The sequence below is a fragment of the Amyelois transitella genome, chromosome 6, assembly GCF_032362555.1.
Source record: "Amyelois transitella isolate CPQ chromosome 6, ilAmyTran1.1, whole genome shotgun sequence".
Classification (NCBI taxonomy): Eukaryota; Metazoa; Arthropoda; class Insecta; order Lepidoptera; family Pyralidae; genus Amyelois; species Amyelois transitella.
Genome location: NC_083509.1, coordinates 7,609,599 through 7,681,687, shown reverse-complemented (window position 1 = coordinate 7,681,687; position 72,089 = coordinate 7,609,599). Strand labels below are relative to the sequence as shown.

General features: G+C 33.0%; 3 protein-coding genes across 3 annotated transcripts; 1 reads left to right on the top strand and 2 right to left on the bottom strand.

The window, feature by feature from the left end:
- Positions 1-39,258: 39,258 nt before the first annotated feature.
- On the bottom strand, positions 39,259-39,915 carry LOC132901829 (uncharacterized). Its single transcript, XM_060944589.1, has one exon. The coding sequence runs from the start codon at positions 39,913-39,915 to the stop codon at positions 39,259-39,261; it is 657 nt and encodes a 218-aa protein (XP_060800572.1).
- Positions 39,916-45,397: 5,482 nt separating this feature from the next.
- On the top strand, positions 45,398-55,877 carry LOC106131311 (cytochrome P450 4g15). The gene is made up of 9 exons (XM_013330374.2): positions 45,398-45,519; positions 48,953-49,170; positions 49,496-49,699; positions 49,847-50,026; positions 53,187-53,383; positions 53,546-53,833; positions 54,028-54,265; positions 54,508-54,693; positions 55,058-55,877. The coding sequence occupies exons 2-9, from the start codon at positions 48,963-48,965 to the stop codon at positions 55,234-55,236; spliced, it is 1,680 nt and encodes a 559-aa protein (XP_013185828.2). The 5' UTR covers positions 45,398-45,519; positions 48,953-48,962; the 3' UTR covers positions 55,237-55,877.
- A 63-nt stretch (positions 55,878-55,940) lies between these two features.
- LOC106131079 (uncharacterized) lies at positions 55,941-71,828 on the bottom strand. Its single transcript, XM_060944750.1, has 13 exons — positions 71,803-71,828; positions 71,264-71,371; positions 70,625-70,641; positions 66,811-66,922; positions 65,224-65,435; positions 64,580-64,771; positions 63,173-63,240; positions 62,417-62,594; positions 61,371-61,548; positions 59,961-60,150; positions 59,503-59,653; positions 56,425-56,605; positions 55,941-56,113 (listed from the first exon to the last, which is right to left on the bottom strand). The coding sequence occupies exons 1-13, from the start codon at positions 71,826-71,828 to the stop codon at positions 55,972-55,974; spliced, it is 1,755 nt and encodes a 584-aa protein (XP_060800733.1). The 3' UTR covers positions 55,941-55,971.
- Positions 71,829-72,089: the final 261 nt, after the last annotated feature.

Here is a 72,089-nt window from a genome sequence, read left to right as displayed (position 1 = left end):
TGTTACATTCAAAGCTTAGTTTTAGTTGACTTAGGTAAAACTAGTTCTTAAATGCGTATTATTTTCATTCAGCAATTTCAATAACCCCTATCAATGTCAGGTTTAACATATTTCTATCTACTGAACTATCAAACTATGAAAATCTGAAAATCGATGGTCAACTTTTATTTGTCATATGGCGCCACCTAGTATGTGCAAAGCTAAACTAGAAAAATTATTCTGTTACACACAAACAGAACGTCGACGAACGCGTCTATTCCTACGCGTACACGTTCACTTCTAATCACGCACACTATTGTAAACATATAGAAAAACAAGCATTATTCATGCACACAAGCGCAAAATGTTACAGCCTCTTACGTGAAGAACGTAAGCGACTGCGGAACTCAAGATGGCTGACATTGGCAATGGCGGGTCATTGACCCTGCGCGCGCGCAGCCTTCGAAGCTTAGATCTGGCATTAGAGAGGTTGTTATTTTCCGACATGATTTTATTGGCCAACTACTATTTTTGTTTAGCGCGCATTTTTTATAGTTATTATTTATGGTGAATGGATGTTTCATTACTAGTTTTAATGAATACTTTGTAGGATTCTGTAATGATTTATCGACAAAAAAATATTCAAAGAATTTTGTTAAGAGTATGCGGATGTTAAAATTCAATGAAGTTATTTTGGTCACATACGAGGACCTACCGATTTACAATTTATCTCCGTGTATTAGGATGAAAGTTAATCTATTATGTTGTTTACGGCCTAACTTTTCACATGATGCAATCAATATGTCAAATCAATATGCCACTGATCACAATATGATATAATTCATCATATTGTGATAAGTGGCATATTCAATCTTGCACTGCCAATGAATGTTTCATTATTTTTGCTAAACATAGATGTATTCTGGTCCAATGCTGAGAAAACGTGACAAAACACGACATTTGAAAGGAAATTTTATTGAAAGTCACGTTTAAGAAAATTAGATTCAAAGAAAAGTCAGATGTTATTTTGACCAGTCCTGTCCAGAATTGAAATATTCTTCTTCTAAAATATCAACATATTTTGTACATTTCAAAATAATTGCATAAAATGTATCTTTATTTCAGCAACATTAGATTACTACTACTCCATCTTCATTTGGAGATGATAATGGAGGCAACTAAAAGCAAAAGTACCAAATTAGTGTATCAAATCAACGCCGTGAAATTTAAAGTAGTATGTATATTTTTGAAGAAAGCAGTGGGAAAGGCAATCGGGAAAAGTTAAAATTTATTAATTTATCAAAAGAGGTTTTTTTAATAAATTTGCACAAGAAAAGTTAAATCCGGATCCATGAGATTAGAACGCGGTAGCAAGAAAAGTAATTTTATAAGAGAACGTTTGTGGTCGTAACGCCGCCTGGCGGCCGGTCGCGGTAACCGCGGAATGTAGCTCAAGCTAACGGTGCGCCTGCGCAGCGAAAAAACTCAAGTTCACTATCACGCAAGATTGCGCGCCGCGCCATTACCGCGCGGTTACGTTACCTTGTCGTCCGCCGTCGATGTTATGTCGTTATATAACTATTCATTATACAATATATTACGGTATTTCATTAAAAATAAATTAAAGATGCCATTTCATATACAACGGACTTTGTAAATATAAAAGGTGGTTTAAATAACTTTATAAATTTTTATATAATGTAACTTTTGGGATAGAAAAAAATCAAATAAGTATACATATATCATACTTATAAGACGAATTTTATTACATATTTTTGATTTTATGAATATGACCCAGATATTTCATATACTTAAGTTGATTTTGAGGTATACACAAATACCTAATGTAAAATACTGCATCAAATAATAGGGTTTACATTTCTTTGGATTTGAAAATGTTATCATTCTTTAATTTTTGCAAATGGTTATTATTTCATTCATTTAAATTACACCTGAACAAGGTCCTCAAACTTTATTCACATCAACAATTTGAAATTTATTTACATTGAAAACAGTCGCCTTTAATTTATTACAAGTTATACACCATATTGTCATTTAAATAGTTATAAATATTTTAAATGTTTTCTATCAATTTAGTGTAAATATATAATAATTTGAACTTAATTTAGTACTATTGCCTGGAAACCAAAATATTCAGTGTTTTATATCTTTTATATGTATTTATTATACTTTAAAAATTATTTTATCAAACATATAAAGACGTAATAAATGAGAGAGAGATACACAACAACTTAGAAGAAATTGACATAATGTATAGCCCCACGTAAATAGTGGGAAAATGAAGAGAAGAAGAAATATATGTATGAATTAGCTAATTACAACTAAGCATGTATTTTTTATTCAGTTCACATTGACATTAGATTCGCTCTCGTAACGACGACTGTTAGTTATCAGAAACATCCGGTAGGTTTATTACGAATGCAATTGAAAAATATGTCAGGGTTCCTACGTAGAGTTCACGGAACCTTCGCACAACATAATTTTAGTATTTCCATTCTGATATTGAAAGGGGAGAAAATTTATTATGTTTGTATTTAAAAAATAAATTCAAAACTACTACGAGTATTTTAAACCATTTTTTGGAAACATTTGGGTATATGCTCGAAATGCAGAATACAGAAAAAATTGTTTTTTGTAAAAGGAGATTAAAATTATGCTTTATTTGCACAAATATAGACTTAACACATGTTTAAATATTTTGGAATTTTTAGACTGTTACTACTGTACTGTACTGTGTGACCTAAAGAAGTGTTAAAAAATAATTGAAGAGAGGCGTTTACGGCCATCTTTATTATGACTGAATTCATAACATCATTAACAAAAGTTTTAGGTAAGTTGATACCTACTACAAATAAATATTGTTACAGAACCCAATGTTACTTTATATAAAATCAGCATAATTTATGGGCAATATCTGGAAGCATCCTCTATTACCACTGTTATGATGTGGGAACATTCATTGTTCTCTCCTCTTTTGTAATGGTGGGTAAAACATGTTACTTGCTCTAATTATGAACAACTCTGCGTTCATTTCTTTATTATTGTGCGAACGACTGAGGTTTAATGAATAAATTGATTGATGATAGGTTGTGATTGTGAAAAGCTTGAATCATTTGAGGTTCAATGATTTAGAACATGAATGCTTTTTATGAACTGAAAGAAACGCTTATATATGATAAAGATTGTGTTTTAAGCCTGACTTTGAGACGAAATTAATTTTGAATGACCTAATGTTACGTTATACTATATGCGGGTTAAGTTAGTTTACTTTTTCTGAACAAAATTTTGAATTTTTGTTTTAAGTACCAAATATATAGGAAAAGAAAATAAAGTACTTACATACTCAAAATATTGTTAACTGTTTAATTAAACGAATTGTTTACGACTATACTTATAGTCTATTTATTCAAAGTCGTGATAGAGACGTAGCACAAAAAGAACACAGTCTATCACAAAAATGATACCAATAAATAAATATCGATTGGTATTGTAAGTAGTTTTGGTACTGTACCTGCAGTGCACGGGCGTGGGAGCCCGCCGCAGGTGTGCCGTCGCGTTTCCTATGCACTTTGCAGATGGTACTTGTCATAGATATAGAATCATGTTAGACATAAGTCGGTCTTAATAAATAAAAATAAAAGAATTTGATCGAATATAACAATCTCCGCGCGCATGCAAATATTGTTAATATGAAACTTCTGTTTCCTTTGCAAGGCTATATTTACCACTTCATGTCATGAATCATGCAAGACTAGCTATCTAATATCTCTGTTACTTACAAATGACTTCAGTCTTTAGACTGTTATAAATATATAATTTTATAGAAAAGCCACTGTAGACCAAAAAGCCCTATAATCAATCTTTACTAATTCTTAAGCAAAAAATAGTTAATGACTTTATAAGTTTCTCGCTTCTTACAACAACTTAATATTTATACAAAAAAAACATTCACCTGTAAAGATTTCAATAAAAACAAACGATGCATAGAATTTTATAGCAAGGTGCAAAACTACAAGAAACCGATCGCCTTATTAACATCCCTCGCCCGCAGCAATCCTTCCAAAACAAAGCAAATCAATATCTGATAATGACGTTCAAAATTATGGCCTTTGTAACCCATTCCTGGCCTACCATCAGCTGCTATCCCAGTCAATATGCTACAAATATAGGTCAATTAGAATATCACAAAATTTCAGTTTAGACCCTTACTTTTCTTCATTAAAGTTGAGTTTTGAATGTAACTCTTTCTTCTAAATAAACAAGTAAATGGACAGTTGTAATGAATCTTTACGAACGGGAGAAGAGATTTGTGTTTTTTGGAGATTACTGATGCAGGTGGAACGTTCGGTCATTTGTTAAACTCAATTGGATAGCATATCTTGTTTAACATTGAATTATTTATAATGCCATTATCTATTTTATTTAACAATTTATTTCCTAGCTTTAGTCCTATTGTATCCTCGTCACACTGGAGTGGAGTATGTCATTTGACCTAGATTAGGTGAGTCAGGTTTTTACACGAAGCTACTCCCGCGAGCGAACTTGTATGGGATCGTTAATGGTTATACACACATCCAGCTGGTTGAATGTGCAGGTTTCCTTACAATGCTTTTCTTCACCGTAAAAGCATCGGTAAGTATTGAACGTAATGTAAGTACAAAACTTCGAAAATAGTCATTGGTACATGGCCGAGATAGCATATGAACTTGTGCCTATTTGCATGTAATACATATTTTAATCGGACAGCTTACCGATTCGACCACAGACGCTCGTAACTGGGTCATCTACGTAAAAAACGTAAAATTTTGCGCCACCTACAAAAGAATACAGGAATTTCGCAAATACCACGGGAACTATAGTTTTTCCCAGGATAAAGGTATGTCTTTCTTCAGATTCTTAGTAAGGTATACATATATACGTTTATCTTCTGAATTATTACGGTAGGTACCGTTATAATAGGTGGTATATCCCGCCTCCATTAGGACCACACAGAAAGAAGAGACCGAAAAAAAATATTGGCTTGGCGACAGTAAAAACGAAAGGAAACCGACAGAAAAGAAAAATATTGTTTGGCAATTTCGTGTTTCGGCGAATGTGTTTTTACACACATTTCGGGTAACCAGGAAATAGACAAAAAATATTAAAAAATTAACTTCCTTAATTTTATTTTCAAACATTTAGTAACCAAAGACTTTTCTGTCCAATTGAGATTCAGCTATATTTTATAGTCACAGCTAAAATTGACGCCGCCTCCGCCGCGAACATGTATAAATCAATTAATCATAACAATGGATTCTCTCATCCAAATTTCCATTCTAAGTTTGGATAGTTAGGTATGAAGTTAACGTTATTGAAGCAAAAGCTTGTTACCGCTTCTTTTGCACTGACGCTTTGGAAGCGGCAGTAAACTTACTTTTAAGTAATTTTTTTGACATACATACATGTGGTCACGTCTATATCCCTTGCGAGGTAGACAACAGTCTTGAAAAGTTTGAATGGCCACGTTCAGCTATTTGACTTAATAATAGAATTGAGATTGAAATAGTGACAGGTTGCTAGCCCATCGCCCAAAGAAGAATAACGTCAATAAATGTTGAGAAACCAAAATATATGATAATTAAGTGATGTTGAAATGTCCCATAATAATGAAATAAAATTATTGAATTTGAATATAATTTTAAATTATTACTGTGTTAAGGAAGACAGCTCTTCTGAAAGTGTGGAAACTGGAGAGGCCTAACTTTGTTCTTGATTCCGTCAAAAGTGCTCTGTCGGATCATTTTAGATAGACTGTCAAGAGCATTCGATCCTCATATAGGCATGAGCAGGCTGGTTTTAGGCTCAATTGATCATGTATTCATGATCAGTACAAACCAGGTAAACATGCTACGCGACCTTTGTGAAATGGCAGTTACAATGTATTTGACATTTGTAGACTTCGAGAAGGCCTTAGATACGCTGAGGTGGACAAGCATATGGGTCTGGGTACGTGTTAAAGGTGTCCCCGAGAATATTATACACCTCATTGTAGCGATCTACAAAAACTACTCTTGCAGAGTAACACACAATGGGCTCGTCTCGAAGGATATACCGGTTAAAGCAGATTACACCATGGGTGCCTTCTTTCACCTCTTCTCTTCCTCGTCGACCGGGATGGCAACATGCATAATACCACGAATGACAAGCGCCGCGATATAGAGTGACCGAAGGGACCCTGACCATACACCGAGACAAGCCCTAGACTGAAATCCCAAAAAAAAGGAAGCGTAGCCGTCTCAAGCAGACCTGGCGGAGGTCTACCATCGCAAGACTACTGGGATGGCAACCCACTGTGGACACCCTCTACCCTAGCTAAGAGACATAGGATCTTAAGTCAAGTAGGTCAATCTTTCATAGTCTTCTTGTACAAACAGTATAGTTCGTAGCTAGGTTACATATTCAACCAACTCCTCAAATGATGCGTTTCCCACGATCAATATTCGCTTTCACTTTTTTTTTATCAAAAAGGTATTCTTATAGTTTTTTAATTTTTTTTTGTTGGTCAAAAATGGTGAAGATAATAAAAAAAGTCCCTTTCGATTTCCGCCAGGCGCCATCTGCCTTTATTCCTGTCATGTGTTTTGTTCAGATTAGATTTTTTCTGGATCGCTTGTTGAGATTTCACCGGAAATGTGGTTGGGTCTATCAATGAACGTAGCATAACATTTAATTTTATGCATTGGAGAGGTCCATGGGATGTTTATGTTTATAAATATGGTTTGTGAATAATTGGTGAGGTGTATGTGTGTATATGATTTATATTATATGATGATATGCTTGGACGCAGCATATTCATATACTGTATACTTTTTACGTTTGTATACGTTTTTATAATAGGTTGCCGGAGTCTGTTATTGATATGCCTAACCGAAAATTCAAAGAGTATGTAAAGAAAGTACTTTTTGAGAAGGCTTTTACAATCTGAACAATGTATTCTCTCGTCTACACTACGAACAAATAGGAGTTAATTATTCTAATAATTAAGGAAGAGGGGCACTCTTGGTCCAAGCGAAAAATAATTTCGCAGCCACCTTTAGGACCATTTAAAAATATAGTTTTGATATTGATGATTACATCAAACAATAATTATGAGTTTGATATATTTTTTGATGTAGTCATCAAAAAATATATCAAACTCATAATCAGACAAATCATGAATATTTTTTTATTGTTACATCAAAACATAAATCGAATACTCGTATTAAGACACTCGTCTCGTCTTATTTTCACGTGATACTTGTTGCATCCTCTACCCCAACGTTTCGGGGTCCAAGAGGGGTTCCCAAGACTCGGGGTCTGCCTTTGGAAATTTATCTCCCCACTTTCACGCATGTTTGCTAGGATTTCTTTGGCCTGACCCTTCTACCTAGACCCGACAGGGAGGGATAGCATGGCTTGTTATTTGGTTTCTTTTAGGCAAACCATTAAGTACTTACTGTTTATCATCACACCTTAAAACCGTAAAATAAAGGTTTTAATTTTTTATCCACAAAGGCGACCATTCGCATGAATATCTTTTTACAACCACTTTTTGTTTCGGTACCTACCTGGGAAGAAAGTTTTATTATATCTATATTTAACTCTTTAACGTTAACGGAATTTTTTTTACAATTCACAGCAATATCTGAGGCACCGCCAGGTACTTACCTACCTAACTGGTTTTTTAAACGACACAAAAAGAATAGGACCACTCTATCTCTTTCTAATGGATATCGTCATCTTTTATGACATTGGAAAGAGATGGAGCAGTAGGAGCACTTCATCTCTTTCCAATGTCGTAAATACAATTCTTATATAACTTTTGTCGTGATACATGTGATTTTGTCTAGTTAATTTTCGAGTTCCAATAATGAGTTATCCGAAGACAACGATTGGACGCTATATGTCAGTAAGCAGTAGGTAGGTAGGGCAGTAAGTCAACTCCTAGGGATTTCACCAGGGGTGTCCAGGCCCCGTGTCCTCTGGTCACTTCTCGAACCGGACCAGTGAACAAATTCAAATTCAAAATTTTTATTCATTATTATGGGATACTTCTTAACACTTAATAATTTTCATATATTTTGGTTTCACAACATTGGTTGACGTCAAATAAATTACTTAAAACTAAGTTTACTGCACTTTCACAGCGTCAGTGCAGAAGAAGCGGTAACAAACTGCACTCCAGCTGAAGAAATCAACAGCGTCAACTTCACAACGACGAGAGAATACATTGTTTAGATAAATTGACTTATATGAAATTTTAATAATAGTATAACTTCATTCATCGATATTTTGAATTCCAAAATTGAACAACACGCTTTTTGAGGCCTAAGATGGTGTCATTTGTGCTGTATAAATGTAATAATGTGTAACAATAAATGGTTTAGGGTAACGATTTAAATCGTGCGATTCCGAAATTCGCGATATCTCACACATATCACATCCACCGGATGCAATATAACCCTTGAACAAAAAGTACAACATAACTGCCGAAGGTGTTTCCAAAATGTAGGTACCGTCCGTTGTTTCCTGCACTATTGATCATTTTGATATGTGTATTGCGACCATGATTTTTATAGTTTTTTTCTATATCCCTGACTGGGTAGACTCAAATTCCTCATGTAGCTACATGTCTCAATGCTGGAATTAGTATTCATATACCTAGCAGTAGAATCCAAGTTGAGATGTCTTCCCGTTACTATCTTTTATAATTTACGCGGGAAAAGAATTAGCTGACACATACTAGGTTTTTACTCGCTATCAGACAAGCATTTTTTTTCAGACTAGCATGGAAGCTAGCACTCGGTGATGTAAGGCTCTTAGCCACCCTTTGCGACATCTCTGGGAAAGGAAAGGAGTCTTTTCGTTTCCCAATGGACGATATCCAAGTTCCATCCACGGAACACTTGGTGTTTGAATTTGTGTTAAGTAAGAAAAATGTAACTAAAAAATATTTCATTTTTGTTTGATAATATTAAAAAGAAAAAAGATTTGAATTTTTGTTTGTAACGAATAAATTTAAAATTACTGAACCAATTTGGACTAAATTTGGCAAAGATATGGAATAGATCTTCAGGAGTAACACTGGGTTTTCTGGAAATATATTTTTTAAATTTATTTTGGCGCAAACTGCAGTTTGACCAATATTTCTTGTGATAACATGTCATTACTAGAATTATTTAACAATAAAACGTAATACATATTAAATTACTACAGTTCGTAAAAAAGATCAAATTATAACGTTGTTGAAAATTGTTAATTGTTTTTATTTTATACAACACATGGTAACCCTACACAGTAAACTTAGAAAAAAGGTTATTCGTGACTATGAACGCATCTGTCGAGATTCCCACGGGCGAAAGGAAAGGATTGCCGCTTGCAAACCAACTTGTATATTTTCTACTCTACGATTTAACCTTTATTGTAAAATATTTGCATTGTTTTCTGTTTGGCAAATATTTTCTCTTTTTTAGATATTCACAAAAATTGTTTTTCCCAACTAGTAAAAATAATACAGTTTTTTCTATAACTCCTACTCATTTCCAAACTTTATTACTTTGGACATAGACGTATTACATAGACGTTTAAAAAAAAGTGAATCATCATAACGGCGGCGTTGAAAGCATGTCTATGACTCACCTATGACGTATTTATGACATAATGGCGGCCGACTCTTGCACTATTGGTGAGGCTGTATAAGTGAGGCGGTGTATATACAGGGAGCCTATATACTAATACACTGTAAAAAAAAGTCCTAACAAAGCACAATACAAGCTTTGTTAAAATTGTATTTTTATGGCATTCAAGTAAATTTCCACAACACATGTGCAGTCTTAGTACCAAAGCAATGTTATTATTGTTAAAAAATGATTGGTCTTAGCAGCAAAACCACATAAATACTGTAACTATTTTTGAAATATTTGAACGGAGTGACAAATTGCGAATTATTGCTATAAAAAAGTTTAACTTAACAAAATAAAAGTTGTCAGTGTGTTAAATTTACCACTCTTGGTATAACAACCTTTCATATTACAAAATAAACTAACAACATTATGCAAATACGTGGTGACTATGTTGTCTATATCGAATAACTAAATTACTTTGTTAACGTTAGTACTTTTTTTTTAGTACGAATAGTAGTTTTGTCTTGTCAGTTAGAAACTCTTACTAACTTAGAAATAAAGTGCGAGCAGTACTTCCTAGATACCTATCTACTTATTATGTAATTCATGTTGTTACCGACAAACAAACAAAAGCAGCATGCTTTTGTTTTGTCGACGAAATACTTTGAAACAAGTTACAATTAAACTAACATTAGTACCCATAACCACTTTTACCTGACCACTTTTCTATAATTTTATTACCTAGTACTTAAGGTAATTAGATAAGTATAACAATAACTGCTTAAGGAAATTCATAATTTATATTTTGAACAAGCAGAAAACATGTCCAATTAAATAATTAACACTATAAAAAGCGAACTTTAAAAAATACAAGATGTTACTTGTATTAGATGGTTCCTCGTTGAATTAACAAAGTTACATTGTTCAACTATTCAAATTATTTTGTTGTACTTACTATTATTGACTAAGTAACTTGTCAGAGTAGGTAGACTTTTTTTTGTACTTTAACAGAATGTCGCCCAACAAATAGTATAACTTTTTAATATTTTGAACTGTATGCCTTGCTACGGCTTGGCTACGACGATTCCATACCTATAAAAGACATCAACGCATTACCATTTTGCCGTGATCATGCAAATTTTTTGATATAATTTTAAATTGTATAATCGTTGTTTAAATTGCTTTAAAATGTAATATTAACTAATACAAAAGACAATTAAATCATTTATACTGTACATCATACTTTAAAGAAAAACTAAAATGTACATATTTAAATAATGTGTAGGTACATACGAGTATTAACTCATGTGAATGTCATTAACAATATTTTGCAGTCTGAAATAGTTATTCGAACCAAAGTTTGATATAATATTATTCAGTAACTACACTTAACATAAATTGACTTAATCTTACGGCACCATAAATAGGAAAACTTTTATATTAATGTTCTTTTTAAACAAAAAGCACATGACAAGTGGCAAACGTTCAAATAAATACGAAACATAATGAGGCCTAAACCAGTTTCCTAAAATTATTTGCATCTGTTTTTTAAAAGCCGGATGGCACTGTAGAGTACAAATTGGATATAATACACTTAACCACCACCCTGGCAATGGCCTCATTAAATATTTAAGGCTCAAAACACATCAGAACACTATGAAAAATTTGATTCATTCATTCTTATATAAGTATAAAACCATTAAATGATTGACATCATAGATTTTAATGAAAATAAATATAAGCATAAACAAGTTGAACAGTGCTATTGTGTATTATGAATTCAGATCGTAAGTAAAATAATGATCATTTCTATATACTCGTAAATTAGTACGAGAAATATTTTATGGACTTTTGATTATAGAACTATAAATTTAATTAAAGAACAAAAAAAATATGCCAAATAATGCGCAACCGCTGAAGACATCGGCGTGATGTGTTTCGACCTTTATGTTCGCGGTGCCAAAATCATAGCAATCATAATGAGCAATGATCTTTTATTGTTACTTTGAAGCTCGCCAAATGTTAAAATTACAGCCTTCAATATTCTGTAGTTAGCGTCGTTTGAGAGTCAGTGGTTAGTCAATTAAATGTATGTAGGGAATTACTTAAATTACCTTATATATGTAAGTTTGCAGCTATTTTGTATACCTTATTTCAGTTAAAGTTCATGTAGATATTGTTAAGTATCTGAAGGATTTATGATTATGGTGTTTTCGGAGGCGTGTAGTTTTACCGTATTATTAATTTGACTGCTACTGAAATAGGATTTGATATCAGCTTATCGAATACTGTGAATGTAAGATATGCTGTTGGACAAAAGTACTTACGAGTACAACCAGGGAGCCAAAAAATCTCTACGCGGATTACACACACCCAGGCAATAAATCCAGTACCGAATCTTTTATAAAATGTTACTCGCGGTCAAAATGTCATTTAAGGGAAAATACAAAAATAAAAATGTAAAGTAATAGTGACCTTAGTCAGTTAAAGGCCCGAAGAATTTATAAATCAGATCATTTATAATTTCTTCGGGACTTTACTTTCTCCTCGCATCTTTGTGTGGTCCCAGTTGCACCGTCTTTTGTAAAGCTTGGGGCCCCTGGGTTCGCCTTCCGACTTTCCCATCACCACACTTTTTCCGGTTTTCGGTCGAAAAGAATTTTCAAATGATTTTATATAAAAATAATTCAAAAACATTACAAATATATTTTTTTTAATCTGCGCAATGTGGCTACTTTTATGAAAGTAAGTACCACTATAATCTCCACAGATTGCGAATCCTTCATAGTTTGACAGCTGCGACCACAAAAACCCTTTATAAGGTTTGTGCAAACGCAAACCTCATGACTTGCATTATGGCAACCACAAGAACAGATTGCGTACTATTGCATATGTCCATCCATATTTATTAAGGCGATATGCCCAGTTATGCTCAGTAACTATACTATTTACCTATATAGTTATCACTGACGTTACGACGAGAGTTAATTTTACAAATTTACGTAGATGTTCATTATTTTATATGGTAATGTACGTACGTGTATAATATTTAAAAAAAGTGTTATTTTATTACTTAAAGTTAATTAATTTTAAACTTTATTTGTATCTGTTTTAAAAATAAAGCTTTAACAAGTATCATAAATTGAGTATCACAGAAATTTTTGCTGTGTATCGGACACATCCTCTTAACAACACCAGATGAATGCAGATATCCTAAAGCTGCATTACCTTCTATTGCTTTCAGAGTGTGACATTTTCAAAGAAATATTTTTACAACTGACACATATTGCGTATTTTAAATAAGAAATGGCCACTCAAGGTGCGTAAATTATGAATATGCGATGCGATCCATCTTTATTATGGATGCTTGAATAACTTTTTATTTATAGTTGAATAAGCGCGATTGCATATGTTGTGGCTTCTAGGAAACCACGATGGTTTAATCATCCATACTAAATAAACTAATATTACTGTATGGAAAAAGCTTTATCTTTTATGAAATAGAGAATATATTCACCTTTTGATTATTTTTTTTTGTGATAATACAAAAAAGTATAAATGTTACTTATCTAGCGCAAAAGAAAATACGTAAGTGATTTTTAGACTGTATTGTGTTAGACTTATTAGAAGTATGTATGTGTTTTTAAATTAGTGAAAATGTATCAAGTAATATCAATGGAAGCTCATATCAAAGTCCACCAAGATTACATACAAAATTAGGCTGAATGCTGGTTTGTCGGTTTTATTAAAATATATCAAGAAAGAAAAGAGTAAAGTGATCCCTTTGAGCTTCCGAATAAAGTTGTTCCTGAAGCTTGTTAAGCCTATAATCATTAATTTACCTTAGTCAGATAAACAGAAGTATTAGTTTTACTACTCAAGACTTTACTAATAATAAGTATACTTCAAACTTAAGATGTTTTAGTTAAACAATTACTTACGCAGAGTTGAAAGACCGATTAAAATGTTTGTGTAACCTTAATTAAGGGGCAAATAGTCGTTGCACGATGTATTGCGATATGTTTGGCTTACTATTGCCGTGTGGTTCCCGGTACCAATAGATAAAAGAATAGGACTACTCAATCTCTTTCCTATGGGTGTCGTAAAAGCCGACTAAGTAAGATTATAAATTTGAGTTTCTTATTTTAGTCGACGGGCTAGCAACCTGTCACTCTATGAATTTGATTCTGACTATATAAGATTGATTCCACTAAACGTGGCCTATTGGTATTATCGAGACTGTTGGCTCTGTCTTCCTCGCAAGGGATATAGACGTGATTATAATGTATGTATCTATGTATGTTGGCTTACTACTACTGGTATCTACCCACAGAAATCTGATTATACTTGAGTTCTGCGTCCTGTTCTAATTGGGTATTGGTGAGGGCAGTTCTCGGTTCTTCTCCTCTGATAATATTTTTCGCTTGTAGATGATAATAAGCCATTTTTGTAATTGTATTAAATAGTATAGCTATAGCCAGTTGCTGTTGAAACGCATGCTATACCGTATTCTCGACAAGTCTTTCTGTTGTTTTTAACAAAATATTTCCGAATTGAGTGACAATGTCAACATTTATTCTAAACAGACAAAAAATATGAAATCTAAATTTTATTCCCGCAAGTTGATGCTATGCAGGAATTGTACAATTTGTAAATTTAAATTGAGTATATTATCATCTTTTATAAGTAGTTTTAGTTTTAAACATACCTACTAAGTTTTATCAATTGTTGAGAAAACGATTTGTTAATTTCTTATGAAAAGTTGAAAATCAACAGCCAGTGTGCCTTAGCACAGAAGTTCTTTCTTATCATTCAATTTCTAATAAACAGTCTCCAATATGCGTTTCCTAGTCTTCGTTCGATTGAAAATGGCCAATGATTACATACGTGGCGTATGATCTAGCAATATGATAGATAGCGGTGGTGATCATTGAGAGCGAGCTTGGTCGACGAGCTGCGTTGTTATTTTTTGCGGACAACCATTTCCGCAAGCTCCGTCCTTAGCTGGCTAGCGTATCTATGTACTGACAGAATAATATGGATATTACTTATTTCCTCTACTTGATTTCATCAAAATAATTAATTGATGTCAGAGAAGCGAGGACGTTATTTGCGTAATGAATTAATACGTAAATGATTGCTTGTTCTACTTTGATTTTGTCTATGATTTTGGCATGATGGGTGTCAACTAACGTGTGTCTGAAAATTAACTCCATGTTTGGTGGTCTAACATCTAGTTATTGAAAATGTCCTTGAATATTTTATTGCTACATTATGTGAAAATCCTACATATAATTTTGAGGCCTTCAATTATTTCATTTAAATTTTTATTTAAATAAAAAAGTGAGTATTCTTTCATCAGCTTGAGTTACAATCTTTGAGATTTACCTACTTATTTTAATGTATATATATAAAAAAAATAAAAAAAATGAAAGTGCCATCTGAATTATAAATTAAAACTTTAACGATTTATTAAAGTATATTTACGATAAGTCATATCCATAAAAGTTCAACGTGTAATAAAGCGGGGTGAACGCCCTCTCTTGTCCTCTACTAGCGCAATAAGTCTTAGAAGGCCTCTCGCCAAAGTCCTTTGACTATACTTCGTTTGGAGTTAAAGATAGAAAAAATTTACCTTTATATGTAAAGGCCAAAATAAGTTTTGGTTAACAGGCTGTAAGCCTTGGGGCTTTGCTTCCGCATACATTTTCAGACATTCTTCCTAATTTTCAGGAAGCGGATGATTAGGTACGTCATCACTACTAGATATGTCTAGTCTAAGCCATTTCAGTGTATTTTAGTAATTTCTGCTAAACGTTGATAAATGTATGAATCTTTTAATTTTTAATACTTCTAATAAGTTGAAAACAAATAAGTCTCTGGACAAATATTGAGTTTGTGTGACACATTTTTTTACATTGGTGAACGACGCGGTCGGGACTGTAATTTTTTAAGTACGGGTTGCAGATCTTTTTTACGGAGTCTTATTCAATTACATCTTATTTTTTAATCCCTGAAAAAAGATGAGCTTAAAAATTTTGAATCGTACCAGCCAGCATCAGGGTTACACATATTTGTGTTACGTAGCGATGATGAAAGAGGAAACGTGGGTCCGACCAGTCAGAGCTAAGCCGCGGTGAGGCCCGCCCTGCCTGACCTACTGCCAGAGTATTGACCTTCGCCGCAGAATGGTGGTCTTTCCGAGGGAATTTTACAAGCAGCACACCAAATTTAAGTGGGTAAAAATGAGGACATCGTTTTTATGAATTTGATGACAGAGTAAAAGTTAAGAAAAAAAATATTAAATTTGAAATAACCATCTATATAGGTATTGGTGAAGACATTAGAAATGCCATTATGGAATTAATATATATTTTTTTAAACAGATTGAGTAAGTTCGAAACTTGTGTTACGAGATACTTACCCAACGGTACTATATTTTATAATAAATACTTATATAGATAAACATCCAAACCCAGACCAATTAGAGAAAGTTCTTTCCTCATCATGCCCTGACCGGGATTCGAACCCGGGACCTCCGGTGTCACAAACAAGCGTATTTACCGCTTCGCCACAGAGGCCGTAAAATTATGCATACATGCTTTTTTTCTATACATTTTCGTCGTTAAAAGGTGCTAAGTGATCTCTTTCTGATATGACCGTTTATAGTCAACAAACTATTTATCCATGCACTAGTACAAAGAAGTGAATTATATCTATGTGATCAAAAACAAAACATTTGTTGACTTTTTCTGTTTGTTAAAAAAATTGATAGTTATTGTATCTTTACATATTTTTTGCGTATTACCAGTGGTCAATGAGCAGGCTATGGCAGGGCCGCCGGGTGACCCACATACCCGGGTATTGACCCCCAGTCACTCCGTATAAAATTAACCGGCCATGAATTGGAATCGCCATGCTTGCCGCATCGCGTCATTCCGATGTCGATGAGCCGCCATAGTTGTGATGTTGGCGGTTTTTACGCTTCGTGTAAAAACCTGAGTCCACCAATCCAGGATCATAGTCATAAAGGCGCACCCCGGGCTCCTCTATAGAATGGTAAGGATGTAATCAGTACTAATGGCAGAAGGAACAAGAATGTTGCCTTTTTGCCATTTGACGTAACATGCTGCAAGCTTGATACCCGTAAGTATTCTGCAGAATGTTCTGGGTTCTTGGTCAATGGTCAGTGATATTTCCATGCTTGGGTGGGTTACCACGAATTATTGACCAGTGAAAGAAGACCTGTTACATTTTTGGTAATACATATAAAATTTGAGTATGGTTGATATAAGTATTGTTATTGATACATCCAGTTGAATTCCGTACCTTAGGTACTAAATTTTACTAACTACGAGTACAAAAGGCTGAATGCCACTGAATATAATAAGCTAATAATTATACAATCATAGACTTATGCCTGTTGTCCAATAATAATAATAATATTACTACTACTATTATTAAATTGTTAAATTAAAGGACGAAGCCCAAAAGTATTTGGGTAATGAAGGGGAAAAAGAAGATTAAGTTAAATGACATTTACAAATTTCGTACTAGCCACAAATGATATTTTTCCGTCGGAATTAATCCAGTTGTTTATCATGTTTTTATTTGATTTTGATAGATTCATCGCTTGATGAATAATTTGTAACATACAGATATTGAACCTTTGAGATGACGCTCTTGCGCATGAAATTGACATAGAAAAAATTGTTTACCAAATGTTTTGTTCGCCACAAAACCTCACATGTTTAACAGGTAAACATGACAAAGTCTACTTTTCTGTTGCAGGTCAAACAACTAGATAGTGGAGCATCACGGCGGGTGTCGTCAGATTTAGCACATTTGAGTGCGTCGTGACAGACTCGTGGGTTTTTGTCACTTTGCTTTCTCATTAGAGCGTTACATTTTCGATGTGGACTTGCTAGTTCTAAGCTTAGATATCTTGACATTTTATTTCGATATAGCAGAGTTTTGATTTTGTTGCAGATTAATATCGCACTCTATATAATAATATAATGCAAGAAAAAATCAAGGGAGCATCGGTGGTCGAATCGGTAAGGTGGCCCGGTTTAAAAGCGTGTGGCACAAAAAGGCACGGATTCGAATCCCACCTCGGCCATGTACCAATGAAAAGGAAAGAAACCTGCACATTCAGACAACTGGATATGTAACATTGATCGATCCAATACCGGTCAAGTTCCCCTGCAAAGGTTGCGGAGGTCAGACGGAAGTCGCTTTGAGTCGGTAGACCTGACTCACTCAATCCAGGATGGTTAAAGGCATACCCTGGGCTCCTCTCCAGAGTAGTGTGGATGCAAACGGGACTAAAGCTAGGAGGAAGAAGAAAGATACAGGAAAGTCGAAAACCTGGCAGAAGGCGTACCTCCGGCACAAAAACTAAGACAGGGATCGCGGTTTAGAGCTGCAGCATCGAAAATTAGATTGGTAGTGAATTCCAATTAAAAGCCAAACAGTTAAACGTGACGTGTGATCAGTATTTTCAAGACTGTTAGCTCTGTCTACCCCGCAAGGAATATAGACCTGAATATATGTAGGTATCTGATTCGTAAGTCGTAAATCCTTATATATTCTCCTCAATAAATGCATTTACAACGCTGTAGAATTATATTGATTTATTTATTTAAACTTCATTGCACAAAATACAAATATATAGTACAATTGGCGGACTTAATGCTGGAAGCATTATCTGCCAGTCAACCATTGGTTGGTTATAAATCAAGAAAAGTATACGATATTTATTTCGTATTATTCAACAAGATTATAGATATGTATATCGAGTGTCCTTCTCCTTACAGAGTACAATGTAGTCTAACTGGCAGCACGGGACAAGCAGGATGCGAACCGGTCCGCTGCCTGGCGGATAAAAACATCCCACCTTCATGAGCAAGCTGTAATGAGGCCGGCTATGTACTGCTTCCCGTGGAACGTCATTTATACAGCTGCTTACAAATTATACTTGTTTTTAGTATTAAATGTTTGTTGTGGCATTATCAAACTTGATAGTATAAAAATGTATTTTATTGAAATTGTCTAATGTAAAGACTTAACGCTGATGCTGTTAATTGTTTATAATAATGGTTATAAGCCTGACGGACGAAAGTTTTGAAAATGCGTAAGAATATGTCAATGTGATTGATTTAAAAAAGCAGAACTTAAATTCAACATTTAATCAATTAATAGTAAATAATATTTTCTATTATAGAAATGAGAAAAAATTGTATGGAGATGAGTTCTAGGCAATGTAAATTTTTGAAAGAGAGTGTTTATAGTACATACCTACATATATTCTCAATACCAGTGAAATAATTTTCGATGAAATCACAAAATTTGTGGTAATTTAAAATATCTAGAGCAAATGACAAAAAATATATCTGTATAACGGCCACGGCGTTAATGTTAAACAATAAAATAAGTGGATTGTCCAAATAATGAACTTTAAAACTGTCAATTAAATGTATCATTTCTTTTTTATGTAGATTTTAAATGAAAAATAAAATGTATTATTGCAAATAATCAACCTAGTTTGGTTTAATTAGCTTGGAGGAACTTTTAAACATTTGACAACTCTTAAAAGTAACCTGCAGACATACATAGATTGATGGATGTTTTTTTCCGAATCAACAATAAAATGCACGTTATGCAGCAAAATTCTAAGCATGCGTTATTAAAGTAACAGCGTAAAGGTGAAAAAAATATATTTATTTTACTCTAGCTTTTAGCCGCAGCTTCGCCCATCCACACGATTCCAGCGTCATCTACACGCGCGATTTTCGCAAATCCTAAAATAATTAATGGAAATAAAATTTATAATACAAATAATATATAACTGTAGTTTTTAATTTATATAATATTTATTTATACTATATGTCCTTCACTAGACTCTTAATTATATATGCGCAATATTTCAAGAAGATTAGTTCAGTTGACAATGCATGAATGGACAATAAACAAAAAATAGACGTACTTTCGCAAAAAAATATTAGTTGGGATTTTACAATTTTTATACTAAAGGTTATTATTACTTATCATAATTATCGTCAAAGCTAAAAATGTTTTATATATTGAATTATAATATAGCAAGTATTCACGTAAAATAAAGAAATATTAAGTATAAAAAAGCTTATGAAGCTATTTTAAGTTACATAAAGTAAATATCAAGTTACTTTGTATTGGCATTGTTTATTCAATATCGCCCATATCGAAACTATAAAATAACTATAATTTTAAGAGTAAAGTAATATGCAATGTACAATTTCTCGTTGTACATTAAATAATATATTGTGAGCGGCATTACACAAGCGACCGCAATTTCGCTACGTAAATTACAGCCAGCCAAGTAAGTCAAAGAGTAAAATATTTTTTTGAATTGCTGAAGAAAAGATATTCGATATCTGCCCCGGTATAACTAAAATGCCGTTATGTGCCAAATCCTTGTTTTAAGTAAAAGTCAAAAATGAGGTAAAAAATTAAACCGATGCCATTCATCAATGAGAACGCCTATTTATGACTTAAAGGTACCAAAAAGTCGTATATACAGTTCGAAAGAGATTTTTTTTTCTTATTCTACTGGTAAAAAAGGTGAAAATCCTGATGTCAGATAACGGCATTTTAGTTATACCACGGCAGATATATTCAAAAGCAATTTTTTGGCCTTTATATAATTTCTGTTTTTGTATTTAGGTACAAACGAGTTTAAATTTGATTTAACATTTCGTTTCCTGACAGTCCCCCGGGATCAGAAATTAATCAGGTTTTCGTTTTTCGTTGACGAGGCGTACACTAGTTGGAAATAGATTGCCTACTATATCAGTCCAATATAATTGCTGTTTTGGTTCTTCTAGGAGGCAAATATGAATTGACATAGTCTCACTATAAACGTTTACCTATTTTTATTCTTTGCCAAAGGTGAAGGCAGTGGGGCTGCGCCGGAGTGGAGCGCACCGCTGCGCAGTCACGGTCAAGGTCTGTATTAGCTTACACTCTGCCATGCTTTATTTGTTATTAGCTTTTGTACGTGATATTGCTTCTAGAATCTCGTCTTTTTTTAATAAACTAGTCCTTTGTTTAAATAATACTAGAAACTCAAGTTTTGGCTTTGTTTTGGTTTTGTTGACTTTGTCTACCCCGCAAGGGATATAGACGTGACCATATGTATGTATGTAACTCAAGTTTTTTAATATCATTATTTTCATATCGTAATCTACACACCTTTTGATTTTGGTCGCGCAAATTATAAGTAAAATGGGATGCAAAAGTTTTTAAGCAGATTTAAAAACCTAATGTTACAAAATTTTCATTAGTTTTTGTATTCTAGTTAAGATAATGCTTTCTTACACTACTACGGCTTAATTTTTAAATTTATTTTGAAATTATTATTCAACACTGCATATTTAAACTTAAGCTAAGACGTCCATAACACTTATAAGAAAAATTGGACAAAATAACAGACATGTTCTTATATAGGTCTGAGAAATAAGAATATTTATCATAAGCATCACTTACAGCTGTTTCTATGGAATTTATGGAAATACATATAAACTTATATTGACTAAGTGTACAAGAATGAAAATGTAATAATGTTGGTATTATTTCCTGTGTAGATACAATAAAAAATACACCTGCATCTTTAAAATGCACACGCACGCGTTCAAAGGACACTTAATTAATGAGATGAGAATGTAAGCATCTTTTTGAATACCTTAAACTTTACAGTCGGATCATATATCATTATCGAGTTAAGGAGAAAACACATAAATTACTGACAATTTATTCCGACAGTAAAGGGCATCATTGTTTGAATAATACCGTGTTCTAATAAATAATTGAAGGTTCAAAATTACATGGTAGTTCATATGACCGATGCTATAAACTTATGTAATGATTAGTTTGTGGCGACGTCTCTACTCCACAAGTCCAAAAATGAATCATGCATCGCTATCAGTCATAAATAGCGAATTGTATTAATCGCGCAAGCAAAGATTTCTCGGACACAACATCGTCGGAGCCGCGGTTCCCCAGGCATAACACCTAGCTTGGCGGAAGATCTTTCCTTTGGTAGTCGAGCCCGAGCTATCGCTCCCGCTAAAAATTTTTCGACTTTTTACCGAAATTTTATAATAAGCAATGACCAGCTGGATGTTACCTAGCTAGAGGTAGAATTAATGATTTGGCAAACAGAATATTATCAACATTGAAATTTGCAGACACGAAATTATCTTTTAAAGGTTTCCTTGCTTGTAACATACTTGATATCATCAATCAAAATCATACAACGGCAAGAATCATATGAGTCAAATACAAATGGCATACAATGGCAAAAAATAATGATATGTATTCATGAGTTTTATTTACGTAAATGCGATCACATGAAGCCTTTATAATTTGAACATTCAAGGAGTCAAGGACCATACAGGTTATTTTTATTTCGCAAAATTCATGTACCTAATAAGCACGTTCTCAGTAACAATTAAGAGAACAGTTTGCGGATAAAACAGTATAAACAAGGGGCAGTGATTTGTCAGTCATTCATCAGTCAGACAGTTTTTGTTGTCTCACAAAGAGCGGTGTGTAGGCGTTATAACAAAACAGACCGTACAATACGTAGCCTTGACTCACTACTTAAAGTATAACGTAATGACTCAAGCAAGAAGTATTGCGCTGCTAATATTTAGAGATTGAATGTGAGACAACATGGGCTATTTATGTGTGTAACGTGTGCATATTTTAGGTTACTTATATTCTGTATATGGATGAGTAAATATTTGAGGCGCGTCGAAAATGATACACAGAAACGTGATTATGTGTTAGCACGTTTATGTTGGGACCCGGGACTGCCAAAACTTACAGTTTGTCAGAAAAAATTAGGACACCCAAGGAGGGTTAATTTCAGGCAGGCGATCGTTAAACTTATGCGAATCAAATATGGCAAGGGCAAGCATAGCTCATTAGCCATGCCTGAGTACGCAGAGATGAGAGAGAGAGATATTTTACTTCTCTGAATTAAAGGGGTTAAAAATAGAACAGACATAATATACCTTTGCCTCGTTACCGCTGATCGCATGTTCAGTTACTCATTAATTCTCAGATCAATGACTGGGTAATAAAGTTATCCATTAAATGCGTCTGTAAATCCCTGGCCGTTACTTCGCACGGATGTTTAATTAACTTCCTTCAATCCGAGTAATAATGTTTGTTTCCTTAAACATATTATAATTAAGTGAGCGATTTGATTGCATTTGAATTGATTTAAGCGAAGCATACTTATTGTATTATTTTATAATTTCGTAATAAATTTTATAATAAATTCATGATTATTCTATGCTTACATAGAATGACACAATTTGAGGAAATGCACTTATACATAGCTCATAAGTATAATAAATTTTATTCAATCTTAGACAAATTGACACGGTAGAGATAATGTAAATAACAGAGGTATGCTCTTACAGATTTATAGACAATCATTTATCTATGCGATCGTAAGCTACCTATCTGTTAACATAGTTGAAACAGTAGATTACATCACTCAAAGTCAGAATTGAGAACCTTACATCGTCATTATCAAACCAAACTTGATTTTATTAGGTACGTTACGTTAATAGCTATTTGCATCTTAGGTAAGTTGATAGTTATTTACTTGATAAGCTCTTATCAGTTTGTATGTTAGGAACTGATTTAAACGTATAAAGTGTAAGTGTGTAACGTAATTAAGAGTCGGATTTTAGTAGTAGTCTAAGTTTCTCGACACGGGAATCAATCAGGCATAAGGTGGAATACCTAACTGTTCCTTTAATTTTGCTTGCTTTGCTTATTGCCATTTCTATATTGGTGACTGTTTTGGTATCTATGTAAGTGAAAATATTAGACCTACATTAGGGTGAAAATATTAGACCTAAATATTAGACAACTTGTCAAAGTTTAATGAAGGGAAAATTTTGGCGAAAATTATTATTGAAAAACTTTAGTACAAAAAGTTTTTGCGGCTAAAGTAATGCTTTTTATAACATTGTATTTTATTTATTTTTTTATTTCTACTAAAGTTCAGACAATCTTGCGAGACGAGACAAAGTACCGCAACCTTGCCAAGCTCATGCGCAAAAGAACACGTTCTTGTAACACTATCATACATCGACAAATCAATATACCATATGAAGTTTAAAACACAAGAAAAGAAGGCAACCTCTACGTCTTCAGACGAGACAAAGCACGCAACCAGCGACAGGCCAAGGCCGTGTGACATAACCGACATAACGCGTTACGTGTCACCGTTACTCCAGCCAGCACCGCTAGATGCAGCTACTGTGTTATGATACTGAGGTGAAATTGAAAGCTTTTATATAGCAGTTGGAATTATAACTATTTACTAGATCTGACTTTAATTTATGAATCAATTACAAACATAGTTGGAACTTTAATTGCATTGCTTGTTCTATCTTATGGGAACAGAATTTTTCTGTCTTTCATTGGGATTGAATCTGGGTAAATGATCCGAAACACAAATAAAAAGGTTAGTACTTATTAAATAAATGAGTAGGTACTTTAATTTAAATAAATAATCTAAAGGATTTAAAATACTAATTTAATTATACTCCAACGACACAACAACCAAGATAATGTATTCAGAAAGCAAAACATGAGGTAAACAAGCGTGCCGTTCATAATACTGATGGCATGATATCATGTGTGGGATGAACAACGTTGACATAGCGTCACATCTTGTGCGCAAGCGCACTGCGGGATGCCGCAACGGTACTGCCAATCAGAGATTACGTGGAAAATAGCGTTGCCATTCTATAGTTCAGCAGTTCTACGAGTAGCTCTGGAATAGCACTAGCTCGTAAAAACAATTCGCGGTTGGAAATGCAAATAAGATAGAATACCAAAAGTTTCTCAAGTTGTTACGAAAGACAGAAAGAAATATAACAGGCATACTAGACAAAACTAATTCAATTTGGCCAAAACTTATTAGACACAAATGTTTGTACTTTTATAAAATTTGAATTTTCAATAAAAAAAGATTTTTATGGAAATCTCCAATTTGGTTATTATCAAGATTTCCTTGTGAGATGATAATTATTATTTCATTTTAAAAATGACTTGTCAAGCTTCTTAAATTGAATATGTTAACAAAATAATTGGAATGTTAGTAAATTTACTAAAATAAGCTCTATCGGCTCAATTTTCCTTTATTATTAATTCTTTAAATAAATTAATAAAACAAATCTGCATAGGTACAAACAGTGTGATGTATGTTTTTGAAAAATCAGTGTCTTTTGTATGTAATTTACTTCCATTGTAGATACCAGTCCAGTCTTTAATCCGATTGTTTGGTCTTCATTCTTTTTATGATGATTCATGCTTATGTTGTTGGTAAGACGAATAATGGTCATGGGTTCAAACGTGCACAATTCCAGAATTAACCAAGCTTTGCCAACCAATATGAGTAGAAACAGACATTATGCTGGGCATTTTACGCAAGTTAGGAATAATGTTAATAAACTCTGCAATATTTCAAATTATATCCAATTTGAACCAAGTCAAATAAAGAAACAAAATTATAAAAGCACTAACACATGATAGTGCTAGCTTAACATGTGCATAAGAATAGCTGTTTCAGCTCAAATGAAGATAGATAGATTATCTTAATCCTTCTGACGTTTTGTCCAGGAAAAGAGCCCAAGTTGCCTCTTTACTTTAAAAATAAATAAATATATAGGAATTACATGAATAACCCGCTTGTAAAGGTCGGCTAATATAATATGAATGACGATGTATATCTTAATGACTGACAAACCACGATTCTACATCAATGTAATCAATCGCACACTGCAAAAAATAGGAGGTCAAAAATGATGCCATCAACCAGCTGATAAAAGACCATGATTTGCCAAATTAAAAATTGAAGAGACGTCATTTTTGTATTGGATTTGAAACTAAATGACAAAATAAATTATAATAGTAGATTTAATAAACAAGACAATTAAAATTCGATTAGTATATTAACCTACAAATATTTCTAATAGTTTTAATTGGTACTAACTTTTTAGACTTAAAAGAATAGAGACGGTAAACGGTATTCTTAGTAGAAAACTATAATATTTCCCCTTAATTTTAATTTGGACATTTTTTGCTATTTCAGTTTGATATATTACAGATGGCTGCCAAAGAGAGGAGTGTTGCTAGTTTCAGTTGCGGAGTGTCATTTCATTAATATTCCAGTCGCTATCCAGGCCACATCAGGTCTATAAATAAACCAAGTCTTACGATAAGAGCCTTGCCAGTCCTTGCGGTAATACGACCTATAAAGTGATCTTATTACAGAGTATTGATAATTTCGAAAAATTTCTTTTTTGGTATATTTACCAAAAAACAATTAAGATTGTAATGTTATCTGACACATATCTCTCACGGGAACCTTCAGCGGACGAAATAATAAAATTAGCATAAAAATAATTACAATACGATATTTTTTATCTTTTTAAGTAACCTCCAAACTTGTTATACTGGACGAAACAGGACGAATAAATTATAGTAATTACATTAGTTTTTGGCACTCTTATTTAGCTCTACCCATTTAATGCTTTTGTAATTATAATTATAAATACAGGTGTCAAAAATGCACGAAATTTATTTTATCACTAATGAATGATATGAGGGAGAAATAAGACTTTAAAATTTAGTAAGAATTTCATACTCACATCGCTTTGCCAAATAAGAATAGAATTCACTCCACAGAAAATCAAAGTAGGTAATTTGTATGATGAATAACGAAGAAAAATTGCGTATTAAAAAAAAAATTGAAAAAACACGTAAACAACAGAGGAACTTATAAATATTTCTCCAATTTTAATCGGGATACATACAGAGGTATCAGAGCCTACAGTCTTAAAATGATGATTTAATCGGGATACACATAACTAAATATCTTTCGTGTGCTAAGGAAATATAAACATTACAGCACGATAAAAAAATTCCTAAATCCAAAGTCGTACTAAGGATCATTGCCAAAATATTGCGATATTTATAAATGATATCTCAACATGTATTCCATAATATGAATACGTGCAATATAGCACGAAGTACCTCATCCTCAAACCTTCATATATGATACATGAGACCATTATGCCTCTCAATACAGTCGACAGCACGTGATATATCGATATTTGGTATCGAGTACAGTTAGTTGTCGATTCGGCATTGTCTTCGCATTGGAAGTCACCACCGAGCCGCGCGTGCCGGGAATTTATCGAGTTGTTCGTGAGAACCAAGGATGAGGTAATGTGTGCAATGCAAATAGCTGTAATAGCATGTGGTTAACTTTGTGTCATTTCTGAGTTAAAGATTGGTATTCGTTTTAATGTTTTGTCAAATAGAATTATAGAATTGTTTAATGAGTGCGATTCGACATTGTGTTGTTATTAGTTAATTTATTGCTGGCTAGATTTTTTCACGAGATTTCCCACTCCTGAAGGTCTTTGGCTAGTCTAGTTAATAAAAATATAAATATTTACAAAAATATTTATGCCTCATTTCTTCTTATATTCATACAACGTTTTATAAATAAATTAAACTGTTTTGACAGTTTTTGTTTGAGTTTAAACTATTTGTATTTTTTTAACAAAATTTGACCTAGTCTTGAATTTGATCATTAAATACAAATAAATGCTAATCTTATCAAAATAAGATAAACAAAGGTCCAAAATATCAGTAAGTACAACGACGCTCGAAAAATATGAGAAAATAATTCCCGTAAACAAATGTAAAACAGTGACCTTCTTAAAAGATAAACATAGGTTTTCCTGATAAAAAGCACGTAGATATTTCCATTGTATGTGTTCCAATAAACAATGCCGGTCGCGTGTCAATTCATAACCAAACTGTTTACTTGTAATACCAAATAGAAATATCCTGTGTTTTATAACCCGTCACATAAACTGTCGTCAATCGTTGCGTGGATGCGCCAAACGTCCTCCATGACGATGCCTCGTAAGTCACAGGACGTGCAGGTATCTCATTTAACTAGTCACTACACTATTCCATTAGTAAACTAGTATAAACTGAGCCCTCCACTTACACTAATCGGCTCATGATTTCTAGTTGAAAGTGCAAGTATGCTCTCAATATTAACATGGCTTGGCGTCAGCAGTGAATGCAGGTCGTTCTGGAAATGATGGAATTCATGAATTCTTAGTACAAATGCTTCTGAGAAGTGTTCCAAGGTTCTGATGTAAGACACGTGCAGGAACACGGGAACGCGGCGGGAACAACGTGATGCTTAGCAGGGAGGTGCCTCGTGACTCGTGCCCTGGTTTGACAACCCATTTGGAAGTTAGATACATTCCATTGAAAAAACTATGAATATGTTTTTGTGTTAGTGGCTTCCATTGTTTTTCTTAAAATTTGTTGTTTCATAATATATTTACTTTTCAGTAGGTGTTTCACCATATGATTCCACTTTGTTTTTTTATTTAAGTTTATGAAAGAAGAGTATCGTAAATGCCCGCGTAAATTGAAAAATCCACTTAAATTTCGTTCCCGAAGGATTTTCGGGGGATCCTCACTTATTGCATCCGTAAACATCATAAGGAACCTACATGCCAAATGTCAAATCTCTAGACCCAGCTGTTTGGGCTGTGCTTTTATTTTTATCAGTCAATCTGTCAGTTATTGTCCTCTTATAAAATTCAGAAGATAAATGCAATTATGTGATAATTTGATCTTAGTAATTTCATAACTAGCTTGACATATGATACAAATTGTCATATCGCATTTTTATAATATTTTTTTAGTTTTTGAACAATGTAACAAAATATAAAAGCATAATTTAGATTGAAGAATTTATGGTTACAACACAGCCTCAATTCAAAGAACACACCGAGGAGATGTAAATGTCTCCAACTTTTTCATTGTTGTTTCCGGAAACTTGCGCTAAAATAGAAGAGCACGCCTTGAAAGGTTAAATTGTTTGTACTGTTCCAATTTGTTACACAAATCCAGAAGGCCTTTTGGTTTGTTCTTTTGTTGATTTTCAAAAAAATGATAAAGGACCAGCGCAACAACTGACTTTCGCTTTGACAACTTTCTATTTCAAAGGGCAAATATATTGCCCTTATATTGTCATTATCGAACTGTAACAAATGCACAAATTACCAAAACGTTTTGTTTTGTAGGTAAAAAACGAAAGTAATAAAGGTAACGCAACGGAGAATTTCAAAGAAATAAATAAAAAGCATAACGTAAGTAAGTAAGAATTTCTTAAAGTATTTAATTCGAGAAACCGACAGAAAACCATTAACATAAAGGACTTAACATTAAACAAAAAATGTTTACCAGCCATTGCGGCAGATTCCGACAAATTTGGTCCTAGCCATATAGATAATAAATGCTTCGTCATAGAAAATAGTCAATAGATAATGTCTACATATTCAATTTATCAATAACATATCGATAAATTAATTTAGGTTTTCAAGCACATGTTTGTTTACCATTATAAAGTACTTTTTTAAAGGAAGTTTATTTTTTTATGATTGTACTTACGTTACCAACATTTAAAAGAGTGCGAGTCAAATCCGCGTATTACGGGTTCCGCACAATCGTCACGTTTGTTACTTAACTATATTCATGTTTCTATCTGTTTATAAAAAATGACCAAAAATTGCTTAAGAGTTTACCTATCGTTTGTTTTTACATAATAATAATTACTTAATTGTTATTTAATTATTTATTGTTGTTAATATGAAGCAAAAAATACAAAACGAAACACGAATGAGAAAGAGATTTAATGGTCCTATTGTAAAGTTCCGGGAACCATACGGCACGTGCGATGCGACTATCGATATTATAATGCGCTCAGCCCTACGAAAAGACGCCATTTTAGGTCCCAAGTAAATTTTGACTAGCACGTTTTTCTTGCAGTTATGCCATCTCTATTCTTAATTATTTATGGTACATATAAGTAAAACTTTTTGAATCCAGGTCGACTTAAGATTATCTTACCTATACTAATAATTAATAATGGATGTGAAAAGATAATTACTTCAAATAGACAATTGCTTTTGTTGAAGAGAAGTTCTTAAACGACCGGTATTATTTTATTTTAGGAAGGTATAATTAATTGTTATTTAATCTTGGCCAGTATGGCTACTTGATAAGCCGGAAACATCAAAAAAGGAGGTGACTTATTTAGAAATAATGGGCGTTCAAATAACTCTGATGCTATCCGTTGTATTTAGGTCCCCACGTACTAAGAGTCATTAAACTTCATAGAATATTTGCATATTTATCATGGTAAAGGGCGTTACATTCTTCGGAGTGTAATGAGATTCGAGTTTGAGGGGCCCACTGCAGCCTTAGTTTAGAATCTCGAACCATAGTCATCTCTTTTCTGCTCACGAATTTGGTCGTGAGAGGAAGCGGGCAGGCGATGGGCCCGGCCAAACGCGTAAGTTGGCCAAAGTGAAATGACCGCTGTTGACCATTTTGGCAGTTGCGTCATTCATTCGAGACTTGAATTCGAAGTTCTTTACTGCGTTCCATGTTCCAAAAAATAAAAACACCTCTAATGCAGGCGATATCAATTTCATGTTGTTTTTTTTCAACTCATCTCTTTGCCTGGATACTTAAATGGACACTCCGTGTCTGTAAACATATTTTATTTGACATTGTAAATTTTATTTTTAAGGGAATTAATAATGAAATATTTACTACTTTGACTGTATCGCATCGAACGATCTAATTTGCACCAGATAAAAGTAGCACAAAACTTCATTTTAACACATCGCAGAAGAAGTTCTGATAAGTAATGTCTTGAAAATTACCTATGTAAGTTTTAGGCAAGCTGACGATATTTTTTCGCAACCTCTAGCTTTTAAGCCAGCTATAGAATTTTTTTTTATCTTTTAAGTTTTATTTGCAGATTTATAACAATAAGTCAAGTTCAAGTCGATATTTGATTGACTACAATCAGTGAGAGATTGACTTTGTCACATAATATCTTATGTAGAAAATTATCATAGTCTTTAATAATAAAAATTATCACTTCCCAAATTAAGTAGCTGACAAAGCTTTCACATTTAAAACAATAAGCTTACAAAGCTAAACTTATAATTATTCTAATTTTAGCTTCGATGGTACAATAGGCTTAGTGTAGTATTATCGACCAGTCAACCTTTAGAAAATAGCAAATAGGTAGACAAATAATCTGGTGTCAATTTAAGATTTTTTATACATATTATATATTTTAGAAAAAAAAATCATCCCGCTTCGTTATTTTTTTTTTCTTTTTTAATCAAAGTCCCAAGTATACAACAACAAATTTATATTAATATATTTTGATAGGTTGAGGTATAACGACATTGTTTTTACAAGCATGCATGCTGTGCTACATAATTTTCACAATGACGATACTCTTCAATAAACGATGTCAAACGAATCTGTAGAGTTTGCAAATGTCATAAGTTATTTGACTCGTGGAACAAACAACGTTCTATATTCAAAAACCGTGTTTTACGACATTCGCGTCAAGTTCAACAGCCACTGCCGTGCCGCTCTAGACTTGGTTAAGGAAGGATGGAGCCGACCCACTTGTGGTTCCCTGACCTCCGCGGCAGCCTAGCATAGCATCTTCCATCTCCCTTCCGCGTCAGCCACTTGTACAACTGTCTCCCTTACTCCCGGAATATTTTCGCAACCATGTTCGGAAAATGGCGCAGAGGCTCAGAGGCAACCTAGCTGTGTGATGAGATGACAATGAATTTTTAGAATTAGAATTGAGTTGGTCAGAATGTTTTTGCCGGTGTAACGACCTTAGCAAAGAACACTTGATTAAGTCGCGCGAAGCGTTTGACCTGCAAAAAGGAGATAAACTTTATAGTTATGTGGGATTTACATATTTAAGCTCCAGTTATTTTGAGTGTTAATAAATTTAAAAAAAATCTAAGTTTGGTTGTCACTTGCGTGAGGGATGAGTGTTTCATGGATATAAAATGCTATATGTATGAAGCTAGGTAGCTTGTACTAAGTAAATATGTCCCGGAAACGAACACACAGAATAAAACATAGCAAATCCTTTAAGGATTCTGCATTTTACGTTGAACGGAACTCCTAAAACCCAAAAGAGTATCATTAAATACATCAGACAACTCTGTTTTGTGTTAACCGTATTGTTCTCATTAAACATTAATGCTGCAATCACATTATCATTACAAATCATTGAGTTGTTTTCAGTATAGCATCACTGTCACGTTTAGTTTCACGCTGAATTTCAGCTACTGATCGCCCGTGACCCGTGGTCTTCCATTAGATGCGTTTTTCTTAGTGCATCACTGAATAATTCAGTCTTCACATGCAAATGAATTGTATAAAATCTTGTAGGTATACTCTGAAATAATTTTTATTTTGAAAAATAAAATTAAAAAAATACTTACTTTGTCATTAAATTATCATAAGTTTAGTAATATTTGTCTAAAACAGGAATTATTAGAAACAATCCACCTTCCATAGGCTAGAGGATTAGCTGCAAGAAGTATGTAGGTATTTCGTATAAAAACGACCCCCTAAAAATCAAATTATTTTATGTTGTTTCGTATGGAGCTTTGTAGGAATAGAGCGCATAGAGCATTGTGGTTTTTCAGATGGGAAATCATTAAATCTTCACTCGTCGCTTTTACAGGAATAGCTTTATTAGAGTTGGGCTAATAGGCATTACACAATTTTTATTTTTTATTCCTTAATATTCAAATATTTTTCATTTTTACAATTCTTAAGATGATGGTTTTTACTGAATTACTACCTTATCCTACTAATATTATAAATTCGAAAGTTTGTGAGTATGTCAGTATGGATGTTTATGACTCTTTCACACAAAAACTACTGAACCGATTTCCATGAAATTTGGTATGGAGGTAGCTGAAGACCCAGAATAACATGAAGGCTACTTTTGAACCCGGAGTTCCCGCGGGATTGATAGGGTTTCCATGCGGACGAAGTCGCGGGCGGCCTCTTGTGTGTCATATTTTAACCTCGCATGATAATAAATATGAATTATAGGTACCTACCTGTATATATTTACCTATATCCAAGTCATGATATTTCAGCAGCGAGCTAGGGTAATGCATTCTCTCTGACCTTAATCGTGTAGACGGCACACATTGGGCACATGCACCATTACAATACTAACGGCTAAATACTTACTCGCAATTATTAACTCCTGGTTTCCTCAATTATGTTTGCTATTTAATATTGGTGTTCTGCTACATTCTCTCAAATAGAAAAAGAAATTATTTTATTGAAACAAAAAATACAAGTAAACTTAACTTAAAAATCTTATTCTTACTTATATGCTACTAAAATGGTTCCATTTAGCTTTATGTTGTGAAATGGTCATGACGCTGGTTTTCAGAGGAAACTTTAAAAAATAAATAAATATTTGTTTAATTACCATTAAAATAGTCACGAAAAAGATGCCTAATGGAAGATAGCGAACAACCAATGCATCAATATTTGCCAAATGAAATTTCACAGTAGGTACCTAAGTTTAGTCTAACTCTTTGTGATTCGGACTGCAGTAAATCAGTTAGTTGCAGCAAATAGCTGAGAGTGTAAGCAAGAATACGCTACAGTCCAACACAAGTAATATAAGTACTTGCATAGTCTAGTACTCATAGTCTAAAATCCACAAACATAACATATAACCACGAATCAAATGAAAATGTGTTTTATAGTAAATTTAAATTACCTAACTGAAAAGAAGTTATTTTGATAATTATGAGCGTACTCGTCATCATTTAACAATTCGTAAATCAACGACTGGTTTTCCCATCAGAGGAGTCAATATCATCGATGGTAATGAGATTCTTTAAATTTATGAACTGATAGTCGCAATCTGAATCTGAATTGATAAATAATTATATCTCATCCGTAGTCTCCCATCCGGTGGCTTTAGGCGCAATGACCCCGGTGGAAATTAAGGTTTATTTCTGTAGTCATTCTACTGTCAATTTTTATTTTATATTTATCTGATAATAGTAAATTTAATTCAGTTAGATTTCCATATTTGTAAAATAGAAACATTTGTTTTTGTTATTTTCATTTTTATTAATCATTGTAATAGATTATTACTTAACTGCATATAGATTTTTTGGAGAAATCTGATACCTATTTTATTGAGTATTTTCAAAATATTTATAATTAAAATAAAACAGGGTTTTTAAAGAGAAAAGTAACTTTATTGTTACTACATAAAGGTGTATTAGAAAAAAGAGAAAAAACAATATTTAAAATGCATTTTCGAAAGTAAAGAAACGCAAATCAATGAACCAAAAATCTAATCGCCGTTCCACAACAAGGAAACTATTGTTCAAAATTCATAACACTACCATATTAAGAAGGACACTGGGTTTCATTTTCTAAAACTCGATTACACCAAGGTGACGCAGAGCGGAGGTCGGCCAACACAACACTTGAAATCGAAAGGGTTACTGAAACCGAAGGGAGATATGCCGTTATCCTGGACTGAGAAGGAAAGCTCCCGTTAAAACGGAGCCTTGTCATGAGTGCCTCTTGCGAAGGGAAACCAAGTGAAATTGAGATGGGTAATTTGAATAAAATTATTAAGACGTAGTGGAAAGTTATCTCAAAGAAGTTTCTTTAATCGATTAATCAATTTTGATAAATCAGATATTTAATCTCTGCCCAGGGCGGGACAGGCAGAGACAATAATTTTCCACTTGCCACGATCCTTGCGTGCTTCTTGATTTCTCTCAAGGTACTCTTATACGCTGACAATAAGAGTCAGAGTTAATTGTTGCACTGTTGTTGTCTTTTTTTATTTCGATAGTTTTTTTTTATATTATTGACAGCTGCACCCTCGTAAATACCTAACGTACACTAAACAGTTGATACTAGAATGTAAGTACTATACGCACCATACTTTTACAATGGAGGCGTGTATGTAGTATGTGTGTATAACAAATAACCGCTGTTTTTTACGTTAACACCCGGTTTGCACCAAGGACGTTTTAACGCTAGCTTATATTACGTCTTGAGATGTCAAGGAACTATGTATTATAATATTGTAGTACCTACTTACTGAAAATACTTATGTAAGTACCTAAGAAAAATGGCTATGAAATAAACAATAGCTTTAAATCCTTGAAGTTTCAGTCAGGCAGCCCGCTGTTCGAACTTTGGTAACCGTAGCATTTTGATTCATAATGCCTGGTACAGCTCTTGACAACACAAATAATCCTATGTACTTTACCCACTAAGAATGAAGATGATATTTTTAAAAGTAAGTAGGTATACTGTACGTGACATGATTTATACTTTTAACTCACTTTGTAAACGTAGTTATTCTTTCGGTTGACATAAATATCACTTAGTTTTTTATTAAATAAAATAAATTGCATTACGAAGTCTTTGTTTACCATACACACACAAGTCTAATAGGTTTGTCCGCAGGTACGGCCACGTAATTCTTGCAGCCGGCACCGAGTGTCCCACTTCGAGGTAACGGTATTCGAGTCCTGACCAAATCACCAATGCGGCTCCGCGCGAATATTTCCGCTAATTAATCTGTTGTGGACTCGGAAGGGTTTAAACTTGTATATTAGTCATTTGACCGAAATTAAAGATTCAGCGAAAGAGCTCTTTTTAATTTTTAAAAACATAGATAGGCAGGAAGCAAAAGAAAAAAAAATATTCCATCTCCCAAACATGTCGTAAAAGGCAAGTAAGCCTATATCTAGGCTTATAAACTTGGGATTCTATTATACGATGGGATCAGTCTTTTCGGGACTGTTGGCTACCCCGCAATGATTAGGTGTGATTAGTACTTATGTATGTAGGTATATTGGTTACTCTTTCATGCAATAACTACTGAACTGATTAAGACTGATTTCATATAACACATAAGGATATCACTTGTCTTATTAACAATCTCATACTTATTAATTTAATATAGGTACTGGACTGTATTTTATGAGAACAAAAATATTTAATTATTCAAAGTTGAATTAAAGTTAATTGGTTACCGGACCTATAATCTGAAACTCAAAGAAATGTGTAAGTAATAGCAATGACATACCCCGGTACATTTGCTGTTTAGAAATATAAGGTGTTAGTGTTTTAAGTTAAATCAATGACGTCAATTTTTCAGAGCTAGCCTGTCAGCGAAGAACTTAATATTTACCAGATGCTTTTCTTCTCGCGTAGTTTAGAAAAGTCAATAAGAGGGAAAAACTTAAAAACTTGGGATTCATTTTTAGGTTTACAGGGTCTTTCTTAATTTGGTATAAGTTGTATTTATTAAGATTTTTCATTAAAAAACATATAAATTTTTACTATCACTATTTCACTTATACTTAATGCCAAACGGCATTAAGTTCGCCCTTTATAAACTTTGTTTTGTACAATAAAGGTTTAAATTATAAAATAAATATTTCAGAATCTCATTTTCACTATTCAGCCATCCAGCTTCAAGTCTTATGATTTTATACGGGATAGACAGAGATTATGCCTCCTTTACCTCGCTTAAGCCCGCTGAAAATTTCAACAACTTGTCGGGTACTATACTAAAACATATACATTTTACAAGTATACAAAGAGCGCCATCTTTGAAATCTAACGTGCATTAAAAGCGAGTCTGCTATGCAGAGTAAGGTCTAATAACAATACTGTTACTGTTGGAAAAGTTTAAAACAGGTGATACGTTATTTTGTATTTAGTTTTACACAGATGTCGGTAAATGTGTAACAAGCCTGAGTTCCAAGAATAATATAAGGCTTTATTTTTGGATTGAATTTACTTTTATAATTTATTCGTAAGTTCACGGACTATTATTTATTTTCTATTTCATAATTTTTATTTTAATGAGACCCTTATAATTCGTATAATGTTCTTCAAAATGTAATAAACAAAATACTATACATTAATAAATATTATGGTGAGCTGTTAAAAAGGTAGTTAACCTACCTTTTTAACAGCTTCTTAATAAAAAATCTACCTGTATTAAATTATAACGAATAAACTAGGATTTAACTCTACATACGCACTAATTTATAGATATACTACGAGTATTCCTACCTACGTCAAACTGCAATGACATGTACAAAAGCATTTGCAAGAATATATCTTTCCATGCAAGTACTTTGTTATTCAGTCTTTGCAAGTTGTTAGCACCTAATCACACAATTAATTCAATTTCCAAGTAACAATTACACAACAAAATAAATTATTGAGTCCTGTCAACAATGTTATTTGCGTCGGTGTAAAACAGTTTTAATCTGTGTAAGTATTTGGAAAAATATAGAACTATATTATTCTGATTACTATGTTTTATCGTATATTAAAACTAAGCTTTATACATACATACATATAATCACGTCTATAACCCTTGCGAGAGACAGAGCCAACAGTCTTAAAAAGACTGATTGGCCACGTTCAGCTGTTTGGCTTAATGATAGAATTGAGATTCAAATAGTGACAGGGAAATAAGATTGAGTGATCCTATTCTTTTTTTTATTGGTGCCGGGAACCACACGGCACAAGTTTAATAATTTCGGCTAAGTTTCATATTAATAATTATTATTTTATTCCTAACAAATGATGATTACTTGGGCAATATTAGATAGCAGAATAACTATATAAATAAATTAACTAAAAATTGATAAAAATACGATTTTAATATTAAATTCGCTGATCCACAACAGACTTCCTAGCACGATTTAAACTTAGATACATCGCTATATTGCGTCGTGGGGTTTGTTACACCCTCTTGAATATTCGGCTAAGTCTCGCTTACTCCATACATGTTTAACTTAGTCAAGGTTACATACATAAGTAAGTAGCAATGAACGTGGATGTTGTGGGCAAATGTCTCATTTTGCGATGTCCAGCAGCTTTATACTTGGTTATATAATGAGATGTATGGTTTCTTCCATGTCATTACGCTAACGATCGCCATTAGAACCATTATGACGCAATGACGCCAGTGAAAAATATAAATCAGGTTTGATGTTTTGAAAAATATTTTAATACCTACAATAAAACCATAGAGCGTGGCTACTTATTATAAATGGGAAAACAAGTCTATGAGATAACATAACACTTAGGATTTTTATTCCGAATATTATCTACCCAATAGTAAATTTAGAATATTATGAAGTGGTATGTTATTAGAGTACCTATTGGTTGGTTTAGTTCATTTACCTACGTGTGATTTCCGACATTTTAAAATAGGACCACTCCATGTCTTTCCCATGGATTGGTAAAAAGCGATGCAGTAAGGGAAAGTCTAATAAACTTGGCATTCTTCTTGAAGGCCATGGGCCACTAACTTGTTCCTATTTGAATCTCAATTCCATCCTAGGAACGTGGTCTTTCAGTCTTTACAAAACTTAAGGCTCAATTTACCCAGCAAGGGATATAGACGTATTTATATGAATGTTACCTATCATAATTTTCATTGACAACATTTGATAAGGTAAACCGAGCCCAAAAGCTTATAATATCTTTCATCATAGAAATTAAATTGTAACAAGAGATAACACTCGTTTCGAGTCACCAAATTGAATAGAAGCATCCCCAATTTCATTATGCCGCAAAGCTTTCATTCAGACTTAAACGTCTAAAACATTTGGAATATTTAATAAAAAGTATACCAATCTAGTAGTTCGATACTTATTCTATACCAAATAACTCAATAAAAACGTGAGATGGCTGAAAAAAAATTTATGGCGTCAATTATTTATTTAAATCTTAAATATAATGTACGAGCGTATGGTGGTATCAAGTTTAAATCTCGTAAGTTTAGTAGGCTACTAAAGTACTATTTCAATACAAAGACTGTCGTATAGCAGAGGCTCAATTAAAGCCTAATGATTTCAGATGACATCACACGTTCTACATACAATCCATACATACATATAATCACTATATATCCCTTACGAGTAAATACAACCACCAGTCTTGAAAAGACTGAAAGACCACGTTCAGCTATATGGCTCAATGATAGGATTGAGATTCCAATAGTGACAGCCCAACACCTTAGAGAAGAATCCGAAGTTCATTAGCCTTTCTCTTGACTGACTTTTGAAATCTGCACGGGAAAAGAAGCATTTTCTTTGCTACGAGGATGAAAGCGACATACGTTCTAGTCAAATTATAAACAATAGCATGTAATGTGGAATTATTTTTACCAACACACACCACAAAGCAGCTTGATACACTACTTACTTACCTTGTTATAATATTGTTACCTTCTACAATATTCCATGAAATTGTATGATTTCATACCTCTACCGGTTAGCCTTACTTGGGAAATTATGTTTATTATTTGCTAAAGGGAAGCGACGAAGATGATATTAAATCGGTGAATTTATTGATACTATGTTATTTATAATAACAGACTTAAATCTGAGTTACGACCAAGAAGTAACAATTTTCTTAGTACATAAATAAGGCAATACCTATAAAAGGATTTTTTATATTTCATTTTTATTAAAATTGTTGTCATACAAACAAAGCTCAGTTATAACTTTTTACAATTACTTCATTTCTAGAATAATACGAGTACATTGAACATGTTAGTATCTAATTAAATAGTAACAAGTCTTATTTTCTGTGCTTCAATTTCAAGTTCAATTTCGCAAATTTGATAACATGGTGTAGTAGTTTTTCTGGACGCCACAAAGATCATTTTTGCATTGCAAGATGGCTTTTCATTAACGTCATCGTAAACAAATCCTAAATTGAAGGACAAACCGGGTGGAATCCTTTTGCATCGAGACAAAGTCAGGTTTATGTATTTAACTTGTTCTAAATCTGGTATCAACTTGTAAAGCTTGATATATACTGGTTCTAAAGTAAGGTTAGAGAATTTTACGTGATGTGTTGTGACTCCTCCGCGCTTGAAATTGACTGTTAGTGGATTAGGATAGGATACAAGGCGATTCTCACAAATATATGAGGCACTTTTACGTAGGGGACTTGAAAAATATTTGGAAATTTCTACGAATCTCTCAAACTCGGACTTGAAAGCATCGGCTGCCTCAGTTGTATCTACAGCTTCGCAAGGCTCTTGGGTTTCTTCAACAATGTCTGTTTTCGTTTCTTCTTGCACTGTTTGGAGTTCAACGCTTGGAATAATCTTATTCGCGTTTTCATGTTGTTCAAAATCGAATACTTTGGGGACAGGCCGGCTTCGCCTAAATGTTGGTGACCTCGGTCTTACTTTTCCGTCTTTTGTATTCATAATTTTAATGCAACTTTACAATTTTGCATAATATTATAAATTTACGACAATTGTTTTCTAATAAATATTGAAATAGTTTTGTATTCCGCTGTAGGTTGTGTACACTAAATGTTAATTTAACGTCAAAAATGGCAGTTCCATTTTACTTATTTACCATTTTAAGCAAAGCTAATTCAAAGAGAAACCAGAAACAGAAAAATAGATTTTTGGCGCCAAGTACAAGTTTTAATCCATAATTGAAAATATCTTTAAGTTTTACCCGCAGTATCGCCTGCGCGAATTTAGCACCGAGTAACCTTATTTAACGCCACTTACAAAAGAATACAGCTCTTTCGTAAATCCCACTGGAAAAAATATTTTTTAACTTGGATGAAAAGTACCCTATGTCCAATACCATACTCTTTATTAAATATACAGGGTGACTTTTAATTCAACTGCATAAATTTAACTGTTAAGTGTACTCATCTTAAGGATATTTAAAAACGTTAAAAGAAAAATATCGGTTCATATCATGTTCGTAAGTACGAAAAAAAAAAGTATCAAAATCCACGATTCGTACGTACGATACGTCATATCACCCTGGCCGGTGAAAAAGCGACGCGTAAGATTCAGAGGTCAACGACACAACTCATTCAGCTGAGCGATCTCGACAACTCTGTACTTTACTTGATCTTGATACTAGATTAATAATTTATTTTTCAGACATTTATTTACATGTTTAGTTTTAATTCCTTTTTGTAGTATTGGTCTTTAATAAAGCGTGTGACGTAGTTTTTGAGGGTTTTTTAAATGTGAAAATGATGACGTTTAATTTAAATAAAAATAGGCTCAAACAGCTCAAAGCATGGGTCTATGTTTAAAAGGATGCAGTTATTTTAAATGTCACCCTGTATATTCGCAAAATTTCAAGAAGATTGGCACAGTAGATAAATAGCGCATGAAAAGATATCAAACTTGGGATTATTAGAAGTTATCTTAATCAAAAATATAAATAACTGTCATTTTACGTGTCAAACTACATTTACAATAAGTAATCATTTTAATAGTAGACAAAGGTAAGACATTCTTGTCTATAAGGTCATAAATTCATATAAAAAGAGCCATACTGATGACGACAAAGTAATACATTTCATTAATCTAGTCCATAACTTTTATGTAAAGTATCATATCAGCGTTCTGTACACGTGTCACAAGGGTCATTAACATTACATATAATATAGTTAAAAGATGTAAAGTACAGTGATATTTTTAACACACAAATATCACTATGCTTAGTATATTCGAAGGACTTAGAAAACCTGATATATTAAAAGTAAGAGAGCATATCAACACCAATCAAGACTCAAAATCTCGATATGTTCCTGTTAAGGCAGCTAGTGCAAAATATTTCAAAAGTTCAGCCAAATTTGGCTTATCATTTGAGGTTTGCGTCGTTTGATTGATGAGTTAGTCTTTTACGCAGCATCTTTATACTCGTCTTTAATTAAAACAACTGATCACCACTAATATTTTAGCATATTATCGAAGCTTATGTAAAATTTCCACAATATTGATGTGTTTATCTATAACAGCCTCAAGCCATCGAAGGCCAAAATTATTGACGTCAGAGACAGGATAGTATCAGTTATTTTTAAACCTCGAAATGGAACAGTAACTTTTTATACAATCCTAAAAATAATTAAGCGGTCAAACTCGTTCTTAATGGTCATTTTTTTCTTGAAATTTCCAACCTGTATTAAGCTACTCGTATGGCACTAATTTATACTCACTACTAACTTACCCATTCCAGGCTCATGATCAAAGACACAAAAGTCGCTTTTCCTGATAGTCGATATGTATTCGGAATTAAAGTCAAGAGAAAAAAGAAAACTTAAGAAACATAAAAGTATTATTGAACTCCATTTTAACTCATCATTCCATGATTTACTTACATGTAATCAGGTCTACTTAAATACTATTACACTTGCGGGGTGGGTTCGGCGGCGGCCACGTTCAGCTGTATGGACAAATAATAGAATTGAAATTCAAATAGTGGCAAGTTGCTAGCCCATCACCTGCAAAAAAATCCCAAGTTTATTAGCTTTTCCCTTAATAAATTCTATTTTTACAAATAATATTATTTTTGTTTATAAAATTTGTTTTCTTATTATTAAACAATAATAACAAAAATATTTGTGTACTTAAATAAATATTCATGTTATTTCACCACAACCACTTTCGAAGTTCACAGCTCTGAGTTCAAAGTTGTGGTCATAGACATCATTTAGTTGTGACAAAGTAAAAATTTACTGCGTTTCATTCCGTGCTTTTTGATTGTGACTGACTGACAGACAAACCGTACTTCATAACCAATAGGCGGCAAAAACGATTCTGTTCTGTTCCCAGAACCCTAAAAGCACTGGCCTCAGCTGGAAAATTTACAACAATTCTGGTTAAACAAGTTTTGATCTTGATTCAGTAATATTCAGTATTTGTTGTAGGTAATATTTGTATTAAAGCCTTTATCACTTTTCATCCGATTAGGCTAGGAGGAGGATTGCTTTTAGTTATGCTTTTGAATTCATACCATACAAAAAAAAGTGTTCTATTGTATGGACAGCACACTCTTTTCGAGTTATAGGAAAGAGCTTTATTACTTTCAAATATTGTATGTTTATAAACATGAAAATTCTTTCATGTTTGATGCTGGAAATAGATTTAATTATTCGTACTAACAAACCAAGAATTTTCGTAAAGTAGTTTAAAAAGTTCATAAATTTATCGTATGTATCAAGGTATCGGATTTTTATTTGGCAATAAATAGAACTTGTTTATATTTAAATACTTGTTTACACAAAAATATCTTTGATAAATTCAATCTACGCGAAAAATTTAAGAGGCACTTCTAATACTCGTGGCCAGTTATTCTGATGTTTAAAACTGTATATAGGGGCGTTCACGGGGCATAAACGTGACTCTCTTAGTTTTTGTATGTATGTATGTACGTTTGTATAGCAAAACTGTAGCTGGTGCTGGAGTTCCACTTCCTGCTGGTGGTCATTTCACTTTCGTCGTCTCTGGAACCCAAGGTTAAGTCAGTTTTTACACAAAGCAGCTACCAGCTACTACCAGCTAGCTGTTACATGCATACATGTAGTCACGTCTTTTTCCCTTGCAGGGTAGACAGGGCCATCGGTCTTGACAAAACTGAAAGGCCAGTTTCAGCTGTATGACTTTATGATGGAATTGAGATTCAAATAGTGACAGGATGCTAGCCCATCGCCTACAAGATGAATCCTAAGTTAATAAGCCTATCCCTTAGTCGCCTTTTCAGATATTCATGGAAAAGATATGGAGTAGTAGTAGATAGTGTAGTAGATTCTAAAGTGCCAGAAACTACACGAACCATATTTAAATATTTTTTGGGTTTCATATATATCTATACTTTTACCTGTTACAATGATCGATGAAACAATTCATATCTTAAAATCATTTGTGGTTTCAAAGAGACCGGACGTGACCCCAAGACATTCATGTTAACCAAGCTTTCGGGGTACTTCGTATTTATTATTATAACGTATTTTTAAAATCACAAAAAGTTATACGAACGTAAAGCTATATTATAATTTGAGTCACAACTTATATAATCAGTAATTTAACTGACTGATGATTGAGTTTCTTCGCAATGAGACTTCGCGTGACAGTTTTTAAATGTAAGTGTGCGTTAAAATTGGGCAATATTTTTAAAGAAAATATATTTTATATTATTTGTTTTGCTACAAAATTTCTTTTAATATTAACTTTATTATTACTATATAACTATGTATTCATGATTATTGTAAAGTGTTTACTCTCCTCAATCAATAGATTAACAGCTTTGAGAGCTCTAATTCAGCTATCCTCAAGACTTTTTGGAGACAATATCAATAGTCACTCTCATCAGAAATAAAATAAATTAAACATTAATTTTATACAGAAAACATTCAAATTACGTCATTGTCGTTTAAAAACTTGATATAGCCTGATCATTTATTTATAGAAGACGTCCGCGTGAAATGAAAAATGTCATCAATTTCTTTTCTTGCCGAAATTTCGGAAAATACTCTCTTAGTGCACTTCTTGACTAGTGAAGGAACTCACATGATTAAATTCAAATCTCTAGACCCAGAGGGCAGAGTTAGCAAATAAGTACTCCATAAGGATGGAGATTGACTTGACATTTGATGCGTCTAAAATGTATCATGTGTGCCTAAGTTGGAACATGAACGTTGGACCCGAATATCAGGTTTGGTAATTTAAAGCCGGAGAATCGGGTCTTTTAAATATAATGTAATGCATATATGTGACGTCCATTTTACATAAATGTAACATTATTTAAAATAGACTAACGAAGCATCTTCTTTATGCTTAGTCAACAAATAAAAGCTTAAGCGTATGCATGCATATTAAAATATTTTGTTGTATATTTCTCATTCTTTTTTTTTCTGGTCTCGCTTTTTGCAGAGGATGAGATATCACTCGCTGTTGAGTCAAAATAATTTCCAAATACTATGCTCGACTTAAGTGGCCGCTGCTAGTAGGATGGTAAAAGTATCCGATTCAAAAAGAGTACCTACTCCTCGCAAGAGATTCAGGTTCAAATCCATCGCTGCTTGCTGTATGTAAATTCGGAAAAGAGTCTTTCTTTACTTTTCCGTGTAACATAAAAACCATCGCGCACTTTGACCAAGGTCAATAGATCTATTTAGAAGGAATTGTAATATATATACAAATACTGAAAAATTGCTTAACGAGTAGTTTAATAAATTATTGTTTTTTAAGAATACTTGATTGATGATTGACTTTTACTATTTTCTTAAAGTATAAACAAGGGCTTCTGCGCTTTAACTATTAAAATAAAAGTGCTTAAAATAGACATGCGCCTAAATGCATTCCGAATGAAGTCTCGTCTTTATGCGTAGTGGGGTATAGTGGCAGGTTTGTAAACACATCTTTTCGCATGTGAACTTTGAGGTCAAAAACAAATACTGAAATATGACAACTATTTCGTTACGTTAGTTATCCACAGGCTATTTCCCTTTATAAGAGGCTGAAGAGCCCTTAAAAGGAGCATGTTGATAAATTTTAAATTTATTTTGGGGTGTTTTAACGAAACTTGGATCTATAAAGATAAAAACAACAAAAATGTGAAAAAAGGAGTTGGAAAAAGCTGTAAGCATCGTATACTCCATTCGTAAATGAAAATATTGCATTTTTAATATTATTATTGAAGAAACCTTCCAATGCCGTGTTTATGTGGGAAATTCCAGGTTATACTTGTAATATCTAGATTTAATTACTTTCAAAGAGCAATAAAACAATGACTTGATAGATATAAAATTGTGAGTTCTAGAATCTTAATGCAAAAGATAGAAAGTTGAGTTTAGCGCAGCTCGAGAAAAAGCGTCAAGTGTGATATTGAGTCGCCGTGACTGTGACGTAGTTTGCCTGTATATAGATAGTTGCGCGGGAGTCATTCAAATAGTCGATCCGTGACATCGAGTCCTTTTGGACTGAGGACGTTCTAGTTAAAATAATTGTGATATTGGTGTTTGAAAAATAGATGAAGGGAGAGTCCAACTAAAGGTAGGGGTGATGAAAATTCTGAAAATATTATTTTTATTGTGAACCGTAAATGCATCTTTTATCTTCCAATTTAGTTATAAAAAAAATATTTAACTAGTTGATATATAATACAATATTTTTTGACGAATGATTCAATTAGGAATCTATTTAATGCTAAAATAGTAAAACATAATAATATATTTTTAATTTTATTGACTACAATACACAATTAGTGTTATTTTAGTTATGTACCATAAGCATGAAATATTTCTTTCCATTACGATCGGGATCTTTTTATTCAAATGAGTTTTTAGGTCAGGTATAAAAAAATTACAGCCACAAAATAAATACATCTTACAAATTATTAAGCAGTTGAAAGTGTAATAATTAACGCACGATGGCATTACTGATAAGCCAAAAATGGTGAGTTATTTTTGTAAAATAAGCGAATATTTATTCCGTTTTTTTAATTTTGCAACACGTAACTACCCATAAAACTGTCTTAACTAGGACATCACATAATACGAAACTTTATAAAATTAATCTTAATCTTGTACCAGTTATTATAAATAGATATTATATAATATATTTGTTGACCCGAACGTAGAGTAAGATATAGAAAGGAAGATGCAAAATACATTAATGAAGTTATACTCGTATATAATAGGCGTTAATCGCTGAAACTGCCCAACAGATATGAAAAATAAATCGCAGACCAATTTTATGGCCGACCGGGTAAAATCAAAGTATAAGGAAAATGGTAACTTTTTTCGTTTTTGAAGATACAATTCTTGTTTATAATCTTGTGTGTACGTATTCTTTTTTTTATTTAGAATAAATGTATATTAATTTATTAATTTACATAAAACCGCAGATTTCGAGAAAAAATAACGCTATAAAAAGTTAGCATTCCTGGTTGTTGATGGTAGAAATTAACATAAATTCCTAATTATAATAGCAGTCAGTCAAAATTATAAGATAGATCAACTTTTACAATTAAATATTTAACATGTAATTAAGTATATCATACTTTACTTACATACAAAATACAAAACTATAGTTTCCAATAAGAAAATTAGTTAGGTCAAAAGTACCCGAAACCGCCGAGCTTGCATGAAGAGAGTTATGAATGTGGATGAAGCGAAGGAAGTATGCAGAGATCGTGGCAAGTGGAAAGAGGTAGTCTCTGTCTACCCCTCCGGGAAAGAGGCGTGATTTTATGTATGTATGTAAGAAAATTAGAAACGGGACTAGTAAAAACGTAAAATTTTAATTTATTGTTAAATTGCATAACAAAAGTGAATCACAATCAATAAAAGTTAAAAATAAACAAAACAAAACTTTCTATAGTATCGAAACACCGTCAAATCTCTTTATATATTCAAAAAATGATCTATCATCGCCCAGCCCAAACTACTGAACCGATCGAGCTGAAATTTGACATGCAGATAGATTCTAACCACTAGACTAGACTAGAGGATTTTCAGGAATTCTCAAGGGAACGGAAAATATCGGGATTTTTGTTTTACGCGGGCGCTCTCTTTAGGGAGTTTTTTTTATAAATAAACAAAACATACAATAAAACCAAACAAGTCGTAATGGGTCCGAGCAGGGGAGTTGCATTGATTAAAAAAAAAAGTAAAAACTTTTGAGTAAGTAGGTACCTACTTGCTAAAACAAAACTAAGCTATCCATTACGTTGGCGAGAATTCGCAAAGTATTCGTATTATTTTACTCGAGGAAACACGCGATCATTTTAAGCGCAGGCAGGCGGGCGGTTTGACCTGGTTTTTAGGTTGTTAGTCTAACAACAAGTAGATTTCAAAACATGTATCTTTGTTATGTTCGAATTCTTAGGGGACCTTTTATGATATTCTTCATCATACACCCGGCGTTGGTTCCGTGTGCGCCCTGGAAGAACCCGATAGATATCTAAGACTGAGGCGGTTAGATATAAGGTGGGTATGTGTATTGCATTACCATATAATGGTGGATTATAGGAACCTTGGATAAACAAATAAAAAAACAAGTAAAAAGATGAGAATTATTAAACAATATAATAAAAATAAAATAATACTCCCAGTTCGTCCGCCCACAACTTAACGATAAATAAAATAATAATAAAGAATTTACATAGGTCAAATTGACCTTTGCAATTATAATTGTAAAATATATAAGAAAAAGGTGGACTATGTCTTGTTGATATAAACTAGTTTGCATTTGGCATGTTAGAAGTTATAAAACTACAATATTGGCTTAATTACTTGACGTAAGTACTTGTACTTACTTGTATATATCTATGTAGGACACATTTAACTTGGTTGGCGAACATATTTGCAAGATAATAAAGGAAACAGTCAAAGGTTCTATACTAATTGGATAGATTTTTCCGGCTTATCCGTTTGTGATTCTAGTCATACATTTATTCTTCTAAGGGCGACTTCATATGTAAATATGTACGTGGATTTATAATCCGTGTGACTCACACACCGCAGATTTGACAGAAATGTTTCGTGTAGACGTGACTGTTATTAATGAATTAAAAGCAAATGTTTATTATTACTTCCTTTATCATTGAGGTAGAAGGAGGAATCAAGTGTTTGTCCTTTGTGGAACGAGCATGATGTCTTATTTATTTATTAAAAATGTTAAAAAGTTTTCTGCTATAAGTAGTTTTACTCCTAAAGCTACATTATAGTATATTATTATAGTATAATTTTTTTAATTTCATTATGGATATGGATGCATATTTTTATTTGTTTTCCTATAAAGAAGGTATGGTTAGTATTTTTTTTGTTTAATTGCAATAAATTATAAAGTTGATAATTTATTCTATAAATTACCCTACTGGTTTTAATACAATTTTCATCTATTTGTTTCCAGTTCAATTAAAATAAATAAATAAAATATATAAATAAATATATACGGGACAAATTACAATGATTGAGTTAGCCTCGAAGTAAGTTCGAAACTTGTGTTACGAGATACTAACTCAACGATACTATATTTTATAATGAATAGTTATATAGATAAACATCCAAGACCCAATCAGAATAAGTTCTTTTCTCATCATGCCCTGACCGGGATTCGAACCCGGGACCTCCGGTGTCACAGACAAGCGTACTACCGCTGCGCCACAGAGGCCGTCAAATATGGTTTTATTATGTTTTATATTATGAAGTGATATTTAAGAAGAAACTCCGTGCATATCATATTAATTCGTACATAAAATAATTTTTACGAATATCATAAAATTGCGAACACAAATAAAATTGACCCGCTACAAAGGTTATTAACACGTTTCGCAACCGTTTAGAAATACTAGAATCTAGATGTAAGCATTTCTTCATTCACAGTGATTATTAAGGTGATTGCGTACGTGTAATCACATAACGCGAAGTTTATTATATCGTTCACTTAGTTGTTGGAGTAAGAAGGATCATTTTGTCCGCAGATATTCTAAGATGTCTTACGCAACGGAGAACGTAGTGCAGTCTACGACATGGGCCGCAACCAGTTTGTTTTATATGCTCCTGGTGCCGGCTTTGGTGCTATGGTATGCTTATTGGAGGATGTCGCGGCGTCACTTGTATGAGCTGGCAGAGAAACTTGACGGACCCCCCGGATTGCCGCTGTTAGGAAACGCGTTAGAGTTTACTGGCGGTTCTGCTGGTGAGTTTCACTGTTTCATACTAATGTATTTGTGAGAATAGAGTGGCGAACGGAGAATGAGAATTATTTTATAATGATCGTAGCACGTGCTCCTCCTTGTCCATTGGAACATTTGTAGGTGTGATAAATGGAATAATTATTACGATACAACGATGGTATTTTGACTCTGAATCGTTTGTATTAAAATAAGTCCATTCTTCAGTAGCTGTACACAGTAAATAGCATGATTATCATTGTTAACATTAAGTAATTACTAAACTTAATAAAACTTCTGAATGAGCAATTGATCTCTACTTTTGTAATTATCATTCCGTTCTTTCAACAGATATCTTCAGGAAGTTGATTCAAAGGAGTGAGCCGTACGACAAAGAGGCGGTTGTGAAAGTCTGGATTGGCCCTCGTCTCCTGGTGTTCCTGTACGACCCTCGGGACGTGGAGCTGATTCTAAGCAGCCATGTCCACATAGACAAGGCCGATGAGTACCGGTTCTTTAAACCTTGGCTTGGAAACGGCCTCCTCATCAGTACAGGTATTTTTTTCTTCATATTTTTGCGCAATAAAAACAGCTGCTGCAAATCCTATTTTTGTTACTAGTCCACAAAAACTGAAGCGTCTCGGAAAATATTTCCTTAACTTTAATCAATAAATATTAATCAGCCTTACCATTTCTAAACAGGTCAAAAATGGCGTTCTCATCGCAAACTGATCGCTCCTACTTTCCATTTGAACGTCCTGAAGAGTTTCATTGATCTGTTCAACGCTAACTCGAGGGCTGTTGTGGACAAGATGAAGAAGGAAGCCGGTGTGTTCGACTGCCATGATTACATGAGCGAATGTACCGTCGAGATATTATTGGGTAAGTAATCCAGCCATGCCTTAATATTACAAGTATAAAATAAGAAACAGTGTTTGATTATTTCCTCATCAAAAAAGGCGAAATCGGAAATTTTTAGCTAACCGTGTGTAGGGTTTTATGCCGTATAGTTTAAAACAATATTTTTGATTTTATTAGGATCCTCTCGATTATTTCGAAATAAATTATTAATAATCAAAATATTAAAATTAGCCAGACCATACGTGATAAAATTAAAGATCAGTGTCAATCTTAAGCTATAATATAAATAAACCAACATGTTGAGTTATTCTTCAAAGACTTAAAGTCACAGAAATATTGATTAGACTGGTAAATGTAAAATGAATTTATACTGTGATTGGTGTAATGTGTGTTATTATCCTAAAGAGTCATTAGTTGTTTACCTTTTATAACCAATGTAGGCGAGGACGTAGAGCGGAAAATCTTTGATTTGCACAGAAACTCATGAACATAGTGTTAACTGATTAATTCAGTGAAAGGTAGGTTCTAAATGTGAGATATTGAGTATGAATTCCAAAAAATATCAAACATCGGTCAAAGTAGAAAAAAGAAATAACCTAGCAAATAAGGGTCAATTCACATTGACATGACAAAAATTCCAAGGCGGGTTGGGTGGCAGCCGACCGTTCAAACTGCCAAATATTTACACGAAATCTAAGTCACACGAAATCCAAGTCATGACATTTGGAAAACTTTTACCAAAACCCCGAATAAACTTACAAAAAATATGACGAAACCGTAAAAAATAAAGATTGTAAGAAAATATCTTTATTGTTTTATCTGAATAAACCTTAACCTTGTTAGTGACCCTGGTTATTTAAATATGAAGCTAACTAAACTGTACAATGTTCAGCGTTCATACGTGATCATATCCCTTTGTTTTGCTAATATAAAGGGTTCGTAATTAATAATTTAGTTTGCCACGTATAAAGTTTCAAAAGCTCTTTATAGAGAGACATTAAATATATTATAGAGGCTTTGTATTTATTGAATTAACGCAATGTTTTCTAAAACTTGTACAGAGGTTATTAGAATTTATAAATAAAATTAACAATATCAATCTGGATCAACCTTAATTATGTGGTCTTAATCGTTTGAATTGCCTACACCAGAAATATTGCACTTATTGGCATCATTACCCGTTATCTGTAGTAATTTCATACGTGTATCTATAAAATTACAAAATTTGTTTACGGGTTTGATCTAGCAGACAAGGACGTAAATTGTCTACTTTGAAACTTACTAGCGACCCGATCCGGCTTCGCACGATGTCTTTTGAAGAATAGTTGACATGTATGTATGTATACCGAAACCTTCGAAAATAATGAATTCTCTATACTTATTAAAATCCATTGCGTGATTAAAAAATAGAAAGCTAAGAAACAAGCAGGATTTTGTTGGGTTTTGTTGAAATTATGTAGTTACATACCTATATGTAGGTAATAAGGTTACTACAATTTCAAAATGTTTAATTCAAACTTCATTCGTCTTTGAGATCGCAAATGTCTATTGTATTTGTCGATTGATTATATCGGTTTATGGAAACAATGCAATAAAATTCTGTTTAGCTCTTCATTCATGACTGAAGAATAAAAACAGTCATCACGTCTAGAATATGAAAAAGTTTAGCCCTAAAGACTACAAAACGGATAATTCATTTATAAATATGCTACTTATGTATTAAAAGATTTTATCTACTAAAAAATAGCAATAATTGAATTGATAAAAAATCTCCTTTTCAAAATCTAACTTTAATGTTCGTTCGTGATCAATTCTGTAGTTATATTTCACAAAGAATAATTGTAAAGTTTTCATTATATTGTTAAGACTAAACTCTCGGAAGTAGCGGCTATACGGCCATGGACATAAATTAATAGGCAAGTTTATGCATTCAGAGTAGTCGTTGGAAACTAACTGCAACTATGCACACATACTCGTTATTTTTCATCGTCATATATACGAGTAGACAAATAAAGTTAATAATAATTTGCGAAAAAATAAATAATTATTATCGTTCAATTTTGAATATAATAGCTAAAACGATTTAGATGAATTTTGGCACAGAGATACATTCTTTCTCAAAATTCTAGTGTACATGCTGACAAAGTCGATGTTTTCTACAGTTATAACAATAATTTAGGCTAACAAGGTTATATACATAATATTTAAATATTTTTTACTAAAACAGGTCTTTAAACGGTTCAAAAGTCATTTCAGCGTTGTCGGCCCAATTTCAAGGAGCTAATGCAAAATTAATGGCAAAAATGAGCAATTTGTTAGTACTGTCACGTAGTCAACTTGTAGCTGGTTGTAGTGGCCTCAAGATCATTGGATTGTGGACTTGAATTGAAAGACTTCTTAGTAAATATATTTTTAAGATAACTTACGAATATTTTTCACATGCCTATAACTGTTGAAACATTCATACTTTATTTTTTTTCTCCTTACATTTGCTTTTATGTTTTAATTAAAGTGGAGACATTAAATAAAAAAAATAAGAATGTTAATTTTTCATACCGGATTGGTTAAATATTATTCCACTCAAAATTAACTTTCGACCAACTTATACATTATTATAGGTATTCAATTCAGATTAACTACATCTACGTCAGCAGGAATTATGTTTTCTTGTAGACTAAGTATGTAAGGCAAATAAGCTTATTTGTTACTTTACTGACACTAATAACGTCATAATCACAAGTAGGTATAATGACACGCTTACCAGTGCAATCAGCATTTTATATTTTAGAAGTAATGCAACTATTAACCTAGGTATATTGCATATAATAGCGGCTGTTATTCGAATTATGCAGAGGAAGTTAAAATAAATAAGGCGCTTAATTGCAATCCGTATTATATCCGTGATATCTATGGTATAATTATATAATTTACCTGGAACAGATTAGCTGGTAGCATTGAAATAACTTAGGTATCAAGTTCTGATTCATTGGATACTACGTAGTAAGAGTGAGATCGTGTTTAACGACCCCCCACGGCTTCACGTACTCCTAATGGCCAATGTTCGCCATCCGTGGCTTCAGGGTCTATTATCATTCTGGTTACACAAGTGCTTTGAATATTGGAGGTCAATAGGTCTTTCTTTACGCCGGGGACCCTTTAATGTAACAATTAAACATTACAGAGACCGCAATGGGCGTCAGCAAGTCGACTCAAGACCAAAGTGGATTCGAATATGCGATGGCTGTCATGAAGATGTGCGATATTCTACATTTAAGACATACCAAGATATGGCTGAGACCTGAACTGATATTCAATTTCACTAAATACGCTAAGAATCAGACACAACTCCTTGACATCATCCATGGATTGACTAAAAAGGTAAGGACCATTCGCCTCGTAGCAGTCTATTTTATAGAATTTAAATGAAGTGTATATTAGGTACTAATTTCACTCAGAAATATAGCTAATGATGTTATAAGTATCTTGATATATTTGATTAAATTTCGTAAAAAAATGTTTTCATCGATGTTTTAATTTCAGGTAATCAAGAGGAAGAAGGAAGAATTCAAATCTGGCAAAAAACCTTCCGTCCTAAGTGAAACCAAAGATGTACCTCAGAACAGTGAATCAACAACCAAAACAACGTCCGTAGAAGGCTTATCTTTTGGACAATCTTCTGGCCTGAAAGACGATTTAGATGTTGAAGACAACGATGTTGGAGAAAAGAAACGTTTAGCCTTCCTCGATCTTCTTCTTGAAAGTTCTCAGAGCGGTGTTGTTATTTCTGACGAAGAAATCAAAGAACAAGTGGACACTATTATGTTTGAAGTAAGTAATTATATTTAAATTGTCGTTAATTATATTCTCCAAACAGTTCAGCTCTAAACTCAATTATTACGTTAACGTAATAATTGAGTCAAGATACTCACTTGACTCCGGGCTCCTTTCGTAGAACTTAAAAGCAATATTGACTAAAACAAGAAGGATGATAACTTTAAATTTATATATATATTTTATTTTAGGGTCATGACACAACAGCAGCTGGCAGTAGTTTCTTCCTCTCAATGATGGGAATCCACCAAGATATCCAGGACAAAGTAATAGAAGAATTGGACCAGATTTTTGGTGACTCTGATCGTCCAGCCACGTTCCAAGATACTTTGGAGATGAAATACCTTGAAAGGTGTTTGATGGAGACGCTTAGAATGTACCCTCCAGTGCCAATTATTGCTAGACATCTCAAACAAGATGTCGTTCTACGTAAGTACATACATTAAATTAGCGTTATGATTTCGTTCATGACTAACCCTACAAATCCGTATATTGACCTGGTCATAAAATTAAGGGAAGGACAGGCACTGGCCTTCATTAACTTTTTATGAGGCACTAAATAAAAGGAAAAAACTTCCAAATTAGATATTACTCATGTGCCGCTAAATTCAATCAAGTTTTAGGTACAAAACAAAATCCATCTAAAATTACAATAAAGTCCTTTCTTACAGCATCCAGTGGTAAGAAAGTGCCAGCTGGTACTACCGTTATCATTGCGACGATAAAACTCCACCGTCGGCCAGACATCTACCCCAATCCTGACAAGTTTGACCCCGACAACTTCCTGCCAGAGCGTTCTGCTAACCGCCATTACTACGCATTTGTCCCCTTCTCTGCTGGGCCCAGGAGTTGCGTAGGTGAGTGCCTTGCTAACATTCTTATAATTTCAGAATATTTCCAGTTATTGGAAGAAATTTCATTCTTATCAAGGACGTTAGAATCATAGTAATATTGCGTGACGAGTGTGTTGTTTCGTAGTGTGCAAGAAAATAGGTGAAAATATAAAGAGTCACAAATTTTGCAAAGATTTTGTTCTATTTGTCACACCGGTCATATCTTGTTAAACTTTTACACAGTTTATTGACTAGCATGCATATCGAATTATTTAAGAAAACAAAGCAGTTGATTCAGGTTCTTTATATGTTCCAAAACCAAAAAAAATCTTAAAATGCACCCATAAATTCAAAAGACATTTGTACTGACAATTTGTTTCGTTCTCAGGTCGTAAATATGCTATGCTGAAGCTGAAGATTATCTTATCCACCATCTTGAGGAATTTCCGAGTTCACTCCGACCTTAAGGAATCCGATTTCCAATTACAAGCCGATATTATCCTAAAGCGTGCCGAAGGATTCAAAGTAAGATTGACACCGCGTAAAAGGACGGCTAAAGCTCAGTAGGTTAGATAAGATAGCGCAATGATTAAGAACTATTTCATTTATGCATATTGTAAATCTATGATTTTAAAATTGTTATTAACGCATGGATGATTTAAGCTGTACGACACAACTCTTTCGTTCACAAAAATCATCGACTTTATTTTCAAATAAATTGAATTCGGAAAGATTATCAAAGATCGCAAAGAGTATCTAATTCTAGCGATTTCCAAAAAAATTTAATATCGTGGTGGCATTACATTTTCACGACCAATGAATAAAAGAAGAAATAATTAATATTATTTTATTATTCTTGTATTCGAAAATATGAAATCCTCCCAGTTTCAATAATTCGTATTATTTTTTAAATATATATAGTGTACTATAAAATAATGATCTACATCAGTGCGCTAGCTTTTAATTACTTAGAGATGATATAAAAAGTTATTCTCAAATACAATATTTTCTTTTATGTAGAGAAGTAGGTATCTCATCCTGAAATAGATACCAGTACTGACTAAATTATATCTAGATAATCTTGAGCTCATATTGGTGGGGAAAATTAGCGGGTCAGTCGGTGTAAGTGTTGCTCAAAAGGTTACTTTGGTATTTAATGTGTAAATAAGTAGTTAAAGTTCTTATTTTTATAAGGTTAAAATTAAATAATAAACTCAAAAAATTACCTGGTTTTATTTATTTCAAAATAATATATGTTTTCAATAGTTCGATTTAGATATAAAGACATCAGAAAGAAATGAATCATTTTAATTCTCGTACTTGTCTGTAACTACTGCGTAGCTTTTGGATATCTTCTACAGTTCCCATTCGAGTAAGTACAGATTTGCTTATGGAACTTTCGTAGAATTTACTTCCCAACTGCTCTTTTAGTTGCAACTGATGCCTATAACCGAAAAAAAAATCGTTAATATGAGGTTTCCTCTTTTTCTTTTCAAGTAATCAACTTTTCTATCTTATCTTAAAGCCTGCCTTTCCAAAAAACTTATCACATAATAATATTTATGAATTGGAAATTTAATGTGTATGTACGTTATGACAAAGTTCATCAAAAATTTTTCGAAATTTTAGTTTTTTATATTTCTTAGGAATACAACTAAGTACCCAAAACAAAATACAAAAATACTATTATACAACACGCGGGCTAGAACAAGTAAATATATAAGTTAATTTCAAAAGGCAAATATCTATGGTTACCTCAAAATATCTAGTGGAGTGCGTTGATGTTCAGGGCATATGCAGGGCAAAAAATTGTGGTGTTGCCGCTTGATCCACCAGCCAGCATGTGAGAGCTTCCATTCCATTATCTTCATCTTGGCTATAGAACATACACCTGCCTCTTTCAGAAGTTGAAAGTAAGATGCCATGTTTTCTTGACCTATTAAAATATTAAAAAGCTAGGTTATGATTGCAGCTGCGTTCGATATGACCGAAACTTTTGTATTTCTCGTAGGTACCTGTGGGAACTTTGACTAGTTTAATGAAATAGAGGTAGGATAGAAGGCGATTAGTATCCTATTCCTAGAAGAGAAGTTACAATTCACAATTCATTTCAACTTCTAAAGACCAATAGTTCCAGCTATTTGTAGATAACACACGCAAGCCATTCAAGGAAAATTTTTCCTTAAAATAGCTTAAATAAGACTACTCCTACTCCTATTTTATTCCCTTGTTGCGCCAATTTTTCCGATAGCACTAGCGTTCATTCTTCACTAATGGTTCTCCATTTCTACGTGTATCTAAATCGTATTATTTAGAATTCGTTAACGCAGTATTCATTTTTGCTTTGTCACGTACCAGGAAAATGATAAAATTGGTGGATTTCTTGGGACGTACGTTGCATATTGGACATCTTAGTAATTTAATATAAAGAATATTAAGGCCACTGTCGATTATAATTCTTCCTCCGCAGAACTGATTGGATCTTTATTATATTATTTGTAGTACCAGCAACAGTAAATGTATACCGTGACTATTGTGATAACAAAACGAAATAAACTCAAAGAAAGGTCCTAAAACGATTCAAAGGTATTTAATTCTTAGACTTATGTCAGATTTTTAAATTCAAAGGATGATGATGATGAGCGATACTTGGAGCAGATGATGAAAATAGTAAACAGCTACTATGCTGAACTTACTAAACCTTAACATGCAGATAGTTACAATAATGAAGCTCACCGTGATTGAAGCTCCAAGTTAAATAAAAAAAACTAAAGGAACTCGATTTTAATTTGACCAGTGGTTTTGGTCATACTATATTGAATAAAGCCAGTCATCATAGTTTCGGCGTAGGTATATAGCTGGCTTTTGACCTGTAGAGTCATCTCTAAGCTCGTAGTTTGATTTTCAGGATATCATCAACTTTTATATTATTTAAGATGACAAATCTACCTACTAAAATGCCAACAAGGGAGCACTGTTTGTGATTATTTTAAGAGAAGATCTTAGAAAAGTCATTTTCCTGTACATACACACAAAAAGTACGTAAATAATGCAAAATGGTGACCTCGTACAAGGCGAAGGTTAGTTTCCTATTTTGATCCATATAATGGTTAACCTCATCTATCTATCCACTATTACGTTTATTACATCTTAATAAGTGAAAATATATCGAGTAATGCTACATTTTTATTTCTCCTGTGTAGTTCTTCTCACGTCTCTATTATGAAATAGTGTGGGAAAAAGATTTCTCTCTTTCTCATCTACTTGCATCTTCTGTACTTTGAAATTAAAGTTTACATTACAATTAAGCCAACAACAACCTTTAATTTTGCCAATATATGTAATTAAAGAAAATTATCTACATTATTACTTCTTGGAATAATTTAACCATAGTTTAAAATTTTCTTACGTCGCTCTCCTTTCATGTAGAGAATGGAGAGTGAGGTCTTTCACTTTGTTGTAACTTACACGTTTAATTATTTGATCTCACGTGGAACCTATATCATACTTAAGAAAACACACGTTACACGAATGACAACATACTTATACTCTGTTACCAACTCTTTATTAAATTAGATGATCCCTTATGTCTCAAAGAACATACTAAAGGAAAAACCGGTTAAACTCTGGTTAGACTCTGTTACTTACTCTTTTTTGAATAAGTTGATCTCTTACGCATCCTATAACAAACTAAAGGAAAAACTGGTTACACAAATGACGGCTCTGATACCCGTTGGCATGCCAGCCACGTAGCCGTCACCATTCTGGCAGTCCAGAGATCATCAAAAGGTTCAAGGTGACCTGACACACCAATTTAAGTTTTTAAATTATTAAATATGAAGGTTAAGTACTATTTAGGCGAAATAATATTTCTTTTAATATGGATTTATATGGGTATTAAATGTTTGACGTAATAATATTTAGATGTATCTTTATAAAAAAGAAGTCAAATTAGCATTAGATTTGATAATATTTTACAACCGCGCTAAAAGAATGAAAGCTGTAATATGCGTGATCGTACGTTTGAATATATTTCAAAGCAAATTCATAGCCAATAAGCATCACGACTTATCTTCAATATCACTATACCTATTCACGTTTTTTATACAGTATCTAATTTTACAGAGTTTCCGTAGGTCTGCAGTGGAGAGCACTAATAAAGATAAACAATGGTCCTATGATGCAAAAACCTCGTTTTGGTTATATAAATTTAAGCAAAATAATAAACGAACGTTTAATTTAATTATCTTGTATAAAGAGTACAATATAAATAATAATATCAATTTTAATTACGTCAAATAGGTACAAATTGAGATTGAACTTGTGATCTGTAGGATTTATGTACGATAATTAAGCATTTAAAGTTCTCATACATTGTAATATTAAAATTTTAATGGAGATGATGTACTTCGGGGGATATGTAGCCTCATGTTAAGGAAGAGATTTGTTTATAACTTAATTTTGTTAGTCACTTTGTGGTAGAAGTAACAGAAAGTACAGAACATCAAAAGTTTAGTCCAGCTCTTTTTAATTTCAAAATAACCTCTAAGATGCTATTTATAAAAGGGTTTTGTGATTTACAAACAAAATTTTTCGTGAATGCGAAATATGTCTATTAGTTTTATTATGGCCAAACCACTAGAATGATTTTGCCGAATTTTTATATGAATATTGTTAATTATAGAAGAATGTAGATGTTACATATCCATGACAATGGGAAAAATTTGAAATTTTTAAAAGCAAATCTTTAATATGTGTGATACTAATTGTACCAAGTTTAGTAACAGCAGTTACAGTGGTCAGTAATAATTAACAGTAAAGACAGCAAATAACCTGCGGAAATTGCCATCATGAGTCTCGACTGTTCTGCTTCTTCCTCATAAATCTCTGGTCGCTTATTCTCGTAAATACTCGTCACACCTTCATCATTGTCGTTTCCATTATCAGAGGCATCGATATTGTACCCTGAAATAGTTGAGCCAACCTGCATAGAGAAATAAGACTTCTAAATACTTCTGATCTTTTGGTAAACTAAAAATTATCCGTTTATATTATTTTGATAAATCTTACACACATACATATGTATACATATTGTATTACGTCTTTATTCCTCAGGGGTGGACAGACAGTCACTTGACTCGAAGGCCACGTGTAGCTAAACATATACAAATCTAAAATCAGAGGTAACGACAGGTTGCTACCATCCACTTGCATCACATAAAAAAACACTGACACGTAGTTACAATTTAAAAAAATAAACAATTGCAATACTCCAAATAACTTACTCCAACAGAAGAGATTCCCATGAAACAAACGAATGCTTCAGCTAGATGTTGGGTGCCTAGCTCTGGTCTTTCCCTCCGTAGATGCAGTTCGCCCAGGAGGTGCAATGCTCTGCCCAGTTGTCTCCGTAGGTGGTGCTCCATGGCCAGCGCACCCATCTCTGTAAGCAGTTTTGCTGCCATTTCGTGATCTCTTAATCTGAACGAAAGAAATATATAATGCTGTTACAGTGTCATGTAAAAATTAAAGTAATTTAGCAACTATCAGCTAAAAATATTGAGAATTGAGGATGTTGATAACACAAAACTGTGCTGGAATATGAAGATCGTATTTTGATACAGTTTTCACTAGTGTACTTATTTTTGTCGTAATGGTAAATAAATGTCATACACATCGTATGCCTCCAAAATCAGGCAGATAAAAATAAAATAATAGGCTTAAAATCACAAGAAGCCAATAACTAGTCGTACATTTAATAATTTTTTTAGTTATGGCATAGAAGAATGAATGACGAGCAGATATTTTTTGCAAGTAATTTTACGCATCAATAACTAAACTAGGTATATCTTAGTAAGTAATCTAGTGACTTACGATAATACGGCATGTCAATTAATGTATTCAAGTAACTTATTAACCTCCGAGTTGACAAATTATTCCAATTAATACATTTGATGTACACATTTATAGGCTAACGCGTAAAGCGTATCGTATTCAGTGCCAAGGTCTGAAGTGCATACGATTCATTGATTTAAACAATAATTGTCTTTGTACAATATTAGCACATTAGGTAACTAATCATTCTCTTTTTGTATAGTTTAAAATAAAAATAAAAAGCAGAAGAATAAAACTATTGTCTAAAAAAGAACCTAAACATTTTCATCTGTAAAACTTCCTGAATGTATAGTTATTTGACGGCAAGCAACTGATCGATACTAGAAAACTACATACAGGTATTTTGCACCTAGTGCAATATTAAAATTCAAGGAGACACCCGTTCAATGACCTGGTGTAGATTAATAATTCATAGGGTATGTACAAAAAATCCAAAAGATCGACGTTCATACTTCCGGAGATAAACGAAAGCATCTAGGATAATAAAAAACGAAAAGGTCGTGTATGGAGAAAGTATCTTATCATAAAACAAATTAAAAAATATATATTTTTAGAATTCAAACATAGAGGAATAAGGACACTGACTGATTGATTCACTGACATATTTATATCACTGCGCAGATCTAACCGCTGGATCTCGATATGAATTAAGGCATGTACGTTTATTATGTGGACTGAATTTACCGAAATTCTCGCAGAAACGGAAATAAGCAGGAGTTTGTTATCATATAGAAAGTTCAGAAGTATCTTAAGAATTTTGTATTATTGTTTGTGTGGTAACGAAAACTACTTTAACACTATGTTACCTTTGCATTACAGCAGCTAAATGCATTCTTGTGTCACACAGACCCTCTATGTTATTGCTGTCAGTATATATTTTGAATGCTCTCTCAAACGTCTTTTGGGCGTTATTCAAGTTGTTCATAGCCAACTGACAAATGCCGATTTCTAATATTGCTTCAGCTGTCTTCTTTGTTTCGCCAGCTAAAATATTAATAACATATTATATTTTTTTTTCAACAAAAATTTAGGTTTTTTTTTTTTTCAATACAAGAAAAATCAGGTGGTCTTCAGGATAGGGCGACTATTCGGCGATGCCATGGTTACGTGTGCGTATCGTGTATCGTCAGCTCTCCCTAGAATCTCATATTCTAGGCAGCAGTATGGGACTAATGGCATACTTGAACGACGCCTAGTAGGCAACCAAAAAAGGGTTTGCTGTTAGAGATCAAATGCAAAGATTAACGCACTCCTCCCATGATTAGACTCCTATAGGATACACCTATTACAACAATGATATGAATCTTAATGTTAAAATCAGCACAATTTTCATATATGTATTTTATTTAGGCGACTTTCTTTATTTTATTATTTACAGAACCGAAAACACAAATAGTAATAAATACATTTATGTCGTTCCACCTTTATTCTTAATAAGGTAGAGAGAAGCTAATGTTGATGAACACGGAGATTACATTAAGCTTATTGTGGACTTATGAATAAGTAAAAGATATACTGAAACTAGTTGGATGCACAAGGAAAATAAAATGTAGCCCTCGCTTGACTGACATTTACAATTTCATTACATAGAAAAAGAGATAATTTTTTTAAACAATTTGACGGATATTTACCATCTTGTAGTAATAATTTTTTTCACGACTATTATTGCCCGAAAATAGTGAATTATTGTTCATCTTATAAGGAAGAAGTAATCGGAGTAATTATATCCATAGCTTATTTCTCAATAAATAATAAACCAACTTTACAATTGTAACGTATGTAACCAATACCCTAGAACCCAACATGAAGCTTAAGTATTTATATCAATAGCCGTAATAATAAAAATCTTTACCATCTTTTGCTCTTCTCTCGGCCAACCTGGACAATCTTTCAGCTTTCCCCGGGTCTTTCTTCCTGACAGCTCTCGCTTTGTCCAGCAAAACCCTGTGCAGCTGAAGAGCTGTAGCCGCGAACAGGGTGTCCCGGGGTATCACCACGCCTTTCTCGTTTGGTTCATAAAGAAACCAGTCCTAGAAAGGTTAATAAATGTATGCGGAACAAATTACAACATTATTGCTGGCCCCAAAAATAAAACTAGCATTTTAAACATAGGTTTGTTTTGGACAAATTATTTATATAATGAAAACTGAGAGAATGAATGTTACAAATAAATTAATGCAAAAGAATACATATGACAATACCTACTAGTTTCAGATGAATGACTAGACATTCAGTTTTATATAAGTATATCATTTCTTAATTGATGTAAGACGACATAAAAATATTCAATTATACTTCGGCAGTAAGGATTACGAGGGATCAAATAGGGATTCCAGTTCGTGAGAGTTGATATTCCACTAATATGAAATGTATAAGTTATTCACGACGCGATACACTTCGGTCAGATGTAATAATCCCTTTGTATACTTAGTTACGAAGTTATGATGAAGCTCAAATTTAAAGATAGTGTGACCTTTTGTCCATAAGTATATTTTTTCCTTTTAAAATAAGACTGGGTGTGACAATTATTAGGTTGAAAGATGCGTCGGTAGTTTATGTGTTTATCTTTTAACAGACCCGCGACAGAACAGATGAAAACATTGCTTACCTTTCCTATGGCGCTATCCCTGACTTCAGTCAATATCACAAAGGATTCTTCCGGGTCCGTGCCAGGAACTATAGGTAAAGAATTGTTAGTATTACATTTTTAAATAGTTTTATTCAATTCAGTTACTTATTGCAATTAAAAGTTCGTATTATAATATCAAATTTCCGGATTTCTGTTATTTCCGGATTATGTAAGTATTCATTTATCCTGCGTGTAAAACTTTAGATCTTTCCATCAGACAAATTGACATCAAACGCGCCGAATTTCAGAAAAAATTATATCCCGTTGGTAAACAATAAGGATTAGCATTATAAGTACATTTTGTAATTTTTTTATTTTCTTCACATTGTTACTCTAGAAAATTATTAACACCACACCGCACAGTTCCTGATAAGGTTGGGAAATTACCATAAGGTCGAGGCTTTGATTCCCTTAAGGAAATTACTGCTCTAGGTATAATTATTTATTATCTTGTGGTGATACTTTGTATGTGACTTACAAATGAAATGTGTAACAACTTACGAAATAAATTACATCGATTGAGCAACCCAAAGTAAGTTCGAGACTTGTTATAGGTGTAGGATACTATAACTCAAAAAAACTACACAAATTTACTCCTCTATGTATATAGATTTAATCTGTTTATAAATTACTAGCTTTTACCCGCAGCTTCGCCCGCGCCTTTACTATCTTTATTTAACGCCATCTACAATAAGCGTCGAATTTAACTCTATCTACAAAAAAAGCCGTGTACCAAGTGCCGTGTTATAATGCCGGTTCCCGGCAACAAAAAAAAGAATAGGATGACTCCATCTTTTTTCCATGGATGTCGTAAAAGGCGACTAAAGGATAGGCTTATAAACTTTTGATTTACTTTAAGGTGATGGGCTAGCAACCTGTCACTATTTGAATCTCAATTCTATCATCAAGCCAAACAGCTGAACGTGGCCAATAAGACTTTTCCAGACTATTGGCTCTGTGATTATATGTATGTATATAAAAAAGCGGTGGAATTAGCACCACCTACAGAAAGCAACGAATTAAATGCCATCGGAACGGAACTATACTTTTTACCGAGATGGAAGATACCGTTTGTCCTTCTCTAGACTCTTAATTTTTGTAAAATGATACCTATTTCAAAAAGAATAATTCAGTAGATAGCCCGTAAAGGAATAACAAACACAGTAACTAACTTTCACATTTATAATATTTGTTGAGATGGTATTTTGTAGAAAACTACTGAAGTCCCCACTGGTTGTCCAGTAAAGAGGAACCTGAAAACCCCCAATGAGTAACCTACCAGAGGTATTACAAAAAATACCAATTAGAGAAGCTAAACCTGGTTAAAAGCCGTTTAGATCCCGAAAAATAACTTGGAAACAAAAACAAGAACCCAAAAACTCTTACATTTGTCAAGCAGGAATTTAGCGTAATGGTATTTACAACACCCCTTCTGCCGACCGCCGTCCAATAGGAATTGGCTAGCGACTGCTATGGACGCCAAGAAAAACTTCTCAGCGAGCCAGAGAATGCCCTTCCCCTGCTCGGCGTAATGCATGGCCAGGCTTAGTAGCTGCAAGGCTTCCTGTTTAGTTTCACCTGCAAAATAAAATCTCTTCTATAATCACGTTTCTACGATATATGAGGAAACAATAGTCTCGAAAAGCCTCAACGGCAACATTGAACTGAACAGCTAATTAACGGAATTGATATACAGAAAGGGACAAATTGTTAGCTCATTGCTAAAGAAGAATCCCAAGCTTAACAAAGTATGGGCGGTTCTTTGTGATCACAAATTTATTACGACAAATATTCGCCAATTGCTCATTTTGGGCGTGGTTCGTTGCATGTTTTTAATATAAACATACAATTTGATAAATATTGATAAACTATCGCTTGTATTTTCTCAAAAAGTACTTATTATGTAAAACCAGGATACATTCTACCCGTGTACCAAATTTCGCCAAAATCCATCCAATTGCGTGAAAGATAAACAAACAAATCCTTCAACTTTTCCACTTATAACATTAACTAGTAGGATTTGCTTATACCTCTATCTCTATTTTTTTCTGCCTTCATGAGACCTTGGGCAATATGCTCCAAATAATCTTCTCTCTTTCGCAAATCAACGACAATGCCGATATCGTCTTCTGCCAGTAACTGCACATTATCGTAAAGCAAGTCTTGAAGATAGTCGGATGATTCTGAATAGCCAGTTTCTTTGAGCTCCAGAATCAGACATTCATGCAAAGGTTGTTTTCGTCTAAAGAAAAAAATCCGTATAAACAATATTCTTATTTTGGAAAATATAAAAGTACGTACAAATCTTATTTACTCCGACAATGTAACAGCTTCCACGCTAGTCTGGTAGCGAGGAAAATATAGTGTGTACCGGCGGCTTCTCTTCCCGTGCAGATTGTAAAACTCGATCAAGGGAATGCATTTTAATTTATATACTTATTTTAAAAAAAATACAGGTAGTTTTTCATAAAAATATAAATGCGTGAATATAGCGATTTCTTTGTACATATTTTATATCAAAAAAAATCCTTATATAATACACTCGATGCCTGAACTGCTTACTAAAGAACTTTTGTAATTAATGCAAGTTAATGAATTACAACTAAAACCTTGTTCGAATAACAGACGAGAGATGAATATGAAAGTTAAATGATGACATTGGTTTATCCCAGCTAGAAAATCACATAGTTACAAACATATAATTGTGTCTTTATCCCTTGTGGGGTAGAGAGACTCAATACCTATTCTCGAAAAGACCGAATGACCACGTTCAGCTGTATCACTCAATAAAGGGATCACGATTCAAATAGTTACAGATTGCCCATCGCCTACAGGAAGGATATCAAATTTATTATCTTAATGATTTAAATGGTGTATTGGTAATGGATAGATTTTACTGAGTGGGTTTTAGGTAGATTAGTGTAAGTTAAATATGATAACTATAAGGAAACTTACTAACTATGACAATATAAAAAGTTGCCTATGAAAAAATCTTAATAAAGTTGAATAAGATTAAAAATAATGGCCTCGTAATTTGCATTAAATAACTTTACAATCACTAGAGACCCATAATTCAACATGATGATGACGTCAGAGAATATCTTACGACGTCTGGTAGCAATCGCAACTAGTTTATTATTCACCTTCGACGTCGCATATTAAGTCGTAAAATATCTCTGGAGAGAAATTTATACAGGTAGAAGTTTCTGCGGTTGGTTACCTAAACCAACTCTAAAGCACTTATAAGAGATATCTCCAAAGAGAGATTTCTAAGTTTATAATACTATGCCTAATAGTCTAACCCTTAATGGATTCTAAGTTAAAAGTCAGCGTGGGAAGGATGCATCTGGCACAAATTACATATGTGTTTTTTCGTGGAAGTATAAACGTACAATATATAAATATAATAGATATATATTAATATATTATCTTTTTTATGTTCTATTTTTTTAAGCAATGGATTTTATTCGCAAACTTAGTGATTTTATTCAAGCCTGCTGGTTCATTTGCTGGATACAAAATATACCTGCACAGAATATATTAGGTATATTCTTGCCTTGCAGTAAAATCAAATATCAAATCATACATCATACATTAATATTATCAAGAACACAAACCTTCGAATCCCTTTTGCATCAAGGACGTCTAAACTAAACAAAGCCTTATTCCGCAAGTTCTCCAGACTTTGTTTAGTCATGCAGGCCATAATTTTAGGCAAGCGCCTTTTCTCTAATTTATCTCCGTCCATTTCGAATGTTAGGTTTTCTTTTAATTTTATTATGAGTTTAGTAAGGTACCGTTATTTGTAGATTTTTTAGAAATGATTTGATATATTTGTAAATATTCAGACATTTCACATTTCAATTTGATTGACAGTTTTCATTATTATAAATTTAAAATGTGATAAGATGTATGAAAATGAGGTATTATTATTGTGTCTGCAAAATTTACCGCAAGTAGACTTACTTTTTAAGTGCCGTGTGTTTCCTGGCACCATTACAAAAAAGAATAGTACCACTCCATCTCTTTCCCACGGATGTCGTAAAAGGCGACTAAGTGATAGGCTTATAAACTTGGGATTCCTCTTTTAGGTGATGGGCTAGCAACCTGTCACTATTTGAATCTCAATTCTATCTTAAAGGCAAATAGCTGAACGTGGCCTATCAGTCTTTACAAGACTGTTAGCTCTGTCTACCCCGCAAGGGATATAGACGTGATTATATGTATGTATGTATGTAGACTTACTTTTTATGATGTTAAAGAAATATGGATAAAACAAAAAGTTAGGATTATATAATATATGTATTGTCTCAGCTACTTTTTTAAAATGAGTTTACACGAAGTTACATACATATAATTATGTCGCACCATACCTATAGGTACACACAATCACCCTTGCGGGATAGACAAGGCAAAAGTAACATTTGCAATTAAATTATTTTTCTGTTTAGCAACTAATTTTGGTTGAGTTAAGGTTACTAATAGGTATTCCACACAGCCTATATATTACGCACGATGTTTATACCAATGGGACACCTTGTTATTTTTTATGAGACCCTTGTTAAATTTATTGATATACCCCTCTAAGAACGATATAACTCAAACGCATTACTGCCAAATTTACTGGCCCAATTTTTCCAAATATTATTCTACCAAGGCACCAATTACTCGTCGCTAAAAACTTCACAAACCTAATAAGACAACAATACGAGTTGAGATGTGTACCTACTAGGTACAAACAAACCATTTCATATTTGATTTTAACGTACCTATTTCCTTGATGTTTAATTACATAAAAAATATAGAATGTTTAACGATTGAACTAATGAAAAATCGAAGACCCAATATAAATTGTAATTGGCGAAAACGTTCCTTTTAAAACAATAGTCTTTTTTTTCGACTCGCAAATGCTTCGTTAAGCCTAAAAGCCTAATTTAAGCTAGCGTCATACTGAAATTGAATTCAAAGTACAGAAGAAAGAAGAATTAAACGAAAAAATCGAAAGCTTTTCAAGAAATACCATCCCTGCATTTTTACAAAATTACTAAGGGAGCGGGAATAGTCAATAAGATTGGGTTTTTGTTATAAGGTAGACAAAAACTAACTACAGCGTTATCTCTAATACTGTTTCAAAATGTGTAGACAAGTTTGCGTTGTCTGTTTTAAATGGGGTATCCTAAATCTTACTGGCAGCCGGTCTTTGTCACTGTATATGCCCCTTCAAGTTTGATCTAGCAATGTTGACTTTGTGGGCTACTTACACGAAACAACGACAATATAGGGACAACATTTATGAAAAGTATACATTTTTTTTCAGCACAGTCAAGTATTTGGTTCAAAAAAATTTACATTAATTTAAATTGATATTAAGAGGCTTTTGTTTTTCGTAATTCCATTTCGTAAAATTGCTTAGACAGACACAGTGTAAAATCCACGGGTAAATCGTTAAAATTTTACACTGGCCTCCAAGAACTAGTAGGTTGACAGACTGTTACTCTTCTTATACTCAACTATACCTAAATTTTGTATTTTAAAATATTATAAAAATATTCATAAATTTACTTATTAAAAAAAATATTCTTGTCCCTAACAAAAAAGCCAATGCTAGCAATCGTGTTGTTAATGTGAAATATGATATCCGCAAATACTAATAAAATAATGAAAATATCAAACAACAAACAGCTGAGTTTGAATTCCACAAACATTTTGGGTAACCTTGAACTTAGTCGGCATTAAGTCAGCTTAAGATCAGCTCACTGAACCTAAAAGGAAACAAATCATAGTTTAAAGGTAGTGGGCACATTAACTATTATCTAAACATACGAGTATGTTTACTAGCCTTTTGACATTATGCGTTAAACGGTTAGGAGAATGTAAAAAATAAACAAATAAGTAAATTTCACCGCAAGAATTTAATCGCTGTCCGCCTTATCGTATCCGCTTATGCATTGTTACGAAAAAATCATTTAATTAAACGGCTACTAATTATAAAGCTACTTTGACTTTTTACGAGTATGTTACGTACTTTACATTTTCTTAATATAGTAGAACCTATTTCTTAAAAAAATATCGGTGTTGAAAAAGGGGTTTGATACATCGCAAACTTTATTTTTATAGGGGGAGGTCTATACTGGCACGATGCCAAACTATCGCGACACGACGATGCCTACTTGTTTTACATTTTTAATTGAGTAACTATATTCTCTCTCTTTTCTAGTGTATTCTGGCAGTTCAAAGTTGATAAAGAAGAGGTTTTTAGAAGTAAAGTGTTCCCCTTTTATAAATGTTATATAAGTATGTTAAACTTTGGAATTCATCACATCAATCATCTGCCAATCCTTTTGTGTGTGATACACTTTTTGATATTTGTTAAAAATGTTAGGTTAATAACTTGTATAAAGTCAGAGACCAAAATATTAATGAGATTTATTGAATAAAACCTAAAGGCCGGATCTCGTACGTTTAGTTATTTAAAGTGAGAATATTTTTGTTAATCCTTTTTATCGCTTTGGAGTTTTTCTAATTTTTCCTGTTTTTTGCGATCAGCACTGAGGGTTCTGACGACAATCTCCGAAGTCGTCAGTTGGTCACTGTCTTTATCTTGACTTTCTTCAGGAGATTCTTGATCATTTTCGTTTTCATCTTTGTTATTCTGGTCCTTATTTTTCTTGGCGTTCTTAATGGCCATTAACATTTCTAAAATAATATTAAAGATAATAAATCACCTTTGCCTATAGACACACTTCAAACCATATTTTTTAGTTTTTCTGCTCTGAACCTTTACCTACACATAACATTGATGCGAAACGAAAAACATGTACTTGCTACATTGTATGCTTTTCATAAATTCCTTTTTACAACAAATATATTTACTAGAACTTAAATCTATGTTGAAGAGAACGTCTGTAACTGCGATGACGTTCTCTTCATGCGATGAAGATTCTGCGATGAAGCTCAGTAAAATCAAATTACCCTAATAAAAAGGAGAAAGTACCTAGTTTATTTGCCACAAACATCATTATACTTATATTCTTACGCCTTCTTATATTCTACGAGTTGGAAATTTAGTATTTGCAATACCAAAACAATAGATAATAAACGCAAAGCAATATCGTAAACCTATTTAGTAATTTATTTTAAAGTTCAAAGAAAGAATAAAATAAACATTCATTTGAAATACTTGAAAACCTTCCCAATTAAAATCGCTTTTTAAATATAATTTGTTGCCGTTACCTCGTCGAAAGTTAGCTGATAGTGGCATTTTTCTCGGTGGTTTCTTATACCAATGAATAAATTACTGTGATTGAGATAATTTCAGCAAAAATTGAGCTCTTTTCTAAAACAGGTCCATGTTGTTGTCAAAGTTTTTGAAGTTTAAGACATTTTGTTATAGTTTTTAATAAATTTTAATTGAGTTAGGTACAATAACACTTAAGTAGGATTCTTTACTTATATTTTTAATTAATTAATAATTTTTCACCGATATAGAATAATTAAATCGGTGAAAAATTATGATTAATTAAAAATATGGGCTTTTAATTTATGTACTAAAATTTTAATACAAACGTCATTTTTATTTTATCATCATCATCATGAAATCATTTACTATGTCGTCTCTCAAGATTCTATATGGATAAGGTTTCAAGTCAGGTCAGACAACAGCAGCTTCGTGTTAAAACCTGACTGACCTAATCCAGAATCATGGTCAAATTGCGTACCCCGGGCTCCTCTCGAAGAAGGAATCTCATTTCAACTGTAATATATTGCTAAACTTCACCATTTCGGTAGTACGTTCAAAGATGAAACAAAATTCGATAACTTATTATAAATAGTTACCTAGAGGCTAAGTTTATAACCTTATCCATATCATTTGCTGTTTAAAATAATTACAGTTGACCTATTTAGACCTATGTATATGTTATTTTTGCGTGTTCATTGTGCATACCGATGTCGTGCTGCGCCTAATGCTTCCATGAATAACACTGCGCATGATTTCCATTAAATTTACATGCTTAAAAGAAATGCACTTTTTTATCATCGTTCACATTTTGAAGTTACAACTAAAAGTACTTTTTGCCTATATGTGTATCCCACAGCTGGAAAAAAGCCTCCCCCTTCGCTTTCATAAGATCTATTTGAAGCACTTGCTGTTCGTCGCGATCTTCAACCTCGTGAACACTTTAAATTTTAACATAACGGTAAATATCTCAAAAACAGATTTTGTTACCCCACGAACTTACAAATTCTATTGGTACACCCTATAAATATTGTAAATTTCATCAAAATCAGACCAACGATTCAAAAATTATCGCGTTACAAACATACGCGTACATACAAAAACGCAATTTTGCCCCAAATTGATAACGAGACCTCACTCACTTCGCTCGCTGCGTCAATTATTTTGCGTCAATTGTCTTTCATCTGTTCCGAGGTCTTCCTCTAGGAGCGTTGTCAAATTCGATTAAGGGAAAAAAAATATGGTCAATTGAAAATTGACGTTAAGTACTGCTTCAAAACTTTTAAACAGCGTTGAATGCGGTTTGCATTAACGTATTTAATTTAGATAAAACTAAAAAAAATATTTTGTTTTGGCTATATACAATTGTCACCGGAGTCGGATGTTGTAGGTCTGCATAATTGCAGTTTGCACTGGTTACGCGAAATCCTATACGCGGTTAGAGCCGCGGCAAACAGCTAGTCTTAAATGTAGAAAATCCTATTCATCCATTGAATTAAAAAAAAGATAAGATGCAAAATATTTCAAGAGTTCTTTCGAAAGTGTCTGCTGGATACCAAAAAGACATTTATACGAGTAAGAAAATAAATAGCACACCGAAGTTTTCCAATAAATTTACAACTTATCGTATTTTCTTTTAATGCTATGTGATGGGTACTT

Excerpts from the sequence above, each read along its gene's own strand:
- LOC132901829 (XM_060944589.1), bottom strand. The coding sequence starts at position 39,915 with ATGAATACAAAAGACGGAAAAGTAAGACCGAGGTCACCAACATTTAGG.
- LOC106131311 (XM_013330374.2), top strand. The coding sequence starts at position 48,963 with ATGTCTTACGCAACGGAGAACGTAGTGCAGTCTACGACATGGGCCGCA. Across the intron at positions 53,834-54,027 it reads TGGACACTATTATGTTTGAA|GGTCATGACACAACAGCAGC; the intron begins GTAAGTAATTAT and ends ATTTTATTTTAG. Across the intron at positions 54,266-54,507 it reads CAAACAAGATGTCGTTCTAC|CATCCAGTGGTAAGAAAGTG; the intron begins GTAAGTACATAC and ends CCTTTCTTACAG.
- LOC106131079 (XM_060944750.1), bottom strand. The coding sequence starts at position 71,828 with ATGCAGACCTACAACATCCGACTCCG. Across the intron at positions 61,549-62,416 it reads CGAGAGAAGAGCAAAAGATG|CTGGCGAAACAAAGAAGACA; the intron begins GTAAAGATTTTT and ends TTAATATTTTAG. Across the intron at positions 59,654-59,960 it reads GTTTCATGGGAATCTCTTCT|GTTGGCTCAACTATTTCAGG; the intron begins GTTGGAGTAAGT and ends TTCTCTATGCAG.